Raw genomic sequence first — 72,089 nt, forward strand, 5'->3', positions numbered from 1 at the left:
GAGATAAAAAGTTACCATTGGGCCAATATAAATAGTGAAAGCACACCTTAATATCCATTAAAACTATGCATTTATTATTCCAACAGATCCCTCCTTCAATTCATTCATGTGGCATGAATTCTAGAGACCAACAAATGAATTGAAGTTCCTATATAGATGGAAACATGAAAAGTTACAAAAAGTACTACTTCTCCTTGAACTATTATTCTGTTAAAATTACATCAATTTTTTAAAAGGCTAGTAAAGGTGCAATTTTTGTTCCTTTCATATCTGGATTCCAAATTCATTTCCAAAAAGAATGGCAACCAAATTTGTGGTTTTTGATGGATTGAATGGGATCAAGTCTTCACTACAAAATTTTGCAAACACCTCCATTTCTATGATATTAAAAAACTTTCAAAAGAGAGTAAGATTGGAGCCAATTCATCTCATAACTAAGAAGCTTTGAGGATGTAGGCTAGTTGAGGTAGCTAGTTTCCCAATGGTAGTCCAAGCTCCAAAATTGATCTATGAATACATAAATCATTAAAACCTAGATACCAGGTAGATTGTATTGCTAGATGACATAGTCTTGATCTCCATTGATAGGAAAATATTGGTAAATTTTCTACAAATTCCAGAGCAAGAGGAGTTTTCAGATTTGACAATTGGTGGAGTTATCTTTGAGTTTTCCATGAAGAAAATGGTCTCGAGAAAGGAGATTATGTAGTCATGGTTTCAAAAGCCATGGAGTGCCAAAAGTAAGGTCCCTAAGACTCTTTTTGGTACTAATCTCAAACCTAAGATTTTAGACATCTTGGTTCTCTTGCATAGATTGAAAGGTGAGGTAGAAGCTTTAAATTTTGTTGAGTACTATTCCTGTTTAGTACAAGTTATCTACTCAAATAGCCAATATATTGACTGGGCTCATGAGGTAAGAAAGAACCTATCCAATGCTCTCAATGTTGTGAAATTCTACAACACATTCTATATGTCATCCTTTCTCATTTACATGTTAGCTTCTCTACAGTTGTGGCCAGGCCTCCCAAGGGTAGAAAATTTCCTTGATGATGTAAAGTCTTATGAATTCTACCCATGTTTGCAACTAGAAAATAGTTATGCAAAATATATAAGAGTTATTGATGCATTTAAAATGAGAATTTGTAGGGAGCTCCAAGGATGCCTAGAGAGGAGATTCAATCTAGAGGCTATGGTGGCTATCAGTCAATTTGGAAGCTTTTACGTCCTATTCTCATCATTTTCATATTTCCATCTTGCAGCTTTTGATGGGTTTCCCTTGAAGCTGCCAAGCTATCCAAGTGATATGATTGTGTTAATTGAGATCGTGTAGCAAGAAATCCAAGTGAATGTGCTGAGTGGGAGTTTGAAGAGGAAAGGTTACAAGTTTTTGATTAAGGTGGGAGCTTTCAGATGCTAGTCCCATTCAGATGCAAAGAACATGCTAAAAGTATTTGAAATGAAGTATCAATTGGAGATGTATGAGGTATTAAGACCTATGTTATATCCAAATGGATATGTAAGAGATGTTCTCCAAATTGGTAGTGTGATCAAACATGTCACCACTATTGAAGACTACTGGGCTGATTGTAGAGATGAGTTTGAGAGCTGTGACTATGCTATTGCTAGGCTCATAGTAGATCAAGTAAAAATATATAAAATCAACCTTGATGTTGAAGGGATTGAAGATGATGGGTAGAATATGTATAGTAATACATATTTTAAAAAGTTAAGAAATACTCCTATCAGTTTAGAGCCTTATCAAGATGCTAGGGATGATCTAGATGTTATGATGGCCTAAATTGTTAAAATGATTGGGAAGTGGGTTTAGTGGACTATAGCAAGAAGAAACTAAAGTAAAAGCACCCCCACTCAAGCTCCTTCAGCATCTACCCCTGCTTCTTCCTCACAAGCTGACACATTAGGTATGACCCTAGCCATTACTCAAGGACCAACTCAACCAGTGGATGGAGGTGACCAACCTCCAGATAAAACATTCCTTTGACTAAGACTTGTCAAGATGGCTCCCCCTAGTGATTGAAGCCCAGCCAAAAGCTAAGAAGAAAGTAGATGAGCCAAAAGATAGTCCTACTACTCTGGTTCCTTCACCTACTAGTAGTCCAGTCCCATCTACAAGCCTTGCACTTCTCCTCCCAAGCAGTCCTCATGTGCAAGTAGTGGACTTAGGTGATGGAGGAAGTAGTGATAGTGAGTTCATTGAGTTAGATGAAGCAGCCAAGAAGACTATAGAGGTAGAGAAATGCCAAGATTCCTCAAAGCTTTTCTGTCAAGTTCAAAAGAATCCTTTCTCTTTGACCACAAAAATAATCACTCCAGTCAAAAGGAAATTGTTTAGCATAGATTCTCTTAGGATGGCCTCAAATATGATAGGCATAGGTTCATTGTTAGAAGAGACTTTGGATATGAAGAGAAAGAGGAAAGACAAAGGTGCTCTTGGAAAGGATACCTTATCCCTTTCTATTCATTCTAGATCCACATTGACTAAAGTGAAGAAACAAAAGACCTTGTCTATCCTCGAGCAAGATCCTAAAATAGGGAATTTAACAATGGAGATAGCTAAACCTACTAAAGAAGGAAGGATTGAGGATATGACTACAAATGATTTCACCATGCATTCAATAGATCTCAGAGAAGACAAAAATGATACCAAATTCAGTTTATGGAAGTCCACAAATGAGGTAATCAAAGGACAACTAGAAAGTCTTAAGTTGTCAAAGGTTTGGATGAAAGCAGAGATACAATAAATGAATAAGTATATTAGACAATTGGTCACTTCATTGAAAAGCATCTCCAAGATGCCCATGACTAGTAATCTTACTATTTCAAATGTTCAAGCACTTATCTCTGAGCTTCAAGAAGATAAGCATTTTGGGTAAATCGGTAGAGAGTGGAGTGAGAAGATCAAGGCAGAAGGAATCTTTGTTATAGACTAGATTGGTAATTCTATTTTAAGATTAGAAATAGAGAAAGATAATATATCATCAAATAGGGCCACCTTGGTTATAGAAAAGGTCAAGAGTGATGATTGCATCTCTTTGTTGAAAATAATCATCCACATGAAGGTGAAGGAGGCTGTTGAAGTGAAGATTTTACCCAAAGGAGATGAGTCCCTAGTTGAGTGGTTCCAAAGTATGCAGTTCAAATCTGAAATGATTATGGTGGCAGAAGAAGGACTTAAGGACACTCAAGCTAAAGTGAAGAAAGAGTAGGATAGAGACTATGAACTGCTCAAAGGATTGCATACTGATTCATAGTCTAGTGGACAAGGGAAGGTGATAATTGGAGTGATTTTCATGTAGGAAAACTTCATGAATTTCATAACCGAGCTGACAAGAATAACTTCTAGTTGTCAGGATAGATTTTTCAAGCTTTAGAAGCTTGGAAGATGTGTACACGTGGCCATGGAAGAACTACAAGACCAATTGGGCACCATCAGAGATCTGGCCTAAGAGCATTCTATTGGCTCTTGAGGTACACAAATGTGCATGTCCATAAACATGAAGAACTAATTCCAATTATTGTCACCATCAAAACTTATAGGGAAAAGGCATAAAAGGGAAAGAAGGTGAAGTGATCCTTAGTTTTCCTTTTCCATTTTTGTTATTTAATCATTTTAATAGATACTATCTCTTTGACATTTTTCTTTTTTTGAGAAGATGAACCGATTAAACTTCCATTGTAATGGTCATCTTAGAATCCTATATGTGTGATAATGAAATATTAATAAAGGGTTGGAAAATTTTTGGTGTGAAGTATTTGATGTTGTAGAGTCAATTGAATGGTATTTCTGTATTAATCATTTTCTATTCTTTTTTTGACTAATTATTATTTTCTTGTTGTTTCTCTTTAACTTGGATTGAAATGAGGAATAAATAGGGTTTTATTACCCTTGTTTTAATACAAAGAGTTGAATATGATAGGAACTGTCACTATAAGTTCAAAGAGATCCTTTAGATTTTTTCATTCAATATAATCTTTCTCTTCAATTTAGTTTCTAGATAGATCAATTAGTCTTATTGCATATTAGCCATGAATTCATAAGATGTGTGAGTTCATAGATTTAACTAATCCTTGAAATGTTACTTCTAGCCTAAGTTGAATACCTTATAGGATTGGCTTAGTTTACCTCTCCTATTCTCTGGTTAAGAACATACCCTATTTAGATTTAGGAGTAAACAAAATTTATTGCAAATTTCACAATAGGGATTTGTACCTAACAATTCATAGGAAAGTAAGTCTTCTAGAAGTAACTTTCCAAACTATTGTAATTAGAATTTGTTCATAAATTAGGGCACTTGTGAGTTAGAATTGGAAAGAACAAATATATTTACCAAAAAACCTCTATCATAAATGATGACAAGAAAATTTCACTTGAGCATTACCATCTATCAGATCTTCTTCAGCCAAGATATAACTTTGCATTGGTTGCACCACAAGTAAATGATGAGACATTAGGTTATTGGTTAGCACATTATGTAAGACATAAACACAAGCTTACACAACTAATCATAGATGATGATGGATTCACATATCCTACTATTTTAGTTGTTGTTGCTGGAATATGGCTACGGACATACATGCTTAGGAGGAATAGAATTCTTGCATTCAAAGACTATCAGAAGCACAAAACAATTCTCATATATTTGCATCTTATTATAGAAATAAACATGAATTTGTTGAAGCATCAAGGAAGACCAAAAGTAAAATAAATTTTCACTATTACTAATGTTGATCATGAAGCCCTATTAGAGACCCTACAATAGAGAGAGGACCCTACAGGAACACTCGACTAGGTATATTTACTTCTTAAGTTCTTTTGTTCATAATGATTTATTAAACTGATGATTATCTTGTTTAATACAATATGTACTAATATTTTTTATGATATTGGAATGCAGGTGCATCATGAAGAATATCCATACATTAAGGCAAAAACTAAATAAGGAGTAGAATGAAAAAATATCTATTCTATTTTTGACAATATGATTCTTGACACTATGATTTTTGACACTATGATTTTTGGTAGTTATGTATTGATGCAATAATGATGAAACACTTGAGATATTTTAAATGTAAACTTGTTGATTTAATGTAAGAAACAAAGATGTTTTTACTTAATGTAATTTATGTGGAGGGACCTTAAAAATGATGATTTTAATTAATATTAACACCAAAGATTGAAACCACTGATCTTGGCGTCAAATAATTAGTGTCATTAGCTCTGGATGGGTGGGTGAACCCTAGTGACAACCTTGTTCTAGTCGTAGAGAGCCTCCATTGTTTGTGCTCACCCCATATCAAAAAGTCTCCAAGGCACTTTAAGTACATTTGGAGGTCAATCTTTAAAGGGTTGTAACTTGGAGCTTGTGAGGGCTATTAGTGAAACACTGAATGATATAGGATGGTCATGCCAAGGCCTATAATAACTTATCTCATTTCTAAGAGATCACATTTTTTTTGGATTTGGTACAATGATATTTCTCGATGTTAAAACTTGTAGTCTACCTCAGTTCATAGGTGCATCATTGAGTAACTCTGCAATGATATATCTTGGCATTGAATCATCAATGCCATTAGCTCCATATGGGCAAGTGAACCCTAGTGAAACCCTTGTTCCATCCACAAAGAGCCTCCATCATTCATGTCCACCCATAGTGAAGATTCTCTGAGGTGCTCTAAGTGTGTTTGGAGGTTGATCTTCTAAGGGTCATAACTTGGAGCTTGTGGGGGCTATTGGTGAAAAATAAAATTCTACAGGATGGTCATGCTATGGAATACAATAACCTATCTCATTTCTAAAAGATCACATTCTATTTGGATTCAACATAGTGATCTTGCTCGATGCCAAAACTTGTAGTGTGCCTGAGTTCATTAGTGCATCACTGTGTAACTTTGAAACCACTAATATTGGCATCAAATTTTTAGTGCCATATTAGCTTTAGACAGGTGGGTAAACCCTAGTGACTCCCTTTTTCTATCCATAGAGAGCCTCCATCGTTCATGGCCACCTTGTACCAAAGAGTCTCCAAGGTGATCTAAGTGCATTTGGAGGTCGATCTTCCAAGGGTCGTAACTTGGAGCTTGTGGGGGCTATTGGTGAAACATTGAATGATAAAAGATAGTCATGTTGAGAGGCCTACAATAACCTATCTCATTTCTAAGAGGTCACATTCCATTTGAATTCAGCACAACAATCTCGCTTGATGGCAAAATTTGCAATGTGCCTCAGTTCATTGGTGCATCACTATGTAAATTTGAAACTGCTAATCTTGGCAACAAATCATCAATGCTATTACATTTGAATGGGTGGGTGAAACCTATTGAAACCCTTATTTCATTCACAAAGAGCTTCCATCATTCATGACCACCCCATACCAAAGAGTCTCCAAGGTGCTCTAAGTGCGTTTAGAGGTTGATCTTCAAAGGGTCATAACTTGGAGCTCATGGAAGCTATTGGTGAAACTTTAAATTCTAGAGGATGGTTATGCTGAGACCTACAATAACCTATCTTATTTTTGAGAGATCACATTCTATTTGGATTTGGCACAACGATCTTGCTTGATGCCAAAACTTGTAGTGTGCCTTATTTCATTGGTACATCACTGTGTAACTTTGAAACCATTGATCCTAGCATCAAATCATCAGCATAATTAACACTAGATGGGTAGTTGAACCCTAGTGAAACCCTTGTTCTGGCAATGGAGAGGATCCATCATTCATGGCCACTATGCACCAATGAGTCTCCAAGTTTCTCTAAGTGCATTTGGAGGCCAATCTTCCAAGGGTTGTAACTCAGATCTTGTGAGGACTATTAGTGAAACTATGAATGCTATAGGATAGTCATTTCAAGGCCTATAATAACCTATCTCATTTAAGAGAGATCACATTCCGTTTGGATTTGGCATAACAATCTCACTCGATGCCAAAACTTGCAATGTGCCTCAGCTCATTGGTGCATCATTGCGTAACTTTGAAACTATTGTTCTTGGCATCAAATTTTCAACACCATTAGCTCTAGATGGGCTGGTGAACCATACTAACCCCTTGTTCCATCTATGGAAAGCTTCTATCATTCAGGACCAACCCATATCAAAGAGTCTCCAAGGTGCTCTAAGTGCGTTTGGATGGGTCAACCATAGTGAGATCTTAAGGGATTGTAGAGATCATTTCAAACTAAACATTTATGATATCATTTCAAATTAAACATTGCATTAAAATTTGATAATAAATTTTGTTAAAATATTCTTCACAAATTATTGCATTTGAATCTAATATAGAAAACATGATCAAAATGAATGATATTCCATAAACAGGAACAATACATATGATCCACAATAAATTCAATAATACAATACTAAATTAATATGTATATCATTGTACACATAAATGAAAAAAATATATATCAAAATACATGTATTCATAGACAAATTATACAAATATATATCAAAGCTCATGTATGCATAGACAAATTACGCAAATATATATCAAAATACATAGACGCATATACAAAAAATGGCTGATCATGCCATCAAAATGTGTATAATATCAATGTTTCTATATACAATGTGGCATATGCCATCTCAAAATGTTCCATGACACATCCTATGACAACTATACTATTGTATGCTATTAGTGGCTGATCAAAATGTAGCCTCTTCACTACACTAGGTGGATTAGATGCCTCCTACATAAACATAAAAGGAAAACCCAAAGTTAGACTACTAAATTTATATGATTCTATGTATATAACATTGAATTACTCAAATTCATAATGATTTTTTTAGTGAAAATTTATAGTATTAAACATTCATCATAAATACCTCACTCGTCGACCTCCTGTGCTAGTTAGGAGTCCTCTCACATGTCCTTGGCAATGCTTGAAAAAAGTCAGCAAATTTTGAAATGTTTTTAAACATTTTTAAACTCCACTTGTTTCACATCACCACTTTTTGGCACACCATGATCATGCACATACCCCTAGATTGTTATATATGTAAATATATGCATACTTATAAATGAGTGAGTATATCAATATAAATAAAAAAATTGAAAAAAATAAAAATAAATAAATAGATAGATAGGTAAATGAATAACCAAAAAGAATGAAATTCAAAAGGAAGAAAGAGGAAACTAGAAGGAAAGGAGCCAAATAAAAAGCAAGGGACGGACAAAGGCAAAGAGGAGGGGGTTGGGGAGAGGGGGTGGGATGTGGGGCATATGAAGATGGAAGAGGAAGAGGGAGGAAAGGAAAAAGTGGGCTATCTTAGCTTAGCAAGCAAAGGATGCCACGAAGCACTAATGCTCCAGCCATCATCCCTATTTAGGTTGGATGGGTGGTTGTGAATTTCTATTGCTTCTCTGAGCTTCCTTTTGAAAAAAATGTCTTCCTTTTTCAATTTCTCTCTAGGGAAGAGAATTTTTTCAAAAGGATGATGGTTGGAGCATTAGTGCTCCATGGCATCCTCTGCTTGCTAAGCTAAGATAGCCCACTTTTTCCTTCCCTCCCTTTTCCTCTTCCATCTTCTTATGCCCTACAACCCCTCCTCTTTGACTCTACCTATGCCTCCTTACTTTCTACTTGGCTTTGTTCCTTTTTTTTTCCTCTTTCTTCCTTTTGAATTTGATGCTTTTTTGTTATTCATTTACTTATCTATCTATTTATTTATTTTTATTTCTTTCTACTTTGTTATTATAGTGATACACCCACTCATTTATAAGTATTCATATATTTACATATATAACCATCTAGTGTATATTCATATATATATTTTTACAAGTATATGGATAATATATGCATATATATCAAGATGCAATTGTTTGGATGGTATATACATATATGTACATATATGTATATATGCATGCACACACACATTTATTTATATATATATATATATATATATATATATATATATATATATATATATATATATATATATATATATATATATATATATACATACACACACACACACACACACACATATATATATATATCTATACATATACATACATACATACATACATGCATACATACATACATACATACATACATACATATATATATATATATATATATATATATATATATATATATATATATATATATATATATACACACACACACACACACACACACACACACACACACACACACACATATATATATATATATATATGTATGTATGTATGTATGTATGTATATGTACATACACACTTTATTGCACACTTTTTTCTACATTGTTTACATGTTTTTCTTTTTTTCACAATTTTTTCTTTACACTTTTTATTTATATATTTTCTTCTTATGTATTTTCATTTATCCTTTTGCATTTTTTTTACATAGTTTTCGCTTTCATATCTAGACTCATATTATATATATATATATATATATATATATGATACCTGATTAATTCTTTCTTCTATTTCCTTTTAATGTGCACCTTCTTCCTTATAGTTCAATTTTTGGCCTCCTTGGTTATTTTCTCACATTCTCTTTTTATTTATTTATTTATTTTAATTTCATTATTGGTTCTTTCATCTTTCTTTCTTTTTATCTTTCTTTTTTATATTTTTATCCTTCTCTCCTTCCTCTTTGGGTTCTCACATTTATTTTTATTTTTTTTTCATCTAAGATTTTATATATAGGATACTCGATTGCGTCTTTCTTCTATTTCCTTTTAATGTGCACCTTCTTCCTCATAGTTCAATTTTTGGCCTACTTGGTTATTTTCTCACATTCTCTCTTTTTTTTTTCTTTTTTTTTATATTTATTTTAATTTAATTATTGGTTATTTCATGTTTCTTTCTTTTTGTCTATCTTTTTAATATTTTTATCCTTCTCTCCTTCCTCTTTGGGTTCTCTCATTTATTTATTTTTATTTTTATTTTTTTCATCTAAGATTTCTTTTCATTTTCGTTACCTGTTCTTGTATTTTTTTATTTTAAATTATATATTATTTATTTATTTTATTTATTTATTTATTTATTTATTTTTATTTTTATTTTTTATTTTTTTAATTATTATTTTTCCTAATATTCTTCTTGTACCATTATTTCTTCTATTATTCTTGTATTTCTTTGCTATCTCGGTTCTCCTTTATTATTATCATTATTATTGTTCTTCTTCTTATTATTATTAGCATTTTATTTTTAATTATTATCTTCTTATCTTTTTCTTTATGATTTTTATCTTTTTGGCTACCTAATTTGTATCCCCCTTTTTCTTTATTTGTTGTGGTCTTGCCCACTTTTGACTTCCTTTTTTCTTGTTCTTAGTGTTGACCTTGTGATTGCCTTGATCTTTATGACCTCTTTCTTCTCACATCTTGACATGGGTGTATATATATATAGTTTGATTGGTTTGCAACTAATCATTAATCTCATACAGCTCTTCTCATCTTAATGATGGATCACAGAGTGTGACTCAAAATGTTGATGCAAAAATATGGCCAAAAATCTAATCCAAAATATGCATCTCTATAATTCATAGTGTCTACCAAGAATTTGAGGCAGATTATAGTGATTGATGAGTCCTACAATGTCTATTGAGCTTTAGAGGCAAATCACAGTATTGATCGAACATAGTAGATTCTACCGACTATTCTAGTATAAGAAATGAAGATCCTAGTGTTAACCAAGATCTATGGTGTTAACCAAGTTCTACAATGTCTACCGAGCTTGCAGTGTTAATGAAGTGATTTTAGTGTTGACTGAGTCATACAATATCAATTGAATGATTTAGTATCTCTCGAGTTTCTTATTTTTCATTGAGTCATATAGGGTTGACCAGGTTCCTATTACTCAAAGTGATTAGTATGGACCAAGCTTCAATGTCAACTAAGTGCTAGAGTCTTCTAAGTGTTGATAGTGTTTGTTGGGTGTCAGAACATCACTGAGTTGTCTTCAGAACTTGAGTTAGAACAATGGGCCAACTTTGTGAATTATGATGAATTTGGTGTTGTAGCCAACTCTAGAAGGTAATCAATTGGATTGGTATATATGTAATATATTGTATCATATCCAAGCATGAATGGAATAAGAAATATGAAAAAAATAAGGGCAAATTAGTTAAGGCTACAAGTAGTATAAGCCTTAATAGGCCAACTTTAAACTGTAGTACTAAATCTCACGGGTATCATCCCCATCGTAGTTTTACTTTCTATTTGGAAGGTTTCTAGGTCACTACATCTTATGTCAAAGTGTTATGAATATTTTATTTCTTTCATTCTTTCATGCATGCAATTAGATCATAATAATATATGAAGGATTAAGTGGTGAAGTGAGTTAAAGTTTTATTGTTTCCTGATTCACCCCTCCCCTCTTGGTAACCTAACCTACCTTATATTTCCAATAGGTCATGGTATCATTATTGGAAGAATAGGGAAGGACCAATCAAAGGCTTATATTTCCAACATGAGAATCTATAATAGAAAAATCCAAGATTCTTCCAATGGTGTCCACATCAAAATATTGTAGGGAAGACTTGGACTAGTATACAATTTTCCAACGTAAGGATTCCCATTGATATCAATTGATTCTATTGTGATAAAGCTATTAGAAATAATAGTCCACCAAGATAACTGAGAGGGAAGGGGTAAATCAGTTATCTAATTAAAATAGTTATCAACCTTAATTAATCTTAACCATTCAGTCAAAGTAAACAACAACAAAAACAAGATGCACATACACAATTACACTAGATTTGTTAACTAGGGAAACCCTTGATTAGAGGGAAAACCCCGATGAGAATGATGCTCACAAAAGTATACTAATATATATTCCTTGTTAGAGGATGGACCCTGTTACAAGTCTATAAACACATTCAATACATAAGAGTCCCTATTAAGAGACTTTAAATCCTTGTTAAAATATTTCAACCATGTTAGGAGTTGTGCCAACCCTATTAGGAGTTGTAGAAGGCAGAAAGACCCACTGTCCAAATAGCTTCTAGGGCAAGACCACTAAACTTCACTATCCAACTGATCTCTCAAATATTCCTTGCAAAATAATTATCCTTACTATGTTTTATCCTCTTTCCTTTTTCTTGTTGACTAGACCAATCACTGTCAAACCTTGTAAACTAGGTCACAAACCTTGGATCCAAATATCAAACCTTGGATGTCAAAATAAAACCTCAACAACAATGTTTACTCCAACTTTTCTCTGTTCTACTTATCTTGGCATATCAACCCAATTGCTCAACATCCATATATTTTCTCCTCTTTTTGATCTTCTACTATTGTTGTATAACAAAGGAAAATGTCCTTCCTTTATAAAAAATCCATAAAATAATTCCTTTGAGTAGGCCATTACACATTCTCAATTAATTATTATAGGACCTCGTTAAGAACACATTTTACTTAGCAATAACATCAACCTGTTGCCTTATAACTTGAATATCTTTTCATATGTGTAATATTATGATGAGAAAGCTTAGCCATGTCATCTTTAGCATGTCTTCTACATGCCTTTAACCTTGCTTCTTAGAATAACAACTCTGCTAAGAGATATAACAAGTTTATCAAAACATGCTTCTTTAAACTCTCTCTCAATATTCTTCATCAAAACTTGCATAACTTCTTCTAGACTTAATATCTTTTTCACTCTAGGTTAGTTGCATATACCAGACACTTAGTAGTATCTCCCTTTAACCTCACTAGTGAAAATACTCAATGATCTGTCTGTACATTGATCTTTACCACTATTCTTCTATTTAGATACCACATAGAACTACTATGTTGACATCAATGAAAAACATAGTCATGAATGTAACATATCATCATGGTAATGATTTAATCATGTTTCTACAATACTCCCCCTTAGGAATATCATCAACATTCATGTTTCCAAAAAAAGCTACATGTCAAAATTAATTATCAAATGTTAATATAACAAGTGCGACATATCAAAAGATAATTGGGAATGCCACAAAGGTGTTGATCTCTCTAGTTTTGGTGTCTACTAGTGTCAAACACTTAGTCATATATAAGGCAGAGTTGGTCAATCATTACTATGATCAAGTTACTCTATATAGGCCAAGTCATGTATTTGTAAAGACTTGTAAATAATCTTGTATATTTCAAGCTCTATAAGAGCCAAGAAAGTCTTTGGTCACCAAGTATTCCTATACAAGCCAAGTTCAATAAATACTGAGAAAACAAAGCATATAGATATCGAGTCATACAGAAGGTTCCAAGTTAGTTGGGGAAGAGTATCAACAAGAAGAACAATTATGACCAAGCATTAGAGATGATATGTGTTGAGTAACACAATTTGAACAAGAATGTTTGAAATGACACAAACTTTGATGTAAACTATTTTGAGCCAATATATAAATAACATTTAATCATCATAGAGTTTGTTAAAGAGGTTGTTACACATTTTTATGTGGCTCATCAATCCCTATGAAGGAGGGACAACTAATCCATTGAATAGTCTAAAAGATGAAGCAATATTGTGAATCAATATGTGATAGAGTTAGGTTTTGGAAGCAGTAAGAGAAATTGTGAAGTAATAGAGTTTATTGATCGAGTGAAGTAATGAAGAGCATAGTAAAGATATATAAGATAGAAGATCATATCAAAGATTGGAAAGAAAAGATTGGTAATCAACAATGTAAGTGCAAACCTAAGGATCAAGTACTAAATCCTTTTGGCAAGTGAATCAAGCTAAATCTCTTAACAAAGTCCTGACTTCATTGCAAGTGTTAAATCCTTTAATCAAGGCAGACCTAATAATCTTGTCACTAGTACAAAAACAATAATATATGACTAAATAAACTACTAAAATTTGAAGATGTATGACCAATTTTGATCACATAACCATTGGTAGTTTATTGTTGGTCATTAATATGCAACCAAATTTATGACTAAACTATTTTAATCATTAATTTAGTCATTCTTTTGATCATTGATTTGGTTTTTGATTATTATTAAATGGTAGTTTATTTAGTGGTTTATTTGGTAATTTATTTGGTAGTTGATTGTTATTAAATAGTAGTTAATTTGATAGTTGATTTGATAGTATATGTGGTAGTATATTTGGTAGTTGATTGGGTAGTATATTTGGAAGTTGATTTGGTAGTTGATTCAATAGTATATTTGGAAATTGATTTGGTAGTTGATTTGATAGTATATTTGGTAGTTGATTTTGTAGGTGACAGGGTAGTATATTTGGTAGTTGATTTGCTAGTATATTTGGTAGTTTATTTGGTAATTATTTGGTAATTTATTTAATCATATTAGGGCATGATGGAATCAAATCACCATCCTCCTAACTATAAATAAAGTGCTCATTCATTGAGCTAGTACCGTTTAAAGAATAGTAACATTTTTAAATGCATAATATAAAGATCAAGAGAATGTTTTCATTGTCAAATTCATTATATGTGGCTTGTTCCCCTTATTATAATAAAATTATGGACAAAAAGACCATTATTTGTGGAATCAAGGGAGAAAAATAAGTCTGAATTTTCTGGATGACAATTTAATATTGTTCCAAGTTCTTAATTTTTATTTTTCTATCAGAATGCCAACAAAATGATTTATTTTCAAATTGCAGTAACCATATATTTTTATGTGTAATTATAAATTGGTTTTGTTATTTTAATAATGATATATCCTAAATGGTTAATCCATCTATTTGTTTTACATTGTTTAATTGCCAAAGACTCGAAGAAACAGCATGGAAAAGGAAAAATAGAACCTAAAATAAAAGAATGTCTTGAGAAAACAAAATAAAGAAGGATAAATTTTAGCTTATACAAAAGATTATTAGTCAAATAAAGCAATAGGAGACATAATTAAAAGTTATTGCAATTTATTGGAAGTTTTTGAAGTCTTCTTTAACTAGCAATCCTAATATCATTGCAAAAAGACATAATCAATGTTTGGCTCAACCATTCTTGAAATTATAGGTTAGAAAATAAATTATTGAAATATAGAGGAATAACACTTGATGGCTTGAGGGAATCCCTAATTGATTCTTTGAATCGTTCAGAAAATCTAAGAATAACTAGGCTTAGAAGTTATGAACATAATGGATAGTTTGAGAACTCTCAAAAAAGCATATAATATTTGAATTTTCTATTTATTATTTGACTCCTAAGAGTGCATAAGCTAGTACTTTGAAGCCCAAAATAAATCCACACCCATTTCTCACTATATAACTCCAAGATATCTCCAAAATCATAGCTAATAAGCTCCAGCCTATCATCCATCTATTAACACTTGAGAACAGGGTGATTTTGTAAGTGGGGGCCCTCCCTAATGGTAAATTGTCCACTCCCTTAAACATAGTGTCAAGAAAGGAATAATTTTGAAATTTAACATCTCCAAATCCTATGGAAGGATCTACTATAAATTTAAATAGAGTGGGTTTCAAAAAGAGAGACTCCAAAGTGTATGGCAGGATGTACTACTAATTTCTCCTGAGAAGGATTTGCAAGAGAGAACCAATAGGAAAGTCCTTGAACCAATCAACCAAAAAATCCCTACTAATGTTTTTCATGGCTCTAAAGGATAGTATAGAGCACCAAGTTACATTTTTTTTTTGAACGACCTCACTTCAATCCATATTACAAGTGTTAATAGAAGCTTATGAGGCATTAGTTGTAAGATTCTATGAATTTTCCAAGTATAAAAGGTTATTTGATGTAGCAAGAGGAAGAAAGTTTGTCAATAGAGCAGGAAAAAATGTCACATGATCCAAAAAGTGGGAAGAAATATATTGACAAAGGAGAAACTAAATGAAATCTATTACTAAATGCTATGATAGTCAATGTTCATACTTTTCCTATACCATGTCAAACACATCAGATCATATTTGTCATTATTTGGTGCTCCTATAGTCATTGCCACACATTAAAAATCATGAAATAAAAGGAAGGCTCGTTACTATTTTTAGAAAGTGAATATGTCAAAGAAAAAAATGTTGTAGAATGTTAGAGGTCACTCCACTCTAGAATTATGATAAAAATGTCTTTGAGATGCCACCTAGTGAAATAATATTCCTATAATTTATTTAGATACACACAAAGTGAGTGGTTAAGATTGTGCTTAGGATTAAGTCTATCCTTGGTTTAGTCTCTAAGATTACACTCAATCACTTTCTCCCATGATTGGAAGGATTGTCTTGAGTGGCTATCGTATATAAGCTTATATTGGAGACCTCAAATTTTTTATTTTAGAGAACACGATTAAATGCATCTTCCTCACTTTAGCTTTATTAAAATTGTGTTCATCCTTAATTAGTCCCTGCTGTAAGGTAGGAGACTATATTTTTTAGCTTGTTCTTTTTAATTAATATGGTTTGGGAAAATGTGCATTTAGAATTATCTCCTACTCTACTCTTATGTTTGATGAAGATGAATATATTAAACAATATTTTGTATATTTTTTATAATTTCTATCTATTTTTTGATTGGCCATTTTAGTTTTTCTTGGTAGTCTTTTTTAATTTCCATATAGAAAATATGTATAATTTTGTTGTGGTCTTCTTTCTAATGCATTTTTTGCATGTATTGCCAGCTGCAAATTATTTTCCATGGAAAATGTCATTGATAGATCTTAATGCGATGACGTGTAAGTTAGGGTTGCTAGGTGGAAATTTTGTAAGATGAAAAATGTCATTAACAGATCATAATGCAATGAGGTGTAAGTTAGGGTTGCTAGCTGGAAATTAGGGTGTAGAGAAATTATAAGCTAAAAGAATGTTTTGCTCAATTGTATTTTTAGGCTATGTTTTTCCATTGCTGAAAAAAATTTCTTTGTTTAGAGCATGAATAGTTCCATTTCACATTTTTTGTTGGCTAAGAATAAATAAAAATTGATCATAGATGGAATCTTCAAAGATCAGAATAGATGCTTTACCAAATACAACTCAATCTATTGGGAACTGTATTTGACTTGATCTGGTATTTATTTTTAAAATAATCAAAATAACTATCTTAGGCAACAAATATTAATTGTGATTATATATAAATGGAGTTTTCTTCTCTACTATAGTTGAAGCTTTCAAAGGATGTGATGGTGTGTTTCACATGGCCTACCTTCTCATCAATGACCTTGTAAGTTGTATGTTTATATAATATGTATTTTGTCTTAGAAAACAAGGTTCATAATCCTTGTGAAGTTTCCTTTAATGGTGATGGTTTGTGAAGCAAGAACAAGTGATAGAACCAGCTATGAAAGGAACTACAAATGTGTTGGATGCTTGTGCTGAATTGGGTATGAAATAGCTTGTGATGACATTTTCAATCAATGCAATTTACATGGACCCCAATAGAGATTCCCACTTTTTGGTTGATGAGAATTGTTGGAGTGATATGGATTACTGCATTCAAACAAAGGTATTGTTTTAACTATTATTTGTAGTAGGAAAAAATTCTTTAAAAAATTTAGTTTTTGAATGAATTCTAATGGTTGTCATAGCAGTTGATGTTGATTTAATATGTATGTTTTTTATTTTAATATTTAGAATGTTGATTAAAAAAGAATCAACCATGTGATGTCATATAAGCTAGAAAAGTATGGGTGTCTTTTTTGCATGACTATTTGTCTTACTTTTTTAAACATCTTTTGGATAAATTGAAAATGATATAGTAATGTGACATAATATTGGATGATGCCTCACTTAAATCTTAGTTATAAGTAGGAGACTTGTCAAGTAAGTTTTTGTAAAAATTTGCCACTAATTTAAATTTCAACATAAGATTTTGAAAAAGGATGATGTAAATCTTCTCCCCTCCCTACTTAGAAATTGATTTAGGAAAGTTCTATAATTTAATAAAAAACATATTAACTTAGACATAGTATACAAATTCATAGGAAATTATTGAATAATATCACTGACATGTTTAGTGATGCAGAACTAGTACTGCTATGCCAAAATAGTGGGACAGGAAGCTACATGGAAGACGGCAGAGGAGAATAATTTGGATATGGTGGTGGTGAACCCATATTTGGTATTGGGCCCTTTGTTGTAGTTTTCCATGAATGCCAGTACTACTCATAATATGAAATATCTCATAGGTAAATGTTAGAAAATGAGAATTAGCTTCAATATCATCTATCTTTTACTAAGATAAAAGTTTTACTATTTTAAGAGACTAAATATATAAATATTTGCAAATATGTATAAAGTCCATACCAAGATATATACTATATTGATATTTTGAGATTACTAATGTTTGCAAGTTCAGCCAAAACATATGCAAACTTAACACAGGCATATTTCGATGTGAGGGATGTAGCAGAAGCCCACATATTGGTCTATGAAATGCCTTGTGCTTGTGGGAGATATATTTCTACTAAAAGCAATATGCACCATGGAGAATTGGTGGATATCTTGGCCCAATTGTTCTCCCAATACCCTCTTCCACTCATGTACTCTTTCTATTAAATACTCTCCCCTCTTTTTACATATAATTATTGAATTGTTTCCCTCTTTTTCACATGTAATTATAAATGGATTATTTTTTCTCTTTTTCTTTAATCAATCAGCTTAACTAATGTTTGTATAACTATGCCCTCTGTAGGTGTTTTGACTAGAAGAATCCAAGGAAAGAGGCATACAAATTCTCTAATGAGAAGATGAGAAAACTTGGTCTTTCATTCACACCAATGAAAAAGTGCCTAGCTGATATGGTTACTAGCCTACAGAAGAAGGGTTTCCTTCAATAACTTCACCCATGAATTCAAAAGCCACCTTCTATTATTGGTCACATTTATTCATTCGTATTTTCATTTGACATCATTCAAAATTCATATAGCTGCACATGAATTGTTTTTCCACTATTCAAGGATAACATTTGCACATGAATTTATTTTCCACTATTCTAAAGCTAGAGGCTAAGAAATTCTATTTATAATTAGACATGAATGCTTGGCATGTATGACTGCATGTTAAACGTCCATTGTAATCAAATTATTTTACTAAAAGTAAGAAGAATCCATTGTAATTGAATTGATTTCCTAATAAAAAGAAGGTTGATTTTGCTTGTCTCTCAATTGTTCTTTATTGTTTCAATTTTGTTACTCTTGTTGCAAGGACTAGATGGGTCTTTCAAGGTTCCCCGTATCTACATTTTCTTGTGAGGATGTGCTTTTATGTTGGAATGCTACTAATAACACATTACATTTTAGTTTCACTTTATTCTTTTCCAATTCACTTATTAATTGAATATTATCAATTTCTATTTATGTCATATTTTAAAGTTTTTAAATTGAAATTCATACATTACAAATAAATATTATAGATATTATTTATTGGTGTTGAAATAAATGAAAGTTGACTAAAAAAAATTTATTAAGAGAAAATTTATAGAACATTAACAATGATTAGTTTATGATATTAAATCATTAATATGTGAATTTTCTAATAAGTGTAGATTTTAATTTGTTTTTGTTTAATTCATTCTATTAATTTTTTCAATAATTTCTTACATGTGTTCTTCTTTGGATTGTACAATTATAACTTTTTAGCTTCAATCTTTCAATATTATAAATATTATTTAGCTCCATAAATTGTTATTAATAGATATACCAATAACCAAAAATCATGACTTTAATTTGCTTCCCTACCAAACTAATAGACAAACCACTAGAAATTGTGACTTTAATTTTCTTCCCTACTAATACATGTACTAATAACCAAAAGTCATGATGTTCATTTACTTCCCTACCAAAGTTCCATATAACTTTTAATTGCCTTCCATCTTTTAATTTCCTTTCATCAATGCAATTCATTTATAATTCTCATTTCTCTTTTTTCTTGTAGCTTAAATCATGTACTATACATACAAAAAATTATAAATATCTACCTCTTGCAACTATGCAATTATAAGATTGATTTCAATATTTTTAATTACGATATTCACACATTCTTTCAAATTTCTTATTGATTCATCCATTACATTCTCTAAAGATTTGAATATTATTATAAAATTAAAAGCATATAAGACCAAATAGAATTACTAAGATAAGAACAAACATTGTATTCCAAAAGCACCTACTATAAGTTTCATTTCTAGAAGTCTTTATAAGAACAAACATTGTATTCCCAAAGCACCCACTATAAGTTCCATTGCAAGAAGTCTTTATAAGTTGAATTAGAATTAAATCCCCTCAAACTTTGAACTTATGAGTAACGAAGTCTTTTCTTTTTCTTAGCTTATCTAACAACTAGCTTAGCTTACCCAACAATTGGTTTATGGTGAAGAGCATATTCTTTTCCCCTCTTTCACTCTTCCTTCCCACTCCCCCACAATAGGCAGGGACTCAAGCTGCTCACACAACCCTTGTTATGATATGTTTTTTGTTCACTAGAAATAATATTATAAATAACATAAGAAAAATCAACAGTCAAATTCATCTGGGTTAAATCAACTGAAATAAAAGTGCCTTCATTGCTTCTCCATGTATTTATCAACTAGTTACCTTAGATAGGATCCAAGATATTAATTGTTTAACATGATTTGTGTTTTCCAAATAAATTAGGAATTATGTGTGTATGCTACTAGATAGCTGTTTATATAAATCTAGAATCTATAAGAGGTATTCTTCAATGGGGGAAGCATAGAATGGTGTATGATCATTTTTTATTAAAATTATGACCAAACTCTATTACAATTTGCTTGTTGTTCACTGGAAATAATATATTCATATCACAAACCATATCAACTATATGATTCACGTGGGTTGAAACAACTAAAATAAAAGTGCCTCGTACATGTATTTATTAGTTAGATACCTTGGAAATGATCTTAGTTATTACCTATTGAATGTGATTTTTAGTTATCAAGTAAATTAAGAAATTTTCTATGTATACTAGGGGATAAATCTATATATAAGTCTAGAAAATGTAAGAGGGATGTTTCTATGGTATCTGATCTTTTCATACCATATCATCCTTCTAATTGATAAATGATATAAATGGAGATATCAATAGACAAAAAGGAGACTACCATGAGTGTTGGAAAAGGAAAAAGGAAAGTCTATTTTATAGTCTACAACACCAGTTATAGATGTATGGGTTAACATATGGTGACAGTGTATGGGAATATCTTGTACTCCTTGCGAGAGGTACCTAACTACACTACAAATGAGGTGTACATACCCTAGAATATGAAAATCCTCAAACATTTTTAGAGAAACCAAAGAGTGTCAGACTAGCATGTGGGATACTATGATGAGGCTCTTTCAAATTTTAAGAGGAATGACCAACAAACAAGTACCAAAAGACCTATATAAACTAGAGAAAAAAAAAAACTCAAGTGGTGAGAAGGCCTTAGAAAATACGAAAAACTTTCAGGGACCAAATTTATGCAAAAAGAGCGAGTAGCTAGAAATGAGGAAGAACAATCTCACCAATAAAGTGAGGTGACAAGGCTTCATTTTGAATTAAATGCCTTAAATATTTCCATACATAGGGACATGATCTACATAGATTTGTCCATGATGTGAAACTAGGGAAGAGGCATTGGCATAGAAGGTATGAAGAGAGGAATATGTGAAAAAAAATCACAACACTTTAAAAAATTTCTCAGCACCAAGCAATGCCAAGTGACAGACTTTCTGAGCACAAGAGGATGCCGAGTGACGGGAGGATGGTGCCTAGTGGACTCAGCACATGAAGGGGCTGAGTGACTTGTTACTAAGGGCAACTCAGTACAATTTATGTTGAGTGTGCTCTATAGTAAGGGATGCCGAGTGAGCTTGGCAATAGAGGATGTTGAGTAAGCTCAGAAATAACATCAGAGATAGAACCTAGTCAAAGACTAAACCAAGTGAGCAATATAACAAATTTCCATTAAAAACTTAGAGATTATAACTTCAAAACTTGTAAATATGAAATCTAAAGTGTAAACTATGTAATGTTAAATAGAAAGAACATAATAGATAGTCAAGTATGCCTGCTTTCTTGCTTATATTCTATTCAACAAAACTATTACAAAATCTAGGAGCATTCGGCTTCAACCATACAAACCCTAAAAAATTCAAACTACTAAAACTTTAAACTTTAAACTTACAACTCTAATGGCTACATACAAAAATTCCTAGAGCATTAATTGCTTCATAGGTTGAATCAATAAGAACTTATGAAATGACAAAAGATTCGACATGTGCAACTGCAACCATGAAACTAAAACCCTTCTATCTTCTAAACTCTGGCTTGATCTATTGATCAATTTCCTTATTTGCTCTATGCTCTTACACTTCTCTGCTCTACAACTAATCCAATTCCTCTACACTTCTGCCACTGATCAAATGAATCAAATTCATTCCTTTTGTCTCTTGGAAAAACAATTTTCTCTCTCATTTTGAATTTGAACTCACCTATTGTGCATTCAATATTTCTAACTATTGTGTAGGCTGTCAAGGTGGTAGGTGGGCATTTAGCTCTAGGGGCATCCAGCCTACTGCATTAAATATTTCATCACTACCCCTTTGTCCCAAGCCAAGCAAAACAAGGATCACCCCTCATCCAAATCAACTACACCAAGAAATTTTCTTAGGTGTAAAAAAATTACAATGCCTAAAGGCTTAGTGAATATGTCTACTAGCTACTGCTTAGACTTTCACAATTCCATCTTGATAGTCCCATTCTCCACCAACTTTTTAATGAAGTTATATATGATCTATAAATGCTTGCTTCTCCTATGGAAGACTGGATTCTTAGACAATGCAATTGAGGAGATGTTATCACAAAAGATTGTGGTTCCATCCTCTTGCCTTTCATTCAAATCTATCAATATCCTCCTTAACCAAATAGTTTGGCATGCTCTTGCATTTGCTGCTATGTATTCAACCTCTACTGTAAATTGAGAAACAATAGGTTGCTTCTTGGATGCCCATGAAATTACGCCCGATCTCATATGAAACATGTATTCAAAGGTTCTCTTCCTATCATCTAAACTTCTAACCCAATCACTATTTGTGTAACCCACCAACTTGAAATCATTATTTGCAGTATACAAAATCCCAAATCCCTTGGTACCATTCATGTAATGTCCCATTTTTATTGTCCTTGAAGTTGTTCTTAGTTTCTAAATTTAAGACCTTATAAATAACTTAAAGGTCATGTTCTATACTTGGTAATATAAAATTAGTTTTTATGTCCAAGAGTTTCTAAATTTCTTGGTAATCTATACACATAAAGGGAATAATATCTTTGTGTAATTAGGAATCTTTGTCAATTATATACTATTTGGTATTATTCATTATTATAGGTTTATGCCTTTTTCCCTAAGTAAATTAAGCTCACAACCTATTAATAATATCTTCTTATAATAATATCTTCTTAATAATATCCTCTTATATCCCCTTACTTTGTGAATGTGATGTTTGATGTTGTTCTTCATACCTCCCTTGATTCTTTCCAAGGTGTTGATGTCAGATCCAATGATTTCATCATTGTATAATGTGTGAGGATAGATGTTTGCATCACCATGTATACTGCTACTATACCCTATCAAGATTGATGTGAGACCCGAAAAAGATTTCTCAATGAGCTTCAATGCTGACTCTCCTCATTCCATGCTTGTCTCTTCTTTTCAAATTCTAAAATCTTTCTGCCTTATTTGGTCTTTACCTACCCACATAAATATCGTTGACTAGGTAAGAGAGAGGATGTGTCTTTTGGTAGGGTTTGTTTATTGATTTTTTCATTGACTATGTTATTTTATTGTATTTGTTATGTGTGCAAGAATATATAGAATTCATATACCATAAAGGTACTTGTATATAGTTTATGAGATATAGTTTATAAGACTCATATATCGCTATGCAATAATTAAACTATTTACTTTTATATTTATATATCCATATTGTACTATCAATAATTATTGCACCGTATTTATTAATCGATATTTAATATATTTATTATTTAAATGTATTAATCAATTCATTATCATTAGTTATTAATAGTATTTATACTCAAATCTGATAATAGTTAAATATATTATCATCTTATTGGTTTATAATGTAATTATAACATTTATTTATTCTTGTATCTGGATTTTATTATTTATTTATTATTAAGTTATATGTCAAAATAGGGATATCACAATTCGCATACCTTAGGATCCTCTTTCCTACTTGCCAATGAGAATCCTTTGGTGTTTCCATAAATCTTAAAATCAAGCTTACTACATCCATCATGTCTAGCTGAGTTACAGTCAAATACATCAAACTTCCAACCATACTCTTGTATAATGTTGGATTCACACTTTTTCTGCAATCTTCCTTGATCAACTTCAAACCTATTATTGTTGGTGTTGGGGCTACCTTAGTATTCTAAATTTTGAATCTCTCCAAGATTTTCCTTGCATATTTTTCTTGAGAGATGAAGATGCCATCATGCATTTGTTTTACTTCTATGCCTAGAAACTACTTCAAGAGACCTAGGTCTATCATTTCAAATTCATTTTGCATGGCCTCTTTGAACTCACCAATTAGGAAATTATAATTTCTAGTGAATATTAAGTCATCAACATACAAGATAACAATCAACACATTTCCATTTGCTATTTTGATGTATAGTATGGGCTCACCATCGCTCTTGCTAAAGCCATTTCTCATCAAATATTAGTCAATCCTACTATACCATGCCCATGGATCTTACTTAAGCCCATAAAGAGCTCTCTTCAATCAATAAACCTTATGTTCTTTACTTGCAACTTTGTAACCAGGTGGCTGCTCCACATTAACTTCTTCCTTCAATACACCATTCAAGAAGGCAAGCTTCACATCCATTTGATAAACCTTCCACTTATGCTAGGCTACAATTGCTATGCCATCATGCATAGTTTCCATTCTTGCAACTGGGGCATATGTCTAATCATAATCTCTACCATACTACTACTTGTACCCCTTGACCACTAATCATGCCTTGTGGGTCTTGTAGACCCATTTCACTCCAATTACTTGCTTCTTAGGAGGAAAAATAGTTAACTCCCATGTCTCATTTCTTTCAATAGCATCTATTTCCTCATCCATGACATTACACCATTTTTCTTTATTCATAGCTTCATCAAAATAAATTGGACCACTATTAGAAAATAATGCACAATTTACACTCTCATCATAATCTTCCTCATACCTTTCATCTTGGTATATCGCCCTTAGACTCTTAGTCTTTCTTGTCAATAGGAAGGTGAGAGTGGGATCTAAATTTGCATACTATCTCGAGGCTATCTTGATGTGCTTGGAGCTATTGCTTGGCATGTTAAGGATTGCTTGCCTTTTTTCCTTTTTCTACAATCTATGTTTGTTGCTGCATCATCTTTTTGATTACCAATATCATCTTCTTCCTCTTCAATAGTAGGCACTTTTCTTGAAGTTCTTGAGGATGCATCTACTGAATCATCCCATTACTAATTTTCAAGAAATTTCACATCTCTTGAAATGATGATCTTCTTATCAATCGGATCATATAACCTATAGGCCTTTGATTATGAATTGTACCCTATGAAAATTCACTTCACATCTTTTTCATCTAGCTTTTACCTTTTTTCTTTCGACACATGTGCATATGCTACACATTCAAACACTCTTGAGTGTTCAAGTGTCCATTTTTTCCTTGACCATGCCTCAAGAGGCATCTTGTTACAAACTGATTTTCTAGGACAATTATTAATCAAATATACTACTATTGCTATAGCTTCTCCCCAATATTTAGTTGGGAGCCCTTTTTCTTTCATCATGGTTCCAGTCATTTCAACAATGGTCATGTTCTTTCTCTCAGCAACTTCATTTTGCTACAGAATATAATTGGTTGTAAGTTGTTTCTTTATACCATTCTACCTATAAAATTTTACAAACATATTGAAGGTATACTCCCCTCCTCTATTTGATCTAAGGACTTTAACATAGTTTCCACATTCTTTGTTATCCAAGGCTTTAAATTCAACAAATTTATCAAATGCTTCAGATTTTTCCTTCAAAAAATACACCCATGTACTACAATTGAAATCATCTATGAATGTCATAAAATAAGTACTCCCCCCAGTAGAAGTATTTTGCATAGGACCTACCAAATCAGAATACATCAATTCTAATGGTGCTCTAGCCCTTCTAGAATTTCTAAAATTAAAGGGAAGCCTATGTTGCTTACCCAAAATATAAGCCTCACATTTGTCATAGGAATCTACTATGCCTTCCAAACCATCTACCATTCTTTTCTTGGACAACAAATTTAAACCAACAAGGCCAATATGTCCATACCTGAGATGCCAAAGCTTGGAGGGGTCTTCAATCATGCTCCTAAGAGCTGATTTCTAATGTATTGTTGTGCATGCATGCTTGGGAGGTGCAACATTTACTTGAGAAGAGAAACATGTCTCTATCCTTAAGGGAAACATCTGGTTCATTTTCATTTGGACTGCTGCAAGTAATCTATTACTTCCATCCTTCTCATGAATGACACATTTCTCATTTTCCATCAGCACCTTATATCCATTTTAAATGAGATTTCCAACACTCATCAAATTGTGCTTCATACCAAGGGCAAAATACACATTTTGTATCTTCTTCTTCTCACCTTGCTTGGTGTGGACCATGATAGATCCTTTGCCCACTATGGGAATGGTTCCATTATTTCCCATCTTAATTTCAGACTTAAAAGTCATATCAATGAAAGAGAATAAACTTTCATTACCACTCATGTGGTTGCTACAACCAATGTCTAGGTATCATACCTCAGGGCTTCCTTCTTCACCAATGTTACACATGATGAAGGCTATGTGATTGTTTGCATTTCCCATGTTCACATTAGCCACATTAGCATTTTTCTTTGACTTATCACCCTATTTCTTCCATCATTCACTTGCATAATATCCATACTTATGATAGTAGTAGCATTCAACATTACTCTTGTTAGAATTTTAATTCTTCTTACCTCCTCTAGAACTATTTTGAGAGGTGCTTGGTCCCTCTTGGTTGCTTGCTTGTCCTGAGCTTTTTGCACTAACATTCCCTTGACCATTCCTTCCATGACCTCTACTTCTTAAGCTCTAATGAAATCATTTCTTCCTCTCCCCCTGCCTCTTGAATTCTCTTGAACCTTGAAATACTGCTCTTGGGAAGTTGTTGCTAATATGTTTATCTGGTGCTCATGGGTTTGAAAAGTTCCCATCAACTCATTCATGGTCAATGCGATGAGGTATCAATGGTCATCACAAGATTGTCATATTTTTGAGGTAAACTCCTTAGTATCTTTTCTACAATCCTCTACTCTATATAATCTTCTCCATCTGATTTGAGCTAGTTTCCCAAAGTGGAGATTCATTAGCTTAACTTTGCAATAGGTTCATTATCCCTCATCTAAAGTTTCTCAAAATCCCTTTAGATCATTTGTAGCTTCACTACTTTGACCTTGTCACTCCCCTTGAAGTTTTTTTCAAGGATATCCTATGCTTTCTTCACATAATTCACTACTACAATCTTGGGAAAAACTGTCTATGTCATTGCTACCTCAATCAGACTTAATATCTTTGCATCATTTCTCTTTGACTCTTTCAATTGAGTCTTTTGTGGGTTTGAGATGGTAGCATACAGTGCTAGGACTGTAACATCATTGAATCCATTAATCACAAACTCCCACAAATCATTAGCTACCATTATGGTTTTCATCTTATTTGCCCATGTATCATAATAATGTCCATTAAAGGATGGTGGCTACTGGCATATCTTTCTTGCATCACCTATTGCATCAAATATCCTAGAAAATAAGTGCCCTAACTCACTGTGGATGTGGGGCCTTAAAGCTCTGGTACAATGTGAAAAATAAATCACAACTCCTTAAAATTTCACTCAACATAAAGCAATGCTGAGTGACAAACTTTCTCATCACAAGAGGGTGTTGAGTGATAGGAGGACGATGGTAAGTGGACTTGACACATGAAGGAGCCAAGTGACTCGGCACTAAGGGCAACTCGGCACAACATATGTCAAGTTTGCTCGATATTAAGGGATGTTGAGTGAGCTCAACAATAGAGCATGCCAAGTAAGCTTGAAAATAATAGCAGAGGTAGAACCTAGTCAAAGACTAGACTAAGTGAGCAATCTAACAAACTACCATTAAAAACTCAGACAAGATAACTTCAAAACTTCTAAGTATGAAATCTAAAGTGTAAAATATGTAATGGTAAATAGAAAGAACACAACAAATAGTCAAGTATGCCTACTTGCTTGCTTATATCCTATTCAAAAAAAGTATTATAAAATATGGGAGCATTGGCTTCAACCAAAAAAAACCCTAAAAAAATCAAACTGGTAAAACTTTAAACTTTAAACTTACATCTCTAATAGCTACATACAACAATGCCTAGAGAAATCATTTCTTCACAGGTCAAATCAATAAGAACTTATAGAATGAAAAAGATTCAACATGTACAATTATAACAACAAAACCAAAACACTTCTATCTTATGAACTCTAACTTGATCTACTAATTGATTTCTTTCTCTACTTTGTACTCTTGCACTTCTATGCTCTGCAACTAATCCAATTCCTCCACTCTGCTGCCACTAATCAAATGAATCAAATTCATTCCTTTTGTCTCTTGGAAAAAATGTTTTCCCTCTCATTTTGAATTTGAACTCACCTACAATGCATTTAATGTTTTTGACTATTGTGTAGGCCATTAGGGTAGTAGGTGGGTGTTTGGCTCTAGAGGCAACCAACCTACTGCATTAAATATTTCAACAAAATGATATTCAACACCATTTGAGAAAAATCACCACTAGTACTCTTGATGGATTCAATACTTCCTAGTCAATAAATAATTGATTGCAAAATGTAGACACATATTTCCTTTAATAAAATGTTTGAAAAAAGGAGAATCAAATTTTCCACTTTGCATCTTGAAAGAGTGGTTCACAAATGGTGATATCATGGTGTACCCAAAAGTAAGACTCAATCACCACCTTAGAAGACTTTGACCAAATATTGATATAGGGGTTAGATAGAGGGGATCCAAAAAATAATTTTAGAGTGTTAGTGTAGTTGAAGCAGGAGGGTAAGGTGAAAGAGAAAAAGATTGTGTAGCACAATTTTAGAGGTTTGGGGTTCCAATGTGTTAAAGAGAAGGTTTATAGTCTTTTTTATAAGACCTAGTCAAACCCCTTAAGGTATAGCAATGGCATTTGACTTGAGACGATTGTAAAAAGCCATCAAAAGAGCTCTAAAATTTGAAGATTCAATGATTAAAGATAGATCTAATTCAAAGAAAGCATCTTTAATACTATCAAATAAAAAAATTCAAAAGAGTGTGTCATATCCTCACTATCTCCTAAGTCAAGTAAAGGTATCTAAGAAACAATTGAAAATTAAAATGCTTTGCCTCACTTTCAGAGAACCATTGCAAAAAGGTCATAGGTATCTAGGAAAGGAAAAAATGCACTATATAGAGGTAGTCTCCAATGAGATTAAAGATGATGCAACATGGGAAGGTGTGGATGTCATTGGAGATCCAAATTTGAAGTTTCTTGGAGACAAGCAAGATCAAGGATGGGCAGAATATGATGTTATTGATTAGCAGTTGGATCTACAATTTTGATCAATATTTTGTTTTATCTTAATCATAAATAAATTATTCAATATGTAACAAATATAAAATTATGAAAAAATTTAATCATTAAATAACTTAATTAGAGTAGTTCTATAACCCAATTTCCTTTCTTATAGTGGTCTTCCTTTTGAAGTTGATCTTTAAATGAACAAGTGTGTGTATTTACATACATACATACATACATATATATATATATATATATTTATTTATTTATTTATTTATATATATATATATATATATATATATATATATATACATATACATGTGTGTGTGTGTGTGTGTGTGTGTGTGTGTGTGTGTGTGTGTGTGTGTGTGTGTGTGTGTATATGAGATGCAAGATGTGAAAGATTATGAATGACATTGGAAAAAAAATTTTTTGCTAGGAAAAAAGCCTTAGCAATCACTATACATGGGATGATACCCCTATCTATATACTCTTTACCACTAATCATTGCCTTTTTCCTACCAATCTAAAGCCCATATCTTGCAGGATCAAATGATGTCAAAGGATACACTCCTTACCACCATTAATCACTAAAGGTGACCATCTCAATATTGTCCCAGTCATAGTGAATTCTTTTTGAAAGCTAACTTGGTGAATGCACTATGGAAGGTATATAGTTCTAAGCTATGTTACTAGTTCGGGTGTGGGTAGGGGTTAAAGAACCTAGTAAGTGGGTACTTGGATTATTTTGAGCAGTTTCGGTACATGTATGGGTGTGTGAGAGAGAAAGAGAGTATGTTTGAAATATATATACAAAAAATTAGATAAAAATATAGAATTCTAAAACTAAATCATCATTTAATTGTATGTTTTTTGATCCTTGATTAGTTTCAAATGCCAAAGATAGATATTAAATGCCAATTGATATTGGAGAAATATTTTAATAAGAATATGCATGCCTAACAAGTACCCTATGCACACCCAGTAGGTACTTAACAGATGTATCTGTACTAGGTGCATACATGAACTTAGCAAGGGGCATGTGGGTACGAACCCAGTAACATAGGTCCTAAGAAAATGTTTCATGAAAAACTAAATATTTGAGGCATGCAGTGCTTCATCACTATGTTTAATGGCACAAGATGTTAATAGCTTTGTTTTATGTCCATCAACATCAGCAAAGTTGATTTAGAAACTTCCACTTTTATAATGATACATTTTGAGGTGGTGTTGGAGATACTAGGAGAATCTAAAAGTGGTGTGTAATCAATTCTAAATAAAACCATGATCTAACTTTATTATGTTTTTCTTTTCTTTTCACTAGTATTTATCATATCAGGTCTAATTCTTATGGGTTAAATCAAGATGGAATAAAAGTTCCTTCATTGCATGTGTACATACTTATTAGCTAGTCAAATCAATCTAGATCTAGTTTATTACAGATTGAAAGTGACTTTTACGTTTTTCAACCAAAATTAGAAATTGTCTTGTGTATGCTATACGATAACTTTATAAAAACACATGATGAACACTCTTTCTTACCATTGTCAAAAATTTGATGGCAGTAATGGCCAATCAATCATGACTTGGTGTAGTAGAAATGTTCATGAGAAAACCCCAAATGGAAAGTGAAAAAAAACATGAAACATTGAATGATCCTAGTAAAATAACAGATATAGAACTTAACAAGTCAATACAAAAGCAACTATCAGAAAGAAAATAGAGAGAACATTTCATACACTTACAAATAAAATGGGGGAAAAGCTATCTAATATCAATATGAAGATGCACTATCTTTAGATAAATCATGTCAATGAGAATAGAGGAACAAAATAATTAGGACCAAAAATCAAATGATAGACTATGGGTACCATAGAAATCTTTTTCTCATTTTGTTATTTGTTATTCATAATCTACCCTTGATTGGATCCGTCTCTCATCAAGAAACTAAATAACATCTTTTGATAAATCATTCTTTATTATATAATCTTTCTATAGTGAACTTGCCCTTTTCAGACCCAAGATGCTCATAAGTTGATAAGTGCCAAATCAAAAATATAAGATGATTAGATCACTATCACTGATGGTCAAATAATAAGGAGATGACATAAAAATAAAGAAGAAAATGATCAAGATTTGTTCAACCATGATCATGAAAACATAAAATTCTTATCTACCACAACTATGATAGAGTAGTCTATAGTTCTATTAATCAAGAATCCATGTATGTTGCATGTGTAAGAAAGTAAGTTTTTTCCTTGTTGAAGATTCTAGTAAGGCCATTTGATCAAAAACCCATATTTGCTACATGTATGAAATTATAAATCAATAAAAAGAAAATTTGACACCAAACTCAAAAATAGGAGACATTTTTTTGCTTCAACAACTATATGTACATATGTGAATAAACACTAAGAAAAGTCAATATCTTGCTAAAAACCTATGATTTATGCTCACATAAAATTTATTCTATATATTGAATTTAATTGTTACACAAAACTACGCATGACAACAACACCCTTTTTATATTTTGAATTTTCCTTTTCTTGATATCTTGTTTTTAGGTCACATCATACATACAACTAAAAGATGAAATCTCAACTGATCAACAAAAGAAAAAATACAATAGCTTTAGTCAATTTGGTCTATCATACCTATTGAAATATTTATTATAGTTGACATTTGTCCTTGGAGCAAAATGCCAACCTACCACCCCTGACAAACTGCATAACAGCTAGAAAATTTAATACATGTAGGTGAGTTTTCAAATTTAGAAATGAGGGGAAAAATATTTTTGGCAAAAGACAAAAGAAATCTCTAACATTCATTCAATCAGAGAGAGAAGTTGAAGTTGAAGAGATCAAAGTGTTGCAGATAAGGAAAAAGAAAGTAAGTGATTAGTAGATCTAGTCATGCAGAGGACAGAAGGAAGCTTGGTTCATGCCTACAGTTGCACGTGTTTCTTTGCTAGTTATTCTATAAGTTTGTTATTGGTTGATTAATCTTGTTGAAGAAGTGATTGCTCTAGGCATTGTTGTATGTAGCCATTAGAGTTGCAAGTTTAAAGCTTAAAGTTTGAATTTTTAGGGTTATTTTAAGGTTTTCTGGTTGAAGTTGAATGCTCCTAGATTTTGTAATATTTTGATCAAAGTTGAATAGAAAGCAAGAAAACATACTTAAATTTATTGCTCTTCCTCTATTTTTTGTATTTGAGAAGTTTATTTTTGGATGTTTGAAGTTTTGGCTCTCTGATTTAATGGTGGAAACATTCACATTATAAGTTCTATCACTCGACATATTCTTCTACCAAGCTCCACCCTACAATGGTGACCGAGCTCACTTGGCATCCACACTATCGAGCTCACTCAGCATCCATTAGTTTTGAGTTTCCCTTCATGTGCCGAGTTCACTTGGCTCCTTCATGTGTCGAGCTCACTCAACACCCTCTTGTCACTCGGCTCCTTAACATGATTAGCAATATCTGGCACTTGGCAACAGTTAGTGTTGAGTAAAATTTTAAAGTTGTGATTATTATTTCTCACATGGTATCAAAGCTTTGAGGCCCCACATCCACAGTGAGTTAGGGCATTTTTTCTGGGATATTTGACATGGTAGGAGATGCAAGAAAGATATGGTAGCAACCACTATCCTTCAATGGATAGAATTATGATACATGGGCAAAGAAAATAAAAACCATAATGGTTGCAAATGATTTGTGGGAGTTTGTGATTAATGAGTTCGATGATGTGACAGACCCAACTCAGTATGTTGCCCTGACAAATCCATAAAAGACTTAGTTGAAAGATTCAAGGAGAAAGGATACTAAGTCATTAAGTTTGATTGAGGCAACAAGGACAGAGACACTTTTTCCAAAGATTGCAATAGCAAATTATGTAAAGGAAGCATGGGATATCCTTGAGATGAAATTCAAGGGAACTAATAAGGTTAGAGTAGTGAAGCTATAGATGATCAGAAGAAAGTTTGAGAATATTCAGATGAGGGACAATGAACCTATTGTAGATTTTAGCTCATGAATCTCCACTTTGATAAACTAGCTCAAATCAAATGGAGAAGAATATGATGAGCAAAGAATAGTAGAGAAGATACTGAGGAGTTTACCTTAGAAATATTACAATCTTTTCATGACCATAGAGGAGGCTAAAGACCTCACCACATTGACCATGGATGAGTTGATGGGAACTTTTCAAAACCATTAGCACCGGATAAACAAGCTAGCTACTACTTCCCAAGAGCAATCTTTTAACACTCAAGAGAATTCAAGAGGTAGGGGGAAAGGAAGAAATGGCTCTAGTAGAGGCTCAAGAAATAGATGTTGTGGAAGGAATGGTCAAAGGAATGCTAGCGCAAAAAGCTTAGGAAGAGAAAGCAATCAAGAGGGAGCAAGCACCTCTCAAAATAGCTCTAGAGGAGGTAAGAAGAATTACAACTGCTACTACTATCATAAATATGGGCATTATACAAGTGAATGCTGGAAGAAATAGGGTGATCAATCAAAGCAAAATGCTAATGTGGCTAATGTAAATATGGGAAATGCAAACAATCCCACTGCCTTCATCATATGTAACATTGGTGAAGAAGGAAACCCTAAGGTATAGTACCTAGACAATGGATGTAGCAACCACATGAGTGGTAATGAAAGTTTATTCTCTTTCATTGATAAGACTTTTAAGTCTGAAATTAAAAATGGGAAATAATGGAACTATTCCCATAGTGGGCAAAGGATCTATCATGGTCCACACCAAGCAAGGTGAGAAGAAGGAAATACAAAATGTGTATTTTTCCCCCGATATGAAGAAAAATTTGATGAGTGTTGAACAACTCATTCAAAATAGATACAAGGTGTTGGTGTAAAATCAAAAGTGTGTCATTCATGAGAAGGATGGGAGTAATATATTAGTTGTAGTAGTCCAAATGACAAAGAATCAGATGTTTCTATTGAGAATTGAGACAAGTTTCTCTTCTCAAGTCAATGTTGCAGCTCCCAAGCATGTATGTACAATAGTACACCAGCAATTAGCTCTTAGGAGAATAATTGAAGACCCCTCCAAGCTTTGGCATCTCAGGTATGGACATCTTGGATTTTTTGGTTTAAATTTGTTGTCCAAGAAAAGAATGGTAGATGGTTTGCCAAGCATTGCAAATTCATATGACAAGTGTGAGGCTTGCATATTGGGTAAGCAACATAGGCTTTCTTTTAATTCTAGAAATTCTAGAAGGGCTACAGAACCATTAGAATTGGTGCATTTTGATTTGGTAGGCCCTATGCAAACTACTTCTATTGGGGGGAGTACTTATTTTATGACATTCATAGATGATTTCAGTCATAGGACATGGGTGTATTTTTTGAAGAATAAATTTGAAGCATTTGACAAATTTGTAGAATTTAAAGCCTTGGCTGAAAAGGAATGTGGACACTATGTTAAAGTCCTTAGATCAGATAGAGGAGGGGAGTATACCTCCAATATGTTTGCAAACTTTTGCAAGAAAAATGGCATAAGAAAAGAGTTGATAGCCAGTTATACTTCGCAAAAAAATGGAGTGGCTAAGAGAAAGAACATGACCATTGTTGAAATGGCAAGAAGCATGATGAAAGCAAAAGGGATGCTAGTTGAATATTGGGGAGAAGTTGTAGCAATAGCAGTATACTTGATCAATAGGCATCCTACAAAATCAGTTTGTGCTAAGATACCTCTTAAGGCTTGGTCAAGGAGCAGATGGACAGTTGAGCACTTGAGAGTGTTTGGGTGTGTATCTATGCACATGTGCCTAAGGAAAAAAGGAAAAAACTATATGACAAAGGTGTGAATTGCATCTTCATTGGGTACAGCTTAGAATCAAAGGCCTATAGGCTATATGATCCAATTGCCAAGAAGATCATCATTTCAAGGGATGTGGAGTTTCTTGAAAACTAGTCATGGGATGGCTTGGTAGATGAATCCTCAAGCACTTCAAGTAAAGTTCCTACCATTGAAGAGAAAGAGGATGATATTGGTGATCAACAAGAAGATGATGCAACAAATATAGATTGCAGACAAAGGAAAAAAGGGAAGCAGCCCTTAACATGCCAAGCAAAAGCTCCAAGCACTTCAAGACAACCCCAAGCTAGTATGAAAATCAGTAGCAGCAAAAATACCAAAAATTTAGATCCCACTCTTGCCTCCCTATTGTGAAGAAAGAACAAAAGTCTAAGGGAGATATACCAGGATGAAAGGTATGAAGAAGATTATGACAAGAGTGTAAATTTTGCATTATTTTCTCATAGTGATCCAATATATTTTGAGGAAGTTGTGAAAGAGGAGAAATGGTGTAATGCCATGGATGAGGAAATAGATGCTATTGAATGAAATGAGAAATGGGATTTAACTACTTTTCTTTGCAAGAGATAAGTAATTAGAGTGAAATGGGTATACAAGACCAAGTGCAATGCTCAAGGAAAAATAGATAGGCATAAGGCATGTTTAGTGGTCAAGGGGTACAAATAGTAGTATGGTAGAGACTATGATGAGACATATGCCCTAGTTGCAAGAATGGAAACCATGCATGTTGTCATAGCAATTGTAGCCCAGCACAAATGGAAGGTTTATCAAATGCATGTGAAGTCTGCCTTCCTAAATGGTCTATTGAAAGAAGAAGTGTATGTGGAGCAACCACCTGGTTATGAAGTTGTAGGTTAAGAGAGAAAACTATATAGATTGAAGAGAGCTCTTTATGGGCTCAAGAAAGCTCCATGGGCATGGTACAATAGGATTGACTCATATTTGATGAGCAATAGTTTTAGCAAAAGTGATGGTGAGACCACACTTTACATCAAGGTAGAAAATGGTAATGTGATGATTGTTGTCTTGTATGTTGATGATTTAATTTTCATTGGAAATGATAATTTCCTAATTTTTGAGTTCAAAGAGGCCATGAAGAATGAATTTGAAATGACAGACCTAGGTCTCTTGAAGTACTTTCTAGGCATAGAAGTAAAACAAATGCATGATGGAATTTTCATCTCTCAAGAAAAATATGCAAGGCAAATCTTGGAGAGATTCAAAATGCAAAACAATAAGGCAACCCCAACACCAACAGTAGTAGGCCTAAAGTTGAGAAAGGAATATTGAAGCAAAAGTGTGAATCCAACACTATACAAGAGCATGGTTGGAAGCTTGATCTATTTGATTGCAACTCAGCCAGACCTAATGCATGCAGTAAGTTTGATTTTCAAATTTATGGAAATACTGAAGGATTCCCATTGGCAAGTTGGAAAGAGGATCCTAAGGTATGTGAATGGTACAAAGGAATTTGGAATTTTGTATACTACAACAAATGATTTTAGTTTGGTTGGTTATACAGATAGTGATTGGGCTAGAATTCTAGATGATAGGAAGAGCACTTTTGGATATATGTTTCATATGGGATCGGGTGCAATTTCATGTGTATCCAAGAAGTAACCTATTATTGCTCAATCTACAGTAGAGGCTGAATACATAGCATAAAATGTAGTAGCATGTCTAGCTATTTGGTTAAGGAGGATCTTGATAGATTTGAATGAAAGGAAAGAGGATGGAACCACAATTTATTGTGACAACATCTCATCAATTGTATTGTCCAAGAATCTAGTCTTCTATGGGAGAAGTAAACACATAGAGATTAGATATCACTTCATCAGAGAATTGGTGGAGAATGGGGATATCAAGATGGAATTTTGTAAGTCTCAATAGCAACTTGCAGACATTTTTACCAAGCCATTAGGCATTGGGAGTTTTGTACACCTAAGAGAGTGTCTTGGTGTAGTTGATTTGGATTAGCAATGATCCTTGTTTGTTTGGCTCAGGACAAATGGGGAGTGTTGAAATACTTAGTGTAGTTGACATTTGTCCCTAGAGCCAAATTCCCACCTACCACCCCTGATGACCTACACAACAGCCAAAAAATTGAATACAGGTAGGTGAGTTTTCAAATTTGGAAATGAGGGGGAAAATATTTTTGGCAGAAGAAAAAAGGAATGTCTCACATTCATTTGATCAAAGAGAGAAGTTGAAGTTGAAGAGATCAGAGTGTTGTAGAGAAGAGTAGAGAAGGAAGAAGAAAGTAAGTGATCAGTAGATCCAGTCATGCAGAGGACAGAAGGAAGCTTGGTTTGTGCCTGCAGTGCATGTGTTTCTTTGCTGGTTATTCTATAAGTTTTTTATTGGTTGATTCATCCTATTGAAGTAGTGATTGTTCTAGGCATTGTTGTATGCAACCATTAGAATTGCAAGTTTAAAGTTTAAAGTTTGAATTTTTACCAGTTTGAAGTTTTAGGGTTATTTTAGGGTTTTCTGGTTGAAGTCGAATGCTCCCAAATTTTTTAATAGTTTGATCAAAGTTGAATAGAAAGCAAGCAAGAATACTTAAATCTATTTCTCTTCCTCTATTTTTGCATTTGAGAATTTTATTGTTGGATGTTTCAAGTTTTGGCTCTCTAGTTTAATGGTGGAAACATTCACATTATAAGTTCTATCACTCAGCATCTTCTTCTACTGAGTTCCACCCTACACTGGTGACCAAGCTCACTCGGCATCCACACTATAGAGCTCATTCAACATCCATTGATTATGAGTTTCCCTTCACATGCCAAGTTCACTCAGCTCCTTCATGTGTTGAGCTCACTCAAAATCCTCCTATCACTTGGCAATAGTTAGTGTCGAGTGAAATTTTAAAGTTGTGATTATTATTTCTCACAAAACCTCACTTGAGAGTGATCAAGATATAAGTAGAAGTAGTGGACGGGTTGTTTCCCAACATGGTAGAAAGGAACCCCAATCAATTAGCAGATAACATGTAGAAAGTAAAAAATATTATGGTTGCAAACTACAAAAATGGAAAGAACAAAAACTTTAAATATAAGGTCCACTTTGACCATTTACCCAATTTTAATTGAGCACCAATGAGAATTAATATTAGACTTATATATAATAAATAATAGAGAGAAAATTTTGAAAATCCATAGATAAATTCTTAGAATGATTCTAGATTCAATTGTGTTGAAGTGTTTGCATCAATCTTTTGGATCTATGATCCATCATCAAGATGAAAGATAGAGAACAAGAATGATCATTCTTCTCTATCTTTCATCCTAATGATGGACCACAAAGAGTGATCTGAAACATTGATGCAAAAACTTTGACACAATTGAATCCAAAAATATACAATATAATCCATAAGTTTTGTACTATTCTTTATAAGGATCTTACATATAAGAAAATATTTTCTTTGTCAACCTCAAGTAGAAATCCCATGTTCATGTTCTTGCCACAACATCTATTATTCATGTTCTTACAACTATTTTTGGATAGTGACAATAAATGTTCTATGGTTTTTATATGAATTAGAAAATTGAAAAGAAATGTAATGATTGAGAGTTATGGTGTCAATCAGTTCATTCAATGGATGCAGCATAGAGCATAGAGTTAAATTCACTCAAACAAAGTTGCATTGATGTGCATGACCGTATAACAAGGCTATAAATATTTTTTTATTTCATCTTAGACCTCTATCTTGATGTTCATCTTATGACTACTCTATAATTGTAGATGCATTTAAGCATGCCAAGATTCCAGTGGAAATATTCAAAAAAATTTAAAATGTTTGAAAAACAATTATTCTAGTTCTATGTAGATTCGCATTGGGCCAAAAATTTGGAATTCAGGTTTGGGCAAATACATGCATGGAAATATCCAGCCACCCACATCATATCCACACTCAATGAATTATACATGAAAACCAAATCAAGAGTGAACTAAATCCAAATCACATAGTTTTTCTAAACAAGCTAGTCCATGGACATACCTAGCCATATCTAAGCACAACTACAATTTGGCATTTGTATTGACTCAATCAAAACCATCAACAACTTGGAATTTGTATTGACTCTTAAGCAAGAGAAAAACTCTTCATCCAATTAAATGGTCTTTGTTAATTGTAATTGATTAAGTCATCAAGTTAGATTCAAAATTAAACTTCACTCTCATATTGCTTTGAGTGATTTCTTCTTTTTCTTTTCTTATGATTGTAATAGGAAGATTCAAATAAAAATGTCTACAGATCAATTAATGAATCAAGTTGATGTTTTTATTATTTTCAAACTTAAAACTTTCCAAAATTTTGTTTTTTTTTTGTCAATGGTTTTGAATAAATATTTTAAATGTTGTTCTTATTAGGGATATGAGACAGTAGGCTTCTCATCACCTAACTTTAAGCCACACCAAATGATTTCTCCTTTCGCTTGTGTAAGGAAAATCCTACATTTCCCCACTCTACTACCAGTCCCTCTTTGATATGCTTATTTTCTAGAAGAACATCAGCAAGATAATTTCAATTTAGAGTACCCTAGTTTTCAATGTTAACAAACTAGGCTTAGGAAGAGCATTTTTTAGGTTTGAAGTGATGGAGTCACATTGTTTTAAAATCACTTATTTCACCTCATTTTATTGAAAGATAGAAATATTATATTGATTTTTAATTCCTTTAGTATATTGGAAGAGACTATATTTAATCAACCTGACCTCCCATTTTGTCTACATGAATCAATAAAGAATCATTTGAAGTTGGAATCCTTTTTTTTTTTTTTTTTGGATTTATTAGTATAAATCTAATCAATGTAGAATAGTAAATTTGATTGTACATGTACCCCACCTTGAGTATTGTACCCCACCTTGAGTATTGCACCCCACATGATAATATGAGAATTTATTGGACTCGCCAAAGACATCTATATTAGCCCTAAGAATATTCTTTGTCTAAAATTTGATTTTAGTCATTTGATTTTGACTAGCCCACTTTACAAAATTTAATTTTGATTTTTGTACTCAGAACAATCATTGCTCTCTATTCCCAGTAGATATGACCTAAATCTACACTCTAACATTGATCTTTTATATGACTAGATTGGCACACTATTATTTTTACTATACACTCCCTTGTCTCACTATTTTACAAATCAATTAAAAAGAATGAAATCTCTCTCTGACCGATGTGAAAGTGTAGGAGGCTAGAAGGAAAATTAGTAGTATTGATAACAAGAGCAGCCAATGGAATCGGAAAGGACTTCATCACCCTTAAGCCTAATATGTATACACTAATCTCTGGCTTTAGAATTTTCTCTTTAGGATTTATTGTGTTCTTATCAAATTTATTATATGCTCCAACATATAGATGTATTATTTGCAAATATAAATGATGGTGCAAGTTTTTTTTCTAAGTGCTTTCTGAATTTCACTCTGTAATTAATCCTCCTTTGTCTTGCATGACAAATAATTCCTTCTTTTAAATCCAAGTCAAAAAAAGCTCAACATAAAAGTGTTTTGTTCTCCCTTTTGTATAGCTTAAAAAATGATTTTCTTATTTTGAAGTATTGTATATTTAATATCATATGGCACTTAAACAAGAGAATGTTGATGTTCATGGCATTGTTTTTATTTTAACTACTTGTCAATATAAAAATTGTAAGAATTGCAGCAAGTAAAAATTGAACAAAAATATGTAATGTTTACATGCTTGAATCTGTCAAAGATCCTAAAAGTGGAAGAAAGATAGAATGCAGTGTCTTTTATTGAATTTCAATTATAGATGAGTATGTATTGATGGGAAGAACCCTTGGTGCACTACAAGGAGCTAAGGCATCATCTCTATGATAGTAAATTAGATAACCAAAACTGATTGGATCCTGCTCATATTGAGTTTGTGAAACATCATGGAAGAAATGGTGCAAGGGTTGGCATGAGTTTTTTAACATACCACCTAGTAACATTTAGTCACTATCATAGTAACATTTAGTCACTATCATTGTGACATAGAGGGTGGTCAGAGAACCTTCCTGTTGAATCAACAATATTTTGAATTAGGTCATGACTGTTATATTTCACAATATGGTAATTCTACAAAGAAGGAAATGAAGGGGTACTAGTTGAGAGACATTACAAATATTGTGAATGTTGTAAAAATGTGCACATAGAATTCTAAAGGCTGGTGAACTTCCCAAAGTCCAAAGGAATTAACATCCAATTATTTCCAAAGCATGAATGTAATGGAAGTATGTTACTTGTTACAACAGATAAATTGATTGATGCTTAGAAAATTGATTCTAGTAAGATTTGTATGTTTATAAATGTTAGCAAGTATAAAAATAAATAGTGATAGAATCAAATTCCAAATTAAGGGGCTTATATGACTTTTGTATTGCACAATACATATATGCAATTATTCAAATAGTACAGAGGGAGTCTAATGTTGTTCCATAAGTTTAGATGTAAGGTTTGAAATTATGAGTAACTATTAAATGTCTGATGAAGTTAGAGAAATGAAATAAATTCATTCTATGTGCATGGAGACATGTTGAATTTCCTTAAGGTCTATAAGAATCATATTGCATTTATTCACAATCTAGAGATTGATATTAACTAGCCTTAATTAATTAACAAGTTTGTTGAAAAGAATAATAGCATCCCAAAGAGTTTGTTTAAGTTTTTGAATCTGCTTCATGTCTCTCCATTGCTATTTGTTAGTGGAAAAGTTCTTTATTTTGTCTTAGTAGTTTATTATTTTACTTGGTTCATTTTGCTAGCAATGTTTCTATTGTTAAATGTGTTGGCATAAAGGTATTTTCCATTAGTGACAACACTCATTATACAGTTCAAACCGAGCATCAAAGACACAGTTCAAACCGAGCGTCGAAGACACAGTTCAAACCAAGCGTCAAAGACACAGTTCAAACCGAGTAAAGTTGCACTTAGTGTTAACTGAGTGGAGTGTTAACGGAGTAAAGATAGAAGTAGTGTTAATCGAGTAAATATGGATGCAATTTTAACTGAGTGAAGATGTACTTAGTGTTAACCAAGTAAAGATGGACTTAGTATTGACCGAGTAAAGAAGGACTCAGTGTTAATCAAGCTCAGTTGGTTAACAAAGAAATTATTTTTTACCAAGTGACACTATATCTATCGAGTCACCAATGGTTACCGAGTTCCAGGCAACGTTGTATGACTAGTATGAACTAAGCCCCTACCTCTATTGAGTGCATGACAATGCCATGTAATGTAGTGGATGTTGTGTATCAAAAGGTCATCAAGTCTATCTGAGGAACCCAAGTTTATTTTACTAGTTTTTCGACTCAGTTTTATTTTGTTTACTTGTGTTCAGCCAACCTTGCATTTATAATTACTGAAATGGTATATATATGTGTATAATATAGAGTTTTAATTGTTGTAATGGATAAGAGACATGTATGAATATGTACATATGGTGATACAAGAGACAGATGTGAATTCAGCAGCAGAGCAGTATATTAGCAAGGTTCACAAGGTGTAGTAAAGATTTCATCAATCACAAGAGGTGATTATTGCAAAGGATCTAATCAAGGTATATGTAGATCTGATTGGTTCATCCTAACAGGTGAATCATCTAAAAATACTCTAACAAGGTAGACTTAACAGTTTTTGTATAAATCTCCTAACAGAGTGCATACTTGTAAAGTATGTTTAAAATCCTTTAACAAGGTGGATTTAGCAATCCTCTTTGCTCCTAACAGGGTAGATCACCAGAAGTGATCATTGTATGCCTTAACTGGCTAACTTCCTACTGCAAAAAAGAAGCTTTGTGGGTTTCATCCCCACCCAGTTTTACTTTCTATTTTGGAAGGTTTTTAGGTCACCAAAATCTTTGTGCATATGTGTTATGAATATTTATTTATCTCTTGCATGCATCAGATTAGGTGAATGAATGATTTTCCAGTTTATGCTAAATTAACTTAAAAGTTGTATTGTTACTGATTCACGCCTCCCCTCTCAGTAACTTGTTATATCTTGAATATTTCCAATTCAATAAAAATAATGTAGAGTTTGATTTATCGAAATTGCTTTTGTCCCAATTCAATAAAAATATGGAAAGCATAAGGCCTTCCAAGAACAACTCCTGTAAATTTGGTTCACTTTTGATTTGTTTGTTTTTCTATGTTCTAAAGTCCTTTCCATCTAAAGGATCAATAGTATTGGAAAAGGATATCCCAATTCTTTATCAAATTAATGAATTTATCGCTGAATTAGGTGAAAATTTTGACCGTTTTTTGGATAGTTATTTTGAAGAATTTAAGGAAAGAATGAACAATAGGTTCTGAATTCCTCCAAGACTTGTTGAAGAGTACAAGGAAGATGTATGTTTCATGGTAGACTATGACAAGGTATACATACAGGTAGTCAGTCCTCGGGTAGCATGGGTGAAACCTCTTCCCTATGAGGTAAATATTGATGAAACTAGGGACATCATAGAAGCACTGGTAAATGAACCTGTAGACCCAAGGCAACCAATTTTTGGAACATATGATGAAGCTAAGGCCAGAATTGAGCTTCAAATTAAAATCCCTCAAGCCATTAGCAAAGGAAAGAGGAGCATAGCCAAACTAAAAAAAAATGTTGGCCCTCTCATGATAACAGAAGGGAGAGGAGAAGATGAAGAAGAGGAGGAAATCAAGTCTGAAAAATAAGAAAAGCCTCAATGAAAGAAAGGTAAGGTGACTATCACCAAACCTACAAAGAAAACTACTACAGTGTTCTCCAGGAGAACAAGATAGGGAAAGAAGGAACCTCTACTTGTTAAGCCTCTACTCACCCTTGAGGCAAGACTGAAGCAATTAGATGCAGGAGCTAGCTTCACAAACTTCAAAGCATTGAAGTTTGAAACCAGAATAGAACAGGAGAAAATGCAGATTGAGGAACTAGTACTAAACAAAATGGGTAAATGGAAATACTCCCCAGACCAGATAGCCTCTCAGATCTCCAAAGAGCTATGGGAGCTGCAACCGAGATGGGAAGCTGCAACCAAGACTATCAAAGACATTTATGAGCAGACCCTGAGGAATCTCCTGCCGAGTCTCACTGATGCTGAAGTGAAGAAATCACTGAAAGACCACGAACGTAACATGATGATTAGATTCTACACTTGTTTGATACTTGTCAAAGACATTGAGCATGTAGTAAATGATGCAACAAACATGTGGAAAAATATCTATCATCTACACAAACCTAGTGATGATACTGTTGAAATCAAGGACAATTAATACAGTGATGATAATAATGATGATGATGATGGTGATGACATTGAAGACATTCCAGAAGACCTGCAATCATTAATGTTAGAAGTTGAGGAAGAAGTTGAAAGAGAAATGAAGGAAGAAGTAGAACAAGCTAAGGAGGAAGAAGATCCACTAATAATTGCAACCGAAGTCATTGCATCTCTTCCTCACTCTCCACCTAAAACAAGTACATCAACTATGGAGATAGCTTCTACTGGTGAGATTGTGAGCTCAATAGCCTCATCAATTGATCAATCTTCACCTGTCTCCTCTTAGCTCTGGGTACCATCTATGCAAGTGTCTACCACTTCATTAATTGAGCTGCAGCCACCTTCTTTGACCGAGTTATCCTCAGTCATAGACGTAAGTTTTTCAAGTATATCAACTTCTACTACAGAGTGTACAGTAAGTGTACCTATAGGTACTACAATTTTGACTTCTCCTTCTCCAATTTTGGCAACTGTTAGTTCTCCCACTCCATCTTGTATAGCAATGTTGGGAGCAACACCAATTTTTGATACTATTAGCACTTCTCTCAGTCTTTCTCTAGTTAGTCCTATTCCAATTTTGTCAGCTAGTCTAGCATCATCAACTATTGTTTCAATTTCAAAGGGCAAAGGTGTAGCCACTATAGAAAAACCAAAGAGATACATGTTTTCCAGTAAGGCAGTGGATGAGGAAATAGATCTGGATAAGGACATTGTCATTCCTAAGATAGATCTAGATACTGCATCAGTTGATGAAATGAGAATGCTCAGTTAGCTATTAGAGTAGAAAGCTAGGCAAAAATAGCTGAGGCATGAGAGAGACCAGGAATATAGCATTATTGAGAATGCTAAGAATATCATAACAGATGTTATAGGTGTTGAAGTAGATTCTACTCAACACATTTTGATTCAGTTAGAAAAGGCTATATATAAATTTAATGAGGATAGCTCCGGCCAAGAGAAATTGATTGAAAAGGCAGAGAAGAAATTTGACAATAAGGTGCTTGAGCACATTGCTCAGCATATTGTAGTAAAACAGGTAGGATTGTCTATAATTTTGAGTAATTTTGAACATTCTTTTAATAATGTAACTTCACGTTTTGGCAAACTCTATGATGTTACCAAGTTTACTAAGGAAATAAGAGAAAAGTTGAATAAAATTGATGCGGATATGAAGGTCAGTGCCCAAATGCTGCAATCTGACCACAGTGCAAGTTCATCCCATCATCTGAGAATAAGGCTTTTGTCAGAGAAATAGGCAGAATTGCTGAGAGAGGAAGCAAGGATCAGGTCTACTCTGATTGACATCTAGAATATGATCCTTCCTATCATGGACACAATGCAAAAGCATATTGCTCATTCTAAAACATTGATCCATGAAAACAACTTCTCTATTGCAGATCACATGATTGAACTCTCTACAAAAGTTCAAATTGCACTTTCCACTAGCAAAATTTTGCAAGAAAATTGGGATACGACTTTGGCTCTTATTTTCAAGGTACATTCAAAATTTATCTCTCATTTTGGAATCTCCGTGTAAATATATATTGTTTGGCATTATTGTCAAAAAGGGGGAGATAGACTTCAAGAGCTAACTGTGCAAAAGATATATGTATTGACTTATAAATACTGTACATATTGTATGGGGGAGATATATGTAAATAAAAGGATATATATTGCAAGATTTGCAAAAAGATCAATTTTGAACTGTATGTCATTTTTATTTTGCACATAAACTTTGATTCATAATTGTTTTTGTCACTAATTCCAAAGGGGGAGATTGTTGGCATAAAGGTATTTGCCATTAGTGACAACACTCATTATATAGTTCAAACCGAGCGTCGAAGACACAGTTCAAACCGAGTAAAGTTGCACTTAGTGTTAACCGAGTGGAGTGTTAACCGAGTAAAGATAGAAGCAATGTTAACCGAGTAAAGATGGACGCAGTGTTAACCGAGTGAAGATGTACTTAGTGTTAACTAAGTAAAGATGGACTCAGTATTGACCAAGTAAAGAAGGACTCAGTGTTAACCGAGCTCAGTCGATTAACAAAGAAATTAGTTTTTACCGAGTGACACTATATCTATCAAGTCACCAATGGTTATCGAGTTCCAAGAAATGTTGTATGACTAGTATGAACCGAGCCCCTACCTTTATCGAGTGCATGACGATGTCGTGTAACGTAGTGGATGTCGTGTATCAGAAGGTCATCAAGTTTGTCTGAAGAACCTGAGTTTATTTTACTATTTGGCCGACTCGGTTATATTTTGTTTACTTGTGTTTAGCTGACCTTGCATCTATAATTACTGAAATGGTATATATATGTGTATAAAACAGAGTTGTAATTGTTGTAATGGATAAGAGACATGTATGAATATGTACATATTGTGATACAAGAGACAGATGCGGATTCAGCAACAAAGTAGTATATTAGCAAGGTTCACAAGGTGCAGTAAATATTTCATCAATCACAAGAGGTGATTATTGCAAAGGATCTAATCAAGGTATATGTAGATCTGATTGGTTCATCCTAACAGGTGAATCATCTAAAAATCTTCTAACAAGGTACACTTAACAGTCTTTGTATAAATCTCCTAACAGAGTGCATACTTGTAAAGTATGTTTTAAATCCTTTAACAAGGTGGATCTAGCAATCCTCTTTGCTCCTAATAGGGCAGATCACTAGAAGTGATCATTGTATGCCTTAACTGGCTAACTTCCTACTGCAGAAAAGAAGCTTTGTGGGTTTCATCCCCACCCCAATTTTACTTTCTATTTTGGAAGGTTTTTGGGTCACCAAAATCTCTGTGCATATGTGTTATGAATATTTATTTATCTCTTGCATGCATCAGATTAGGTGAATGAATGATTTTCCAGTTTATGCTGAATTAACTTAAAAGTTGTATTGTTACTGATTCACCCCTCCCCTCTCAGTAACTTGTTATATCTTGAATATTTCCAACAAAATGATGTATCCTAGTCCCATTAATCTACATTTTTTCATCTATGGATATTAATATAATTTCCTTAATTCTTCTTGACCAATATACTCACTCTAATATTTATAAATATGTTGAATTCCCATATTGAATGAAAAACTATGAATTTCAACCTAATACTAGTTATGTTGCAAACTAGCATTGACATTATAACATTTAGGTCTAGTCTAGCCATATTTATCTTGCTACCATTAAGGATACTCTATATGATCTTCTCAAAGTCCATGAGGTTGAATAATCCCTCAAAATTAATAGCTATCATCACTTTAGATTTCTTATAGGGAATGTGCAACCCCCTAAAAGATAACTAGACAAGCATCTCCAACTACATCACAAAGTTAATGAGAGTCACTCCATGCCTAGGTTTATTTATTAGACCTATTTAGAATTTGAAAGTCACTCAATACTAAGAATATTTGAAAAGACAATACTGCTATAACTATTTTGCACAATTTCAGCCATGGCAAAGCTGACGCAATGAAAAATTATCAAATTTATGAAGGCATCAGTCAATGGAAGGATCAAGGAGGAGGTACAATGGAAAAATATTTTGGTTGGCCTTTAAATGTAGAGGATCATACAAGCCCCAAACTAATATTGTAAAAGATCAATGTTACAATAGTCAGAGTCTCAGATACAAAAAGTAAAAACTGTTCTACCTTTTTTGTTGTGTCCTTTTAATATGTTGAGAATTTTGTTTCAACCTTGCAAGCTCTTTTTTTGGAAAACTCTAGAAAATTGTAGTCAAAAAACTCTAGAAATTTTTTTTTAAATTCTAGAATTTTTTTGTGGTAATTTTCCACATGTTTATGAGTTGGAAAAAGGTGTATCAGTTATTAAAAATGTGTCTAGTCTCTAGAACAATGTAGAAGGGTTATTTTTAGAGTGTAAAAAACTCATTATAGGACTTTTATGGGGGTCTAAATTAGAGGACACAATTATGGATGAAAATGGTATTCTTGGAGTTATGAATTACAAGTGGGTAACATGTGGCATGGTTGTTTTGCCCATGGTTTTGGCCCATGGTTTTGTAAAATCACAAATGGTTTCCAAGTGGAAAATTACTATAAAATGAGGGCTTGGGGAGGTTTTTGAATTGAGTTTAGTTTGCAAGACTAGTGCTAGGAGTCTCTCCAAGTCCAAGTCTAAGTTTGAGTTGTGGTGATGCATTTCTATAAGAACTTGCATTGCAAGTGTATTGTAATCTTCTAGATTTGAGAATACATTGTGTGAGTTTTGGAGGGTGGGGTTTTTCTCTCAGAAGGGTTTCCCCATGGTAATCATTGTGTTATGAGTTCATTATTATTTTGATTATGTTATTAAGAATTTATTGATATCTCTACAATATTTAGTTGAATTTGCATAATCTTCCTCTCAAAGATTAGTGTAGGAAGCAATTCCATGCACCTTTGCTTCCTTACAAGTGGTATCAGAGCTTGGCCAGTTTTGGTTCTATTTGTTGGGTACAAGTTTTTTGAGCTAATCAAGGTTTGAGTGGGAGCTTGTGTAGAGGTTTTTATTTCTATGTTGCAGGATTGCAAAGATGGAAAACACATCAGGGAGGATTGATGTAGACAATTTTTCTAGCACAAAATTTGAAATGTGGAAGCTAAAGATGGAAGATCTATTGATTGATTGATATCTATGGGATATAGTCGATGAAAAGAAGTTGAGGCCGACAGATCCAACTTCAACTATAGAGTATGATGTGAGAGACAAAAAAGCTAAAAGTCTCATCAAATTGTGTCTTGTAGACTCTATACTAATTAATGTCCATGAAGAACCTACCACAATGAAGCTAAGTGAGGTCTATCAAGAAAAATCACTTGTGAACAAGATTTTTTTTGAGGAAGAAGTTGTATTCCTTGAGAATGGAATAAGCTGGATAGATTTTTGAGCATCTTGAAAGTTTTAATATGTTGGTGACTTAGTTGACCTCAGTTGAGGTGTGGATGGATGAAGAGGAAAGGTGCCAAATATTTCTATGTTCATTGCTAGACTCATGGGATAGCCTTGTCATGGCCATAGGGAGCACTTCAATTGTCTTGAAGATGGAAGATGTTGTTGGTTCTCCACTTTCTAAAGAGATGAGAAGGAAGGTCTCTCTGAATGCCAAAGAGGATTTGAGTTTTTGAGGAAGACCAAATGAAAGAGGCAAGAATGAGAAGCAACATGGCCATTCTAAGTCCAAGAATAAGGGGAGATCAAAATCTTGTGGTAAGTCCAAGGTGATCTGCTGAAATTGTGGGAAACCTAAACACTTTTGAAAGGACTCTAAAGAGGAAAATAGAAGAAGAAAGATTGTGATTCTAAGTCCAAGAAGGAAGATGGAGATTCTTTCATTGCAGTCTTGGCCACTCATGCAGGTGACAATGCATGGTTGATAAACTCAGGTGCATCTTTTCACATGACTCCTAATAGAAATTGGTTTAGTATGTATGAAAAGTTTGATGGTGGTAAGGTGTACTTGGGTGATAACTCAGCTCTTGATATTGTTGGTCAAATTTTATGATGGTAGAATTAGAAGATTTGATGGTGTCTTACTGTAAGAAATGATAATGTTGAGCAAGGAATGAGAAACAATCCAAGTAAGTTAAGTGTGAAACAATGTTACCATAAGATAAGCAACTCCAAGAGCATGCACCAAGATGGTTCAAAAATGGAGACAAGGATTTATAAGGGGAAAGCAAAGAAAACCCCTTGTGATTATTATGAATGAAGGCAAATGCCTAGAGAAGAGAGAGAGAGAGTGTGTTGGAGCAAAAGTAGCTCAATACAATAACATCAAGTGCTTAGAGTGTAGTTGTAGTTGTGAAGAAAGAAGGAGGAGCATCTCTTATATAGAGATGAGAGAGGAGTTGCATTTGTAACTCCCATTTCTATGAATGCCACATTCATAATAGGTGTGTGCAAAGTGTCACAATTCTCTTAAGGAGGATAAATTAAATAAAGAAATAAACAAGAGTTGTCCTTACATGTGGAATAAAGGACAAACAATGGCATGTCCTCCACATGTGTACAAGTGGACAAACTACATGTAGAGACCCTTGGAATATCCCAATTAAAATATATATCCAAGGAAAGATTAACCTTTCTAACACCCCCCCTTAATCTTTACTTGGGGAGTTTACTTCAACGGGTTGTAAACCCAAATTTTTACAATGGAACTGAAATCTCTCTTTAGAAAGTGGTTTGGTTAAAATATCAGCCACTTGATCTTCTCCTTTACAATAAAGAAGAATAATGATTGTCTTCAACTTGTTCTCGAATGAAGTGATGTTGAAGTGAAATATGTTTGGTGCGTGCATGATACACTGGATTCTTTGCCAAGGCAATAGCACTTTGATTGTCACAATGTATAGGTGTAGGTGATTGTTGAGGTAGACCCAAATCGTCAAGAAGTCTTCGAATCCACAAAGCTTCCTTAGCTGCATTGGTACAACCTTTGTATTCAGCTTTAGTTGAGCATAGGGAAATAGAGTGTTCTTTTTTGCTTTTCCAAGAAATTGGACCTGAACCAACAAAGAAAAAATAACCACAAGTGGATTTTCCATCATTGGAATCTCCACCTAGATCGAAATCAGTATAGCCATGTAAAATAAATTCAGAGTTTGCATCATAAAATAAGCCCATATTAATAGTTCCTTTAAGATACCTTAAGATGTGTTTAGCAACTTTAAAATGAGTTTGTTGAGGTTTAGACATAAATCGAGAAACTAAACCAACACTATAAGCAATATCAGGTCTAGTAAGAGTTAAATAATTTAAACTTCCTACTAACTGTCTATACAAAGTTTCATCAACAAAAGGAGTATTCATATCATTCATTAATTTAGTTCCTAATTCACATGGAATTGAAACATGGTTAGAGTCATTCATCTTAAATTTTTCTAAAAGATCATAAGCATACTTGCTTTGAGAAACAAAGATACCGTTAGGAGTTTGAAAAATTTGCATACCTAAGAAATAATGTAAGATACCTAAATCTGTCATTTGAAATTTCTGTTTAAGTTGGAATTTAATATCAGAAATCAAAATGTCTGAACTAGAAGTGAGAATTAGATCATCTACATAAACAATAAAAATGATAATATCATCGTTAGTATGTTTAATATACAAATTAGGATCATTTTTACTTCTAGTAAAACCTTGAGAAATGAAGAAAGAATTAATTTTAGAATACCATTCTCTAGGTGATTGTTTAAGACCATAAATAGATTTGTTCAATTTGCAAACCAGATTTTCACTACCTTTCTTAACAAATCCAGGGGGTTGAGCCATATAGATTTCTTCATGTAAATCACCATTTAAGAAGGCACTTTTAACATCCATTTGATGAATGGGCCAATTCATTTTAGATGCTAAAGCAAGAACTAATTTGATAGTAGGCATTTTAGCAACAGGTGCAAAAGTTTCATTATAGTCTAAGCCTTCAATTTGGGAAAAACCTCTAGAAACTAGTCTAGCTTTAAATTTACTAATTTCATTATTAGTATTCAATTTGGTTTTGTATAACCATTTACATGAAACTAGATTCTTGCCAGGAGGTAATTTAACTAGGTCCCAAGTTTGATTAGCAAGTAAAGAATCATATTTCTCTTGCATGGCTTTCTGCCAATGAGGTTGAGAGTTAGCTTGATCAAAAGACTTAGGATCGTTAGAATTCATAATAGTAGTCATCAAAGAATAATTACAATAATTAATCCTTCTATGTTTAATTCCACCAGATTTAGAAATATAATCATCAGCTTCATTGATGAGGTTTTGAGCCCATTTAGGTTTACGTTTAGTTGTAATGGAATTATCACTAGAGGAAGAATCATGAGTAATAAAAGTATCATTAGTATCGACTTGAGTAGGAGCAGAAATAATCAGTGGTACTTGATTAAGAGAAAGAGTAGGGTTAAGAGAAGGAGGTTGGTCCTCCACCAGCACAATTTTAGTGCCACTAAATTCTTCATCCTGTGTAGTAGAGCAATCATGAACTCCATTTTCTGTAATACAAACATCTCTAGCAATTTGAACTTTGTTAGTAGTGGAATCATAAACACGATAACCCTTAGTGTTTTCATCATAGCCAACAAACATATAAGGAGATGACTTAGCATCTAATTTATGCCTTTTCTGTTTAGGCGTATGAACATAAGCAATAGAACCAAATATCCGTAAATGATGTAAATTCAGTTTCCTACCAGACCAAGCCTCTTCTGGAGTGATAACCTTGAGAGCTTTGGTAGGAGTTCGATTAAGAATATAAGTTGCACAAAACATGGCTTCAGCCCAAAATTTATAATGCAAATTCTTAGCATGCAACATGCTTCTAGCCATTTCAACAATGGTCCGATGCTTTCTTTCGGCCACACCATTTTGTTGTGGTGTATAAGGAATAGTAAGCTCGTGCTTAATTCCACATGATTTCAAATAAAAATGAAAAGCATTATTCACATATTCCTTCCCATTATCAATTCTAAGAATTTTAAGTTTATACCCAGATTGCCTTTCAACATATAACTAAAATTCAATAAATATATCAAGAACTTGATCCTTGCTATGCAAAAAATAGATCCAAGTTCGTCTAGAAAAATCATCAACAAAGGTAAGTGCATACCGAGAACCTTGGATGGAGGTATTCTCCATGGGGCCCAAAAGATCACCATGGACAAGATGCAACTTATGAGTTGATCGCCATGATTTTCCACTTGGAAAGGGCTCCCTATGCATCTTACCACTCATACAACCTGTACAGGCAATCTTGGAAGGAATAATGTGAGGCAAGCCATCAACCATATTATGCTTTTGCATGAAAGTAATATAATCAGAATTTAAATGACCAAGTCTTTCATGCCATATATTGAAATCAATAGAAGTATGTAAAGAATATCATGAACTAGCAAATTCATGGAATTTAAACAAATTGTCATTATCCATTTTAGCATGAGCAATCACTTTGAGATTTTGAGGATCTATGATATAGCATGTATCTTTGTAGAATTCAACTTTATAGTTCTGACATAGCTATGAAACAGAAAGCAGATTAGTTTTCAAGTCAGGTACATATAAAACATCATGTAATTTACCATTAGGAATAGTAACATCACCTAGTCCTTCAACTTTACAAGTCTGATTATTAGCTAACTGAATAGGAATGTTAGCAATATCAGGTTGTAAAGAATCAAAAATTTCTTTATGAGAAGTGACATGTTGTGATGCGCCACTATCAACAATCCATTCTAAAGGTCTACAAAGATTAAGGCTACAAGTAAAAGCATGACGAGGATTAGAACTAGTCGAGTTACCTTTTTTATGGTTTGAGGTTTGATGATTGTTATTATGATTCATAGGTTTTTTATCATTTTGCTTTTTAAAACAATTATTGACAAGATGACCATCTTTGCCACAATAAGAACAATGAGGTTTGGAACTGGAATGATTCCTTTGATTATTAGTATTACGAGTATTATTAGGATGATTGGTATTATTATTATATTTGGCATGAAATTTATTGTTGGAGTTATTTGAATTAGAATTATATTGTTTGTAATTATTATTATTGGAACAGAAATTATTAGTTGAATTTCTAGACACAAATGCATGTTCAGTTGATTTGAGGGTACCAAACTGAATTAGCTTAGCTTCTTCCTGTCTTAATAAAGTTTGAAAAATAACATAAGTTAACTGAGAAGTTAAAGTAGGAATAGCAAGTTGTGCATGAATATTAGTTATAAACTGTTGAAACTGTCTAGGAAGACATTTTTTAAGAATAAGATGAATTAAACGAATGTCCTCTAGTTGAACACCTAAAGCCATAATTTGACTTTTAAGAGAATCAAATTTTAAGAGGAATTCATCCATACTTTTAAAATCTGCATACCTGAGATCTTTGAGTTGATCTTGCAATTGTATTTTGCGGTATTCATCGCCACTGTCATACTTGGTTTTCAAGATGGACCATGCATCATGAGCTTTAGAACAGTGAGCAATTAAAACATATAAATCTGGAATAATGGAAATACCAATTAATCCTAAAGCTTCTTCGTTTTTAGCTTTCCAAGTATCTTTCTTGTCTTGAGGAGCTGCTGAACCAGGTTCAAGAGAAGGGCCAATGGCTATTTCGAAGAGATGTTTAAAACAAAAAATAAATGAGATATGAGTTTTCCAAGAATGATAATTAGAATAATTAAGTTTGATTTCTGGAATTAATGTTGACATGATTAAGAAAAAAAATTCTTCTCTTTTTTTTGAAAAAAAAAACTTAATTTGAAAATTAGATTAATTAAAAACAATTGTTAAATGAGAAAAAAAAATTTAATTTGATTAATGTAAAAAATTTATTTTATGTTTTTGTTTTTTTTTTTTTTTTTCAAATTAAGTTTATTTTTATGTTTTGAATTAATATTTTTATTGGTTTTTAAAAAATAAAGAAATTTTAAAAATGTGATAAAAAGGTTATAAAAGTTTAAGTTTTATTAAATAAAACAAGTTTTTTTTTATTATTTTAAAAAGGTGGACGGTGGAAAAAAAAGGCGAGATTTTGGAGAATTTGAAAAATGAGGATAAGGTTGCGGGCTCTGCCCGCGCGGGCGGCGGTTGCCGCATGGCCGAGACGCGGGCCGCGCCAAGAAGCGGTGGAAGAGGGTTTAAATGGTGCAGGCGGTGGTTGAATAAGGCAAGTTGCAGGTTTTAGGCAGCGGAACCTTGCGGCGGAGGCATTGGAGTTTAGCCACGGATGCAGCAGAGGCAGGCGGCTCGCAACCGCGACTAGGTTTCCTGTGACGGCGCGGGGCTCTGCAAACGGCAGCAGCGACATGGGGCTAAAAAAATTGCAGGCGGTGGTTGCGTGCGGGGCTCTGCGCGGGAGTGGCTACAGTCGGCGGCGGTTGTGCGCGGGTGGCGCGTGGGTGGCGCAGCCGCCCAACACAAACCAAGATTTTGATTTTTTTTCTTAATTTTTTTTTTAAATGCAATAATAATGCAATGTACAAATTATAAGAAATGATAATTGCTGTGAGAATAGGCATATACCAAAATTTTGAAAGCATATAACAAAAACCCAATATATAGGAATATTTATTTATTTATTTTTTTTTTAAAAGAAGTAAGAAATAATAGAGAGTTATATAAAACTTTAATAATGTAATACTTTTTGTTTTGGCGGCATGCCGTCCAAAAAAAAAAAAAATTAAAAATTACTAAGAAAACCCTTTGGCGGCAAGCCTTCCAAAGAGGGTTAGTAAAAAATATGAAACTTTACAAGAAAACCCTTTGGCGGCAAGCCTTTCAAAGAGGGTTAGTTAAAAAAAATATGAAACCTGCATGCACAAGATTAGTTAAAAAGAGCTAAAATCACAACACAAACTTCTTCTCTCAATAACGTCTCCAAATAAGGTGTTCTCCAATGAATGGCAACCTTCACCACAAAACTTAAAACAAGGATTAGATAACCAAGCTTTGATACCATGTAAGAAATGATAATGTTGAGCAAGGAACGAGAAACAATCCAAGTAAGTTAAGTGTGAAACAATGTTACCATAAGATAAGCAACTCCAAGAGCATACACCAAGATGGTTCAACAATGGAGACAAGGATTTATAAGGGGAAAGCAAAGAAAACCCCTTGTGAGTATTATGAATGAAGGCAAATGCCTAGAGAAGAGAGAGAGAGAGAGTGTTGGAGCAAAAGTAGCTCAATACAATAACATCAAGTTCTTAGAGTGTAGTTTTAGTTGTGAAGAAAGAAGGAGGAGCATCTCTTATATAGAGATGAGAGAGGAGTTGCATTTATAACTCCCATTTCTATGAATGCCACATTCATAATAGGTGTGTGCAAAGTGTCACAATCCTCTTAAGGAGGATAAATTAAATAAAGAAATAAACAAGAGTTGTCCTTACATGTGGAATAAAGGACAAACAATGACATGTCCTCCACATGTGTACAAGTGGACAAACTACATGTAGGGACCCTTGGAATATCCCAATTAAAATATATATCCAAGGAAAGATTAACCTTTCTAACACTTACATATCCTAGGACTAGCAAGCAATTGTTTATCTATTAGTAAACTAATATATGCAGGTGTGCATGTACATTTTTCTAAAGTAGGTGTGAAATGGTGAGAGGTGCTATGGTAATAGCAAGAGGAAGCAAATTGGGTACATTATACTAGCTTGATGCATGCATAGTTGAGTGCAATAGTACTTTTGATAAGACTATGAAGAGGACTAATTTTTTGGAGAAGGAGAGGGTTTCTCTTTCAATAGATGATTGTGGTTTTTGGGTACCCAAGGGTGTTCTATCTACTAAATCAAAGTTACCTATAGAGAAGACTATGTTATGGCACTGGAGATTTGGCCACATAGGTGAGAAAATTCTACGAACCTTAAAGAATAAAAACCTTGTTGATGGGTTGAATGACTGCAATCTTGATTTTGATTTTTGTGATCATTGTATCAATGGTAAACAAAACTGTGTTTAGTTTTACTCAAGTTCTCGTAAGTCCTCATGTATTTTGGATCTAATTCATTCAAATATATTTGGTCTAGTTGATGTTCCTTCTATTGGTAGATCAGTTTATTATATTTCTTTCATTGATGATTTTATTTGAAGAACATGGGTTTATTTTCTTAGAAGTAAAGTTGAAGTTTTTAGTTGTTTCAAAGAATTTAATGCAATGGTTGAGTTAAAGATTGGAAAGAAGATAAAGTGTTTGAGAACTGATAATGATAGTGAATATTGCTCTAATGATTTTGATACAGTCTATAAATATTGTGGTATTAAGAAAGAATACTAGGAAGAATGGACAACATAATGGATTTGTAGAAAGAATGGACAAGACCTTGGTGAAGAAGGCTAGGAGTATACTAAGTAGAGCTACACTGGAACAAAATTTTTGGGCTGAAGCTGTAGCCACTACCTACAACCTGATAAACAAGTCTCCTACATTAGCTCTTGTTGATAAGACACCAATAGAAGTGCGGTCAAGCCACAAACCTTCAATTAGACATCTGAGAGTTCTTGGTTGTGAGGCATATGCTCATGTGCCAAAGGAGAAGTGGAAAAAATTGGACAACAAAGCTATCAAATGTATCTTTATTGGATATAGTTATGGTGTGAAAGGATACAAGCTTTGGGATCTTATTACATGAAAGGTATTTTATTCCAGAAGCGTTATTTTTAGAGAAACTAAGCCTTCTTCTATTATAGTGCAACTAGAATGGATAAGAAAAAGGAAGATGTGATTCAACTTCTTGCTAAACCTAAGAAAGTTGAATCAAGGCCTTTAGAAAGACAAGTTGTTGAAGAGAGCTCTAGGAGTCCTGAATCATCAGAGGAAGAGGGAGAACTTAATCGTGAACTCGAACCTAGACCTAAACTAAATCTTGTTTGAAGGTCTAGTAGATAGAGGAAAGCACCAAAAACATATGAATATTCTCCTGATGATTGGAGGTGTATATTTTCTTTGAATGCTAATATTGATGAACTGAAATTTGTAGAAGAGGCTCTTGGTATGAATGGTTCAGATTCCTAGAAGATAGTCATGGAAGAAGAGATGGAAATTCTTAAGAGGAATGACACATGGGACCTTATACCATTTCCTAAAACACAGAAGCTTTTTGGTTGTAAATGGGTGTTCAAAAGAAAGATGGGTTCAGATGGAAGCATCGGGAAGTATAAAACATGATTGGTTGCAAAAGGTTACTCCTAGGTTGTAGGAATTGATTATGGAGAAATTTTTTCTCCTATAGAAAAAATGACATCCATTCAATTTTTACTTTCTATTGTAGTAGCTTATGGTCTAAAAGTTGAGTAGATGGATGTGAAGACAACTTTCCTTTATGGAGATTTGGAGGAAGAAATTTATATGACACAATCAGAGCACTTTATTGTGAAAGGTAAAAGTCATATGGTCTGTAAATTGAAAAAATCCTTGTATGGTCTAAAACAAAGTCCTAGGATGTGGTACCAGAAGTTTTATACATATGTATTGAGTTTGGGATTTGTGCGATCCAAATCTAATCATTGTATATGTAACTGTGAATTGTGGGCCTCTAAACCTCACAGACACTTCAACATGGTCTTTATTTGCAGATTCATCCCAAAATGAACATGAGATTGTTCACCCAAGAATAATCTGACAAGGCAACATGTTTCCTTCTATCTAAAGGGATTTTGCCTATTTAATATGCTCAAATTAAAGGTATAGGCAACCAGACCCTCTAAGAATGAAGGATTTAAATGCGATTAATCTATATGAATGCAATTATTCTAACATGAGATATGCATTTAATCTAAGAACATGTAAATAGATTTAACTAAATGAATGGATATTAATTCTAAATGATATTAATCTAGAAAATGAAAGCCTTATGAAAGTAGTGAGCTCAAATGAATGCACAATTCAGCAGCGATTCAATAGCAATTCAATTCAACCTCTGTAATGAGGAATTATGAGTTCCTTAAATAGAATTTCTGGAATCCATCAACGGCTGAGATCAACTTGGATCAACAGTCAGGATTGAAGCAAAGATTCAATTAAGATGGAAACTTCCTTGTGTAGGTGAAGTGAACTATTTTAGAGCTAAGTGTGATGAGTAGTTAACTAAACCTGTCATAAGTATGAGAGCAAGTTAACTAGATTGTTTCCAATTTTGAGAAGTAGTTCACTCAAAGTTTCCATTTAGAACTAAAGAAAAGATTTTGAAGAATGTTTAATTTAATAAAATGAGATATGCTCTCATAAATACCTTTTCTATTTAATTAAATAATTTTATTTAATTAATTAGGACTGACTCCCCATTTAATTAAATAATTTTGTTTAATTAATTAAAATAAGCATATTTATTAAATTAAATAAATTTAACCCCATAGTACATTAGCCTTAGGAGATAGTTTAATTTAATAAAGTATGAATACTTTTGATTAAATTAAATTTAAATCAAATAGGTTTAATGTGACTAATATGAATAAGTACTATAGGGATTAAATAGGAAATATGATGAATGTAGATTAGGGTTTTCTACATCTGATAATTAAGTCAAGCAGTGACAATCAGAATGAGAATTGCCTATTAGAATAGGTCTTAGGATTGATCAGAATAGACCAGAATTGGTGATCATGGCAATGAGCCAATTTTGGGGTATTACATTTTACCCCTCTTTGAATGAATGTACAAGTAGCACGTTCAATTCAAAGAAAATCAGAAAGCATGATGTGAAAATGAGATTGGTTCTGAAGTTGATGAGCCAGAGACCAATTGATAAGCTTTTAAGAACCATCTCCAAAACAAAGTTTGATCCTAAAGAATCCAAAGAAAACACCTAGATACCCAAACTGATAAGCATTCTAAAGGTTTCCATCAGAATGAAGTTTAACCTTTAAGGATCTAGACAGAATGTCTAGATACCTAAGATTGATAGCATTTAAAAGGTCATATATAGAATAGAGCTTAACCTTTAAGGGTCTATACAGAATTTCTAGATACCTAAAATTGATAGCATTTAAAAAGTCATCTCCAGAATAGAGCTTAACCTTTAAGGATCTAGACAAAATGTCTAGATACCTGAAATTGATAGCATTTAAAAGTTCATCTCCAAAATAGAGCTTAACCTTTAAGGATCCTGATAGAATGTCTAGATACCTGAAATTGATAAGAGATAGCAAGATCAAATTACGAGTCATAGAATCATCCCTAGAATGAGGCTTGATCCTCGGAAGTCATGGTTTAGATTGTCCCAATACATGTAATCAAATGATGACAAGATGAAAAATATGCTAGAAAGAGGGAAAGAAGATGACCCTAGTGATGAGATGCCTTGAATGATGAGGACATAAGATGAGAACGAGATGCCCCAAGCAATACATATTTAATGATGTAATCATCCTGCCCTCTTGGGAGTGAAATTGAAAGATGACACACCAGAAATGTAACATAAAGTAGTAGAAGAAATCTAAGATTCAACAGAATGTAGAAGAAATCAAAAGAATATTTAGAGTTAATTTGGCATTGTTTTGAGGTCTAGAAGACCAAGCTTGACCAAAAGTTGACCAAAATTGGCCGTGGTTGACTTGAGTTGACTTTTCCAAAAAATAAATTTTGAAAACATGAAGAATTTTGAGTTGAAAAGATTCCAATAATAAAAAAGTATTAGAATAATTTGGACTGCACAAGCATTCAATCATGTTGGTCCCAAAATTTTAAAATGCATTTTTGAGGTACTAAGGTGTGTGAGATTTTGAATTCGATCCCAAAAATGGATTCAGAATGGTCAAATTAGCTAGGGGGTGATTTTCACGCAAATTGGAGCACTTTGAAAAATTAGGTCAACAACTATATAAGGGCCCAAGGGGTCATTTTCAAATCATTTGTGCATTTTGTCTTTTTTGAATAGTAGCTCTAAGAGGAAGATGGCAGTGAACATGTGAGATCATCATTTTCAGCATTCCTATCGATTGGCAAACTACGAAACTCTAGAGAGTCATCGATATCCCAGCTTTGTACTTTCATTTTCATGTATTTCAATGTCATTTATTGCATTTTTAGCATGTTTTAGAACTTGGTCAATCGGTCTTCGCGCGAGACTGTCATTTTTGGCATGAAGACATTCTCTTCTCACATGAAGAAATAGGATCCTCTGTTTCTTTGCACACGTCGGTGGGTTTTCTTGCACGGGAGAGACCCATCTCTCACATGAAGGATGAGAAATTTCTCTTGATCTTTGCATGAAAGACTTTCATTCTTCGCACGACAAAGAGATTTCTCGGGCGAAGAAATGAAACTTCACATGAAATCTTGACATCTTCACATGAGATCTTAAGATCTTCATGCAAAAATTTGTGAAAGCGGAGTTAAAATTTTTAGTTTCATGCATGAAATTTGCATTTTTGTCTGCATTGTTCTATCATTTTGACCCAGTACTAATTATTTTCTTGTCATTGTTGTTTATGTGTGTGAAATGGGTCTTTGATGATGTGTCATTTAGATCGCATTATCCACCATATGGAGATTTTTTGCAAAGCCTCAATGATGCTAATAGGGCACATATCGCTTGATTGGGCTTATCTTCTCTATGCCAAATCCTAGCAGTGCTTGTGAATCATGACCTGCTCACAACCTTGGTGGAGCATTTTCATCCGGAGATGAATACCTTTCACCTGCCAGTGGGGGAGATGACTATCACCTCAAAGGACATATGGAGGATACTAAAGATCTCATTCCATGGAGCCCGTGTGCTATATGATGTGGTGCCTTGAGAAGGTACAAAGGCACTATCAATTGTGTTTGAGAGAGATCTATGGAGGGGTCAAGCCATCAGTTGGGATGATTTTGTGCAGACCTATAGATGGACACACAGATTGGCATTAGTGTTGGCAATATTTTTGAGTTGCTTTTTAGTGCCAGACAGGGGGTAGCACAGTTTAGAGTGTTGTTGGGGGGTCATGCTTTGTTAGATGGTAGAGGCCCCTAAGATATTTGGGTGGGGTCAATGCATGTTGGCCCATATGTTCCACGAGATGCACAAGATAGTCTTCTATGAGAAGAAGACTATGGTAGCAGGAGTCTATGTCTTATAGATTTGGGCATGGGCGCATCTTCTCATATGTAGGCCCATTCATGAGGATGCTCGAGAGCCTATGAAGCCATATATCTATAGGTATTGGGGTCATATTACCTAGGTCCACTGGGTAAGATAGAGCACTGGTGGATTTGTCTCAATGACCTGGTCTCTGTCATATGGCAGCCCTAGCGAGAGATGGAGGATTAAGATGACACCCTAAGCGAGTTGGGTTGGATGTTTTGTTCACGGCCACTATTGGGCCGGACATCATATATCATAGAGCAGTTTGTGATTTCATGGGTGTGGCAGTAGTATGGCTGACCATAGGACATTTCATAGGAGTACTGCACCTATGCCAAACTAGTGAATGATGTAGGGTGAAGGTGGCCTCCACGATTGGACCTAGGTTGATCCATGATAGATGTGTGCAACTTGGTTGCAACATAGTGGGACTATCTCCTTGAGTTTGCTAATGCAAGGATGATGCTTGCATACCAGGCATATTTGATCAGTCACCCATTTCTAAGGTTCACTGGTCCTTTGGGGAGAGCAAGGCCGATTCTAGAGTAGGTACCAATGTAGCAACAGTAGGCTCCCCCACCGCAGGGACCATAGGATCCACTACTAGAGGTGCGACATAGGGTGAGGTAGGTAGAGATCCCTACATGACAGATGAGATCAGACCTAGGGGCTATAGGTAGCGGGGCATAGCACGATAGGTGACTGAGGCTAAGGACTGAGGAGCAGACACCATAGTAGTAGGCACCACTGTAGCAGCAGGCACCTAAGATATTGGATGAGGATATGCCTGATTAGCTTGCTATTGGAATATAGGACATAGGGCGATGCTATCGAGAGCAGATTCATCAGGCCTCCTGATAGTTGGGAGAGTTGTAGATATAGGTAGTTGTTTAGGATACATAGCTTGTGGAGTGACAGTGGGAGATTGATCGATGGAGAGAGCACACTGAGATTGATGAGTGGAGAGTAGAGATGTTGTAGGATGAGGTTCGCTTATAGTCAGCCTAGGCAGCATACTATTTTGCTGCATATTCAATAGTGGTGCCTGATGAGGCTTTGCAAGTACAATAATTTTCTTAGTATGTGTCAGAGTCAGGAGGCACACAACCTCCTATGTGACCTAACATACCACCATCTCCTCCTCCACCTGCTGCTCCTACTCCTGCTCCTCTTGGAGACAAGAGTATAGGATAGAGTTAGATGTTGTGTGCCTAGCTCTTGATTTTGATCTCTGGCTATGTATTGTGTGGTGTACCAACACCATTGTGTATCATGTTGATCGATAGCACTCAAGTAGTGCCCATTTTTGTACTGACCTATTTTTATGATATATATATATATATATATATATATGAGATTTTGAGCTGAGTATTATTGTGTACGTGTAATTGTCTGTGTCTGCTTCACTTTGATGTACATGAGATCTTAATGTGATGATTATAAGATGTACGTTTTACTTTGATATGAATGCATATGTATTTTGATGTGATGTGATGTGATTATGAGCATGTAGAGTAGATATTATGAGTATATGGATGCAATGCATATGGAAATGGACTTACATCTCATGTAGTGTTGCGTGTTTTTCTTGATAGTGATAGGTATTCCATTGAGGAGTGCAAATTGATGAATCGAATGCTTGTGCTACTATGGAGAAACTTGATATGTTTGAAGATGCCCCCAAACCTTCATCACACGGGGGAGAAATAGACTCACAACTAAATTGCATGCTTATGCAAGTGAAGCATGTAATGCAAGACTTATGCTAAATGCAACCCTAGGTTTGGTTACCGAGCCTCAACAATTTATCATCAGTGGATATAGAACAAAGCTCATATGTTATACAATTCTCACTAACATTGCAATCATGGGAATATGAATAGACCATATGTTATAGGTTTGTTGGGATTAAATGTAAGCATTTGAGGCACAAGAAGCCAGAATGACTAGAACATTTGTCCCTTTTAATATAGCAAGTTAACATAAGCATCAAAGCATAAATGCTAGGATGACCACAATGTTGCTTGCATGACAAGCATATCAAACACACAAGAGATCCATCTTATGTTAAGTATTCTATCTGCAACGACCCTTGTGTTCATAACCTAAGACAAAAATGTGCTAGATATACTCGTAGTGACCCATATGTTCACTTAATAGGATGAGTATCAAATATTACTATAACATAAAGAATTCACTCCAACAGACAAGGAGAAAAACTAATGTTATTGACGTATTCATATAAAAGGAGTCGAGGTACACCCGATCATCCAATACAAGATGAGGCTCTTATAGTGGACACCCCTCTTATAGGAATTTGTCAACTGATTGGAACTAAACCACAAATAGAAAACAAAGAAAAGATCATGCCCCTAATCATTACTTCTCTAATCAAAAATGACATCATTGAGTTGCTCGAAGGGACATGATAAAGTGAAAATAAAGAAAAAAAAGAAAATGCTCCACATATCCAAACAAGTTTATCATTTTGGGTTCATTTTTGTGTCATAAATTTGATGTCAAGTGTCAGTGTCCAGAACATTTTTGAAAGAAATCTCTTTAGTAGGGTGGCAATAGTAGGCAGACACAGTCAAAATGACTGGTGACTGATTCCAAAGAGTTCTTCCATAAAGGAATCTAAAAATGTGACATGAGCAATAGTAGGAAGACATAGCTAAAACAACTGGTGACTATTACGAAAGAGATTCTATGAGGAGAATCTTGAAGAGAGTGACACTAGCCACAGTAGGCAGACACAGTGAGGACCACTAGTGATTGTCATAAAACTGATTCTATGAGGAGAATTTTGAAAAGAGTGACACTAGTGATAGTAGGCAGACACAATGAGGACCATTGGTGACTGTCATAAAAGAGATTCTATGAGGAGAATCTTGAAAAGAGTGACACTGAAGGGGAATGCCCCTGATCTGTGACAAGACTCAATCCATGGATACATGAGCAAAAAGTAGGAAAAATAGGAAGGTGGAAGCATGAAAGCAACTGTATAGAAAGCCAAAAGATGCGCTGCCAGATGGAGCATTGGGAACAAAAGGCACCTGTTTACCAAGTTTTCACCTTCTTGGCAAAAATTTCCTTTTTTTGCTACCATGATGCCCATTTCTAGGTTTTCACCAATGGCACTTTTCTTGTTTTTTAATTTTTTTGGTATTTTTCTTTTCTTTTTCTTTTTCCTTTTTTTGAGATTTTTCACTTTTTTTGGTGTTAACAAGGCACCTATTGCTAGGTTTTCACCAGGGTAACAATTTTTTTCAAGAATTTTTCTAATTTTTATGATTTTTTCAAGACATAGATATGTACAAAGAGCTATTGATATTAGATCAACTGTAAAACTGCTTCAGGTGGAGAGTGTTGACAGGTTCCTTTAGCACTTCTCCCTCAGTTGTGGAAAGTTGATAGGCACCAGATCCATATACTATAGCAATGATGTAAGGACTAAGCCAGTTTAGTTCAAACTTTCCTTTTTGGACTCACTACTATTGATTCTTAAGGTTCTCTCTTAGGACGAGATCACCCAGCTGGAAGCCATGTGGCTTGACCCTCCAATTGTAGCTTCTTGACATTCGTTGTTGATATGCTCATAAATGATCACATGCCAATTGTCAATGTTCATCCAGTAACACGAGCTCTTGAAGCTGAGCTATCCTATATTCATCATCAATAATAAGACCCTTCATAGAGATTCTCAAGGTGGGAATCTTGACCTCTATTAGAAGCACATCATCCACTCCATACACCAAAGTAAAGGGAGTCATGCCCGTTGGAGTTATAATGCTTTTCCTATATGCCCACAGGGCTGGATTAATTTGGAGATGCCAGTCTCTCCCCAATTTGTTGACTATGCAATGAAAAATTTTGGGGATTTCCTTATTGGATGCCTCGGCCTGGCCATTACCCTAGGGGTAATAAATGGAAGACCAATGTTGTGTGATTTTGAATTTCTTGCATAGTTCCTTGAGGTCTTTTTTCTTGAATTGTCCTCCATTGTCAGTCATGATTGAGGATGGTACACCATATCTATAGATGATGTAGTTTGTGATAAAAAGTGCTATAGTTTTTCCATTAGAAACTATGAGAGATACTACCTCTACCAATTTCATGAAGTAATCTGTAGCCGTGATAATGAACTTATGTCCATTAGAGGAGGTTGGGTGGATCTATCCCACCAAGTCGAAGGCCCATTGTTGAAATGGCCATGTTGTAGTAGAGGGAATCAACTCTCTAGCTAGAGCGTGGATTAGATTCCCATGTAACTAACACTGCTTCTAGGATCTAGCATACTTGATAGCTTCTTGCTCCATTTTAGGCTAATAGTAACTAGCTCTAACCAGTTTGCGAGCTAGTATCAAGCCATTGGAGTGAGATCTGCAAATGCCCTCGTGAACATCAATTAGTGCACGTTTGGACTCTTTGGGTTCTAAAAACCTAAGGAGAGTTTCGTTGAGACCTCTTCTATACAAATCATCAGCAATAATGACATAATGCAAAGCATTACAGATTCTAGGTCCGACCTTCTGAAATGGTTTGATTGTGGAGATAGGAATAAATGTGATGGTAGCAGGATGATTCTTGTCTAATAATAGAATAGATCATCCTAGAATCAGGGGTGTCATAGGTTGGGTAATGTAATGCTTGCACCAAGAATTCATGTTGGAGGTCATTTTTCAAGCCTCTGTAGTAGGGAGGCCAAAGTAGCCATGGCATCAACCACTTTATTATCTACCCATGGAACTTGCTAGAAGGTCATGTGTGCAAAATACCTCTTTAAGTCATCAACCATGTGCTTGTAAGGAATTATTTTCTCATCCTTTTTTTGGTACACATCATTAACCTAGTCAATGACAAGCCGAGAGTCACCAAAGATGTCTAACTAATCCACTCTCCATTCGGCTACAATCTTAATGCCATTGATCAAAGCCTCATATTCAGCAATGTTGTTTGTACAAGGAAATAGAATCTTGTATGCTTTGGGAAATGAGTATCTCTATGGTTTAATAAAGACTAATCTAGCACCTAATCCTTGTTGTGTGAAGGACCCATCAAAGAACATAACCCATGTGTGGTGCGTGAGTGTCAGAATGGACTCATCTAGGAAATTAATGTTCATTGGTAGGAGACTGTATGGGTGCATCAGTTAGCTGATCTACAATTGCATGTCCCTTGATAGCCTTGTGTTCAATGTATTGAATGTCAAACTCATTGAGTATCATCACCCATTTAGCCAATCTTCCTATGAGAGCTGCCTTACTAAGCAAGTACTTTAGTGGATCTATTTTAGCCACGAGCCATGTAGTGTGGGCAAGCATGTAGTGTCTCAACTTTTGGGAAGCAAAGACAACTGCTAAGCAAGCCTTCTCAATAATGACATAGTTCTTCTCATAAGAGATCACTATCTAGCTCAAGTAATAAATAGCCCTTTCTTTGTTGTCATTGTCTTCCCAAGCCAAAAAGATTCCTAGAGATGTTTCAGTGGCTGAAATGTATAAAAGCAAAAGCTTCCCATGAATAAGAGGAATCAGAATTGGTGAATTGACAAGATATTGTTTGATCTATGTCAAGCTTTGCTCACAATCCTAGATCCAATTAAATTTTACACCCTTGTGTAAGGTCTTTGTGAAGGGTTGTGATCTATCCACCAATTGTGAGATAAACCTGCGAATAGATTGGAGCCTTCCCTATAGTCCTCTGATCTAACTGATAGGTGGTGGCATATCCATTATTGCTTGTACTTTCTCCAAATCTACCTCAATTCCTTTTGTAGAAATGATGTATCCCAACAACTTTCCTAATGTGACACCAGATGTACATTTCTTAGGATTGAGTCAAAGATTGAATTTTTCCATACGATCTAGGATGGGCCCCAAATCTTGCAGATGACTATTGTGTTTAGCACTTTTGACCAAGGTATCATCAAGATAGTCTTCCATGGTCTTATGCATCATATAATGGAAAATTGTAGTAACAGCCCACTGATATGTAGCACTAGCGTTCTTCGAGCCAAATGGCATTACATTCCAACAAAAGGTTCCCCATGCACATGTGAAAGCCATTTTCTCCTAGTCTTCTAGCACAATTTTTATCTAATTGTATCCATAAAAACCATCCATAAGTGAATACATCTCATAGCTAGTCATCATGTCCATGATCATATCAATATTAGGGATCAGAAAGTCATATTTAGGACATGCGAAGTTAAAATCATGAAAGTCTATACAAACCCTGATAGATTTATCGTGCTTGGAAACTGGAACAATATTGGATATACATTCAACATAATCAATTATATGGATGAAGCCAGCTTTTAGAAGTTTCTCCAATTCTTCTTTGATGAGTAATGTAACATGAGGATGCATTTTCTAAAGCTTCTGTTTGACTAGTGTTATGGACAAGTGATGCATAATAAGATCAGGATCCATTCCTGGCATGTTAGAGTATGTCCAAGCAAAATTTATTTTCTTTTCTTTGAAAAAGACAATGAATTCTTCCTTTTCTTTAGGTGATAGTGACTGTGCCAGATGTATCATATGAGGATGTTCTTCTATGCCTAGGTTAATTGGCTATGTTGGCTCTATCAATGCTGATGATCTCTCTTGAAAGTGATTGGGAAGTGCATCAAATATCTCATCCATGGGTTCCTTAGAGAGGTTTTGACCCTTAGATATGTCTTTTGTTTTTACTTTTTTGGGTTTTGACACTGCCACAATGTGGTTTTCACCATCGGACCTTTTGCATTTTTTCTTTTTAATTATATGAATGAGATATTTGATGTCAGCCTCAGTCATGTTGACACTCTACTCATTGGTGGAAGACATTATAGGTTTGATAGCATTTAGGTAATAGGCGAGAGCATAGTTATTCTAGAATGTGGGGACTTCGCTAGATGCATTAGGGTTCTAGTCTATAAGCTCAGGATGTGTGAGTGAGAGAGTAGTGGTTGGTTCAATTGTGTTCACAGTATAGTCATTAAGTGCTTGGACTAGCAATTTGAGACCTACGGAGACTTCATCCACAAATATCTTTGAACACCTCTGAGTATGAATGTTACCAATTGATGACTCTAAGACACTAGTTGGATCCGACCCATGTGACCTAACCCTAGACATTTCACCTACTTCAATTTTCTTTTCATAGACATGCACTTGGTCAATGTCTTTATTAGTAGTCACTTCTGAAAGAGAGTAAAACTCATATTCCTTAGAGTCAGTGCTACATGGTGAGAGACTATAGAACTCCCCAATAGTGATAGGGACATACTCACCATCATCCTCTGGGTTCTTACACAAATACTCAATGCGAAATGGCTGAATAGACTTTCTCTTTTTTGAATAATATTTGAGTTGCTCAGTATTATCCTTAGAAGAGTCACTAGTATCATCCACAGTGCTAACATGTGGCACAAAGTCATATGGTTTAGAAAAGAATTTAGCGAGATCATGAGGAATAGGATGAGGATAGGAATCCTCATCATCAGATTCTTCCTCCCGAGTATCTGACTCAGCTTATGAATCATTTTCAGATGGACTCTCAGGTGTTGGTATGAATTTATTTGGTCCCAAATGGAAAGGAACCTTCTTAAATCTTTGGCTAGTTGTATCACTGTTGCTTTGAGCTGTTGCTTTGATAGGATCAATTAGGCCATTGTTATTACACCCAATAGGGCCAGTCCCTTTGTAACCAAAATGCTTCATAAGCCTAAGACCAGGCCCACATTTCTCAGAAGTGATTTCTCAAGCTCTCTCTATTAGGTCCACTAGAGCATCTTCTCTATAAAGCCATGCTGCAATGGCTCTATTTTCACTTTCATCCTCTAAGGGCACTGCAGCCTTGACAAAAGTGCCATTATACTTGGTCTGGGTTGTCAGCACAAATAGCTTCTTTTCCTTTGAGGGTCTCCTGTAATGACGAGGAGATTCTAGAAGAGATGTCAATGATAGCATTGGTTCAATGTGATACTCTCCCATGCCAATCTTTTTCAATTTGAATGACTGCTCGATTTTTTTTAGCTTATTGTCATGATAATCAGTGGATTCATGATTAGCAAGGATGAAATTTTTAGTAGCCTTGAGCATATTGTAGGTGTAGCTAGTAGTGGCAGGAATAGTAACTTCAGAGCCATGAAATGGGAACTTGATGCATTGGTGGTATATGGATGGCACAGTGTGCATCTCATGTATCCATGGCCATCCTAACAAAATGTTGTAAGCCAAGGGAATGTCAAGCACCTAATAGGTGACATCCCTTTCTACAAGACCAATGCGAATGGATAAAACAACAATACCTAGAGACTTTTTTTCCACTTCATCATACACTTTGATAGTGATCTTACGTCGAGGATCAATAGATTCCTCAAAATAATTCAATTGTATAAGGAGATTGGCAGAGACAATATTTAGGCCAGCGCCATTATCAATGAGTACCCAACAAACACATGTTTGATGGATCATAACCTCGATGTGTAGTGATTGATTGTGGGTGACTCAGTGAGTTATCATCCTCCTCGAAGAAGGTCATAAGATAAGGTGAGGTCGAGTGACCTACCATGAATTAAAATTGCTCAAGATCAAGATCTTGAGGAACATTTTCCTCAGCGAGGGCTTTGTCCAGAATCTACCTGTGAGTAGACAAGATTTTAAGTAGCTCAAAAATGGAAATTTGAGCATTAGTTCATTTCAATTGATCAAGAACACCAGAACTAGTTGCTGTCAAGTTTGTTGTGGGTTTTGCACCTTTGCTAGATGGTCCAGAAAGGGCTTTATCTTTGTGTTGTTCAAAATCAGAAGTAGGAGGCGCAGGGGCTTTGAGCACCAACTTGGCTTGAGAATGAGTGACAACATTAGCACAGTGTTGTGAGGGTGTATTATCCATTGCATTGGGAGTAGGGCCCCTCAAGATAAATGGTTTCTTGGGTTTGTCATTATTTTATTTTCCCTTAATGGTAATAACGTCATAGTATTCAAAATCCACAAGTAGAACCATGTTAATCACATTGTCATCATTAGAATATGCATAGTTGACCTTGTTGTTGGGTTGTGGTTTCAAAGTCTCTCCCTTTTCATAATTTGGGAAAGGTTCTTTGAATGCCTTGTGATCTGAGTTTTTGTTATGTCCATTTACCACAAGATCACCAGCATCAATCATGTCCTAGATTTTATGGTGCAAGTTTATGCAGTTGCTAGTTTTGTGTCCCTTATTTTGGTGATACTCACAAAATGAGGTTTCATTCCACCATGGTGGACATGGTTGTGGATCATAGGGATGAGGATTATCCATTGGTGAAATAATCTTATATTGTAGCAATGTTTTGTAAACCACATCCAAAGGTTCTCCCAAGGGTGTATACTCTCGCTTAAGGCGTGTGGCCCATGAGTTTCTTGGTTTGTTCCCGGATGTCTTTTTGTTAGGAGGAGGTTTCTCAGCATTTTTGGCTACTTTGAGGCCATCTGTGAGATTAAATGCCGCTTTAGCAGGTTTGGGTGTGACATTGTCAATGACTCCATCATGTACAATTTCTTAGTTCTTGTTGACATGTTTTGTTTTATCCCTGTTGGAAGTGGAACTTTTTTTTATGTCTCTCTGAAGAGTGAGTTCACCTTTCTTGACCATGAATTCCTCGATACGGATAGCCTATGTGATCATGTCTTCAAAGGTACATGGACCTTGAAGTTGGACTTTGTGTCCAACTTTCTGTTTAAGGTTGCATAAATCTCGAATTTTGATATGATGTTGAATGTTATGAGAATACTACTGAAAAAATAGATTGGCAATTTTGTCAAACGTCTTGATACCAGGAGGTAAATGTGAGAACCAATCCAAAGCCTGACCACCTAGGCTTCTAGGGAATAAACACATGAGGTATGTTTGATCATGTAT

This window comes from Cupressus sempervirens, chromosome 1 (assembly GCF_028749045.1).
Source record: "Cupressus sempervirens isolate cs-2001-9-10 chromosome 1, ASM2874904v1, whole genome shotgun sequence".
In the NCBI taxonomy this organism is placed as follows: Eukaryota; Viridiplantae; Streptophyta; class Pinopsida; order Cupressales; family Cupressaceae; genus Cupressus; species Cupressus sempervirens.